Genomic DNA, 60,590 nt, shown 5'->3' with positions numbered 1-60,590 from the left:
TCAGATAAATATGACGGAGCAATAGGCCTATCATTATTACATTTATATACAATCAACATAAGTTAAACAACAATTCATTGGAACACAGGAAGCCAATGCAGTTCCTTACCAGTGTGTTATTAGTTTGTGAGAAAAATGCAAAAATAGTCACATAGGCCTAATTAATAGTCATAAAATAGCTCTATTAAATAGTACGAATATGCCGTCCCTTTACATGGCAATTTTAATGGCAATTTTAAAACATTTGACATGTGCAAAGGAGGGGGGAGGCGAAGATTTTTTTTGGCAGACCGAGAAGGGAAGCAAGCAATTTTTTTGGCACGCCTTGGGGAAATTACACCCCCCCCCCCTCACAGGCCGGGATAACCACTGCGATTTATGTACTAGTATTCTTACGGTTTTCCCGTGACTTGAAATAAGTCTACGGCCCTAGCACACGGTCTCCGGCATCGCGGCACAGGCTATATCAGTGGATACACACACATGGTCTGACCACTGACATCTACACAGTGGGTCTCTCCATATACTATATCCATGGTCTGTCACACGTAAAAGACTACAATGCGTAAAGACCAGCATACGCAGCGGGAAGCGAGCAAATTCTTGGACAACCACTGAGTACTGAGTATGTGCCTCGGCCAAGATTCTGCTTTGTGAGAAAATAAAAGGGGAATAAAAAAAAAAAAAGGGAAATAAAAAAAAAAAAGAGAAATTAAAAAAGGGGAAATTAAAGAAAAAAGGGAAATAAAAAAAAGGGAAATTAAAAAAAAAAATTGAAAAAAGGAAATTAAAAAAAAGGGAAATTAAAAAAAAGGGGAAATTAAAAAAAAGGGAAATTAAAAAAAAAAAGGGAAATCAAAAAAAAAAGGAGAAAATAAAAAAAAAAAGGAAATTAAAAAAAAAGGGCTGATTCCATTTAGGTGCAAGTTGGGACATGTGTATACATTACAAATATGCAAAAAAATCAGGTTTAACAAAAATTATCCAATTTCATATTATAAGATCGTACATTAAGGCTTGAACATATCAAGGTGCGGTGTTGGCCTGGAAGACTCAAGTTTTCTACATAGATGTATGACATTTTGTTGAGGAAAAAGAAGTCTTTCTTGAACAAGTTCTGAGATTATGAGTGGAGAAAAGCAGTCTTTCTTGAAATTGAAACTTCAGTGGAAAATAATTGGGGATCGAGGATTATACAGAGGAATGTAGGAACTTTGAGACATATTTTTGTTCTGTTTTGCCAATTGCCATATTAATAGAATTTTATATTTATGTGAAAATAAAGTTCATATTGTTTTATTGTATTTATTGTGGTTTTGTTCTGTCAATATTGAATGTGTAGCTGCCATGTGTTGATGAGTACAATATATTGTGTATAAATGGCCAAATGTTCACAGGGCAGCTATGCACTTACCCACATCTGGCACTGAGTAGTCAGTTTGTGATGCAATCTGATCCATGGAAGCAATTTGAAATTGAGATAAAGGCAAAGAACCATAAAATATATATGAAATTACACATCACAAAACTTTAGAACCAAATGTGACGTCATGTCAAAAGGAGACACTTTTGGGCATGTTATCAATTTTGAGGTTTTTACATATCTTAAATATAGATATATTTTGCTCCATAACGCTGTTTTCCCCAATGAAATCGGACATTCCTAAGCGAAGATATTGAGTTCGTAAGTTATGGTGATATAAAATTGGAGATATCGGCCTTTAAAAATATTTAATATTGACAATGTTGAGAGTAGGAATTACCTTGAAAAATGTCTCAAATACAAGATGCCAGTTATATTCCGGTCTGAAACTATTGGCCAATATTTTTGACATTAATAACATCACAAATTTGCAAAAAACCCAAATTGTGAAAAAAATCACCCCGGGCAGATTTTTGGCTATTTCTCCATTTACGATCCTGCCCAAAAGTGTCTCCTTTTGACATGACACGTCACAAATATGCTAGACTGTTGGTGTTTTCAATATGATAGCTTAATGTTCATAATTATAGGGACTTAATTTTCAAAAATGTCTCCTGTGGCCAGCCTCCATGGACCAGATTGTGTCACATTTTGCTTCAAAGAATCATGGGCCTATCCAGGAACCAAGCCCTGGCTGCAATCAAATCACTTCACCACGTATTTATCCATTTCTGCATCTGTTTGCTGCTGTGTAAACACCTGGTAGAGGTTATCCCACATAAATGCTATATTCGGATACCATCCCCTTGATCAACACAGTAAATCCCAAGTTCCTTAAACAGTAACTACTGGGCCGGCTAACAACGCTAATCATAAATGAATATAAGTTAAGTGTAAGGGGCTGTGCAATAAATAAGATCTAAGGAGTAGGTAAAATTATGGGGGGGTGGCAAGTTAAAAAGGGGCAAGTAATTAGAGAATAAACGATAGGAATTTTTATTTTGACTATCCTCTACCGTGTGATAGACGAGAGGCAGGTCCAATATTTTGAGTAGTGCGCAGCCGGCATCCACTACGATAAAATAAAAATAAAAATTCCTATCGTTTATTCTCATTCTTAGTCAGTTAAATATTATTTTAATAACTGTAAACTATTTTTTAAAGCAAAAATTAAGTTACCGTCATAAAAACTCCCCTTTTACTAAAATGAACGAAACTTGTTTACAACTTCTCATCTTTTGTTGCGCATACTGCTAGCGCGTGCGAGTATTCCGATACATACGCGCACCTCTATGAGCGTGTTACGCGTTATCAACACTCATGATGACGTGGGGTCGTTATGAGCCCTGGGGAGAGTAAAATGGGGGGCAAGAAATTTTTGGCAAGCCGAGAGGGGGGGGACAAGCGATTTTGGCACACATTCATGGGGTGCCTTTTAAATCAAACGCTCTAAAAAGGCTTAGGAAAACAGTACGGAAACTCTTAAATATGCCAATTTTCCTGCTCGTTGCGCTCGCAACAGGTATATCCACCATTAAGGTTTGTAAATTGGGATCCCAAAAATTTGGCATGCGCAAGGGGGGGCAAGCGATTTTTGGCGAGCCATTTGGAAATTTTACTCGAGGGGCTCATAATTATTGCACAGCCCCTTAAAGACCTATAACCATGGTGACTTGTTCTGGGTTTTGTTTGAGCTGGCCACACTTTTGCTAACAAATAATTCTGCCAGAATTTTTTTGTACTAAAACATTGGGGCTATTTTTTTTTCTTCGATTGGATTTTTTTGGTTTTTAGGGGTCAACTTTTTGATGACCAAAATATGTAGGAAGCTCACAAAATGACCACAGATAGTGTGTTTATTTCATTCAAAAAGACTGATTTCAATATAATTGTAGCCTGTTTAGGGGGTAAGGTGTATAATGGTGGGGGTCATAAAATGTTGTTGCTATATAAAAAAGGGGGTCACAATTTTTGTAAATTTGGGGACCCCCTTCTCCCGCCCTTAATTTCAAAGAAGATACTAAGTAGGATGATGCTGCGGATCACGAAATGCCCTTTTAACTTAACTTGACTCTGGTGTGTTATAACTACTACATGTAACTATGAAACATGCAGATTTTTCAGAATTTTAGCATGAACTGCTGATTTTTCAGACTTTAGCATAAAATGCACAACTAACCCAAAGTGGCTGTTTACTGCCCTACTGAATCGTACACATGGTTTGTATAATCAAGCTCATAGCCATTCACCAACTGCAAACGCTAACGCGAATAAATCCAATGTTTACATCGGTGGCTTCTGGTGATGAGACTATTGCACTGGTACATAACAAGGAATCCTGACGTTACACAAGCGCTCGATGGCACGATTGTGTAACCATCCTACTCAACTCATGGGAATGCCATACAGTGCAGTACACATGTCATAATAAAGACATATTTTTCTCGGTTACATAGGTGTAACTTACAAAATGAAAGAATCTTAAGAAAACCGAATTCAGATGTGTGGACTACTCAGTTTAGTGTTTGGCAAGATGACGCTGGAGGTAGATAGGATCGCCCAGGAAGCTTTCCGGACTCAGAACTACGAAGTTGCAGTGGAATGCTTCAACGAGTTACTGTCGGAACATGGGCCAAAAACGGACTGGCTGCTGGGGAAAGCCGATGCCCTTGCAAGGTCGGGAAGAATCAACGATGCTTTCAGCGTTTATGCTCATGCTTTTCGTCTTGGAGAAGTGAAAGAAGAACAACTGCAACATTTGGTATTTTCTTTAATTGAGACTACATCTAAGAAAGAGCAAACCACCGTCCAACAGTCTTCAAATCATGAACAAACTAAACCTTTTGATATGTTTACATGTTCAGTATGCAACTCACTGTTACAAGAGCCCGCTACTATTTCGTGTGGTCATACGTTTTGTAAGCCGTGTATACCTGCCCAAGTCTTGCGTGTGTGTCCAATATGCAAGACAAAACACTCAATGACAGGACCAACATCTGGTATAAGATGTGATGTTTTATTATGTTCTGTGTTAAAACAGTATTTTCCAAAAGAAGTGCAAGCTAATGAATTACGGAAAGAAGGAAATAGACAGTTTAAGGCAGGCCAATATAGAGAAGCGCTAACTAAATATACTCAGGCTAAACATTTAGGTAAGTATGTCAAGCTTTAAATGCAATTGGGTCATGGGGAAGTAACATGATATATAACCATGCATGCATGTTGTTGTGTGAAATGAGTCAACTGTGTCACTGAAATATCATTTGGCCTACGTGCATAATAATAGTTTTATTTAAAGGAACATTAAGTGATTTTCTCATCCGGACGATCGTAAAAAACATCAGAATTCAGATTGCTGCCGAAAGCTGCATAAGACAAAAATAAGGAATTGCCGGGCCATGCCGTACATGAATCTGTATTAATTTATATAACCACTGACAGTGACAGTAAATTAGTTAACAAAAGCATATTTGAAAGGGGCTTCAACCTCTTCAATACGCAATACCAATGTTTTCTAGGTGTTTTGCCATTAGTATATATTTCATTTCAAAAATACCATTTAGAATGGCAATTTGAATGACCTATCCTTCACTTTTAAGCAATTTCTAAACAACTTAAATTAAACACTGTTGAGATCACTGAATGGGTCTTTAAAGAAGGCTAAAAATATCCTTGTTTGGTTCCTCTAGCATTGTCTGGCCTAGATAGCATGGTTATTAGCCCAAATAGGCAAGTTCAATAGAACACTGGCTCAGGGGCACAATCTTTTAGCAGACAAGAGGGATCGGGTGGAAAGCACGGGTATCACTCTAATTTTTCTTAAATTTTATGATAAATTAATCCTCCTACATAACATGTAGATCGAGCCTGGATGAGTGATTAAAAACCTGGGTGAATTTTACATAAATGTGAAATGCAAGCTATAGCGTCTGCCATCTTCTAAATGTGACACAATTTGATCCATGGGGGCTAAAGGAGGCCGGCATTTTTGAAAATTGAGTTACTATAATTATTACGGTACATTACATATTTACACATTTACAATAGGCTATCATTTTACTGAAAACAAAAGGTGTAGCATGATTCTTAAATTATGAAGTTTTTTGATGTCTATTTTCTTTATGTATTTTATTGGTTTTTTTAAGTTATCTCAGTTTCAAATTTGCCGCCTTTGGCCCCCATGGACCAGATCGTGTTTCAATGAATCCAATTTCAAGGTCTTTATGTAAAATTGTAATGTGCTTTCCCTTAATTTCTGAATCTAGAACACCAACGTTTCAAACATCAGCCAACTTCATTATAAGTTACTGCTATTTGGATAATTAACGATACCTAATTAGAGGGTTGGTGGACATAAAACATACTTGAAACACTTTGTGGCACTGATATCAAGGCAAAATTCTTTGAAAAGATACATACGTACAATGTAGGTGATTAACCAGGCTGAAGTACAGGTTTTTTTCAGGTGGTATGCGCTGTGCATTCTCTAACTTCAGTAAATTTCCATCGTCAACCGTGTAATTGAATACATGGGATTATTTTGAAATTTTAAAACGCTTGAAATATCACAACCAAATAGGCCTACATGTACATGTATGTTGTTTTAATAATAAATAATATAAATACAAGCTAAAACCGTTGGGGTTCGATAATGAACCCCACAAAACTAACCGAGTATATGGAAAATGCCATACAGCCGGGCGGTTTCACAAGTTGCCGGCTCAATCATGCCACTCGCAGCCTGTTTAAAAAAAAAAAAAATTACACAAATTAGCTGTATAGATGTTAGCATTATTGTGAATTTGGACAATGGACAGGCAAGGTATCAAAAAAGCATTATTATTAGTTAATTTACCTATATTATTTGAATCAGTTTGATTAAAAAAAATGTTTTTTTTTTCTTTGGGGTGGGGGATCAATGGATCATAAACTACTCACACAAAGAAAGTCTGCACCACAGATATTGGAATGCCGGGTGTCCACACCACATCACTCTGAACTGATCTGTTTCCACAGAGCACATTAACCGGTAACACTCAGAACTAAACCGCATTACCTGCCAACCGTTCCCCAGTAGAAACACAGTTTGTCAATTTAGAGTATTTTGTAGCAAATTTGGTATCAAATTGACCATGAGAGAGCTAACAAGATTCTTCACACAACCTTATCAATCCTCACATGTCCTCACATCAGGTTTTGGTGCAGGGGTAGCACTAGGTTGCTTTTTGGGGTCCCGGACCCACCAAAATGGACTTCAGACCCCCTGTTTTTAAATTTTCTGTAAGTTAAGGGGTCCCTGCAGACCCCCAGTTTTTCAATCTAGCGCTATTGCAGACATAGGCCTACTATTTATACTGCATTTGTGCAACTCAGACTTGCCAAACTCTATCTAAGCTTGGAAAACTGGGGGGGGGGGGAGGGTACACGTTTCCACCCTCTAATTTTTGCACGGGGGACATCCCCCTAAAAATCCTAGTAGGAGAAAAAAACTCAATAATTGCCCTATTCAACTTTTTGAGCACATCGAAAAGCATCGTGTTTTGGACCCAAATAGGGTAAAAAAATTTGCACTTCGCGATCACACGAACTAGCCCATCAAATAGCAAAACACACCAGTAGCGTATAGCCAGGGGACAGGGGGAAAGTGCCCCCATGACAAAGATGAAAGGAAAAGTTCCCCTGACAAAAATGAGAGATAAAATCTGGAGGGCAAAGGAAAAGAAAAGGGGCAAGGAGCCCCTTTTTCACCCAAATTCACCCCGATCATGGGCCAAAATAGTGTAAAATACAATACGTTTGCGCGCTGTGTGCGCACATTGTCACAATAAAGGCATTTTCATCCCCATCATGGGCGAAAATAGTGTAAAATACAAAACTTTTCCACGCTACGCGCACACAGAATCCCAATAACACCTTTTTTGGAAGCTCAAATACATGAAATACTCAAATAGAGTCTCTCCAAAAAACAAAACCGACCGGTATGTAGCAACTGCAATTTTTTGTCAACCCCGAAATTTTATTTTGCCCCCCCCCCCAAGTTCCAGTAAAACCAGAACAAAATATACTCGTCCCCTGACCCCCTAAATTTCAATGCTTCCATCGCCACTGATTCCAATCATAAATGGATGGGTTTTTAATACTGGGTTGCATAAAACATACTTTATATGAGCTACTTTACAAAATGATAAAACAATTCCACAATTTCACATATTTTATATCAATGACACGGACATACAATTTCATTGCACATCAATACAAATTTTAGTATCATTAGTATGTTCCCTCTGTCCTTTGATGTAGAATGGTAGGCTACATTAAAATGAGGGGGAGTCAAAATAGTTTTGAACCTAATATGAGGGGGGTCAAAAAAGTTTTAGGTCCATGAAGAGGGGGGGGGTCAAGAAAGTTTTGGGTTTACGAAGAGGGGGGTTAAAAAAAATTTCAACATGAAAAAAAAAAATTCCAGCCCCCCCCACCAAAGAATTTACGAACACTCCCTAAATTTTGGCCAAGTTCTTAAATCTAATCAATGCTTTGCTCTCATATTTAAGAACAAACATAAAAAAATATCAGTTGATAATTAACATTCCACACTTATAATTTTAAGAAATTGACATAGATGATAGAAATTACTGGTACATTGCATACAAATGGGGGATGATTGTTTTAATTTTTAAATTCAAGCACTTACCCTTCCCCGGTTATAAGCCCACCCCCATTTTTGAAGTGAAATCTGCCATCTAGGGGGGTGGGCTTATACCCGAGTGGTTATGGTAGTTTAAATGTGGCAAAGTTGCAATGTTCAAACAAATTGACCATTGACATTGAAATAAACACTGGAAACATTGATATTTGTGACTCGTTCTAACTAACATAAAAGTAATGAGCACTAAGTCAGAAAATTAATTTTTGAAATAAAACACATTTTAAATTTTTGCTTAAAGCTTTTAAAAAGCTTAAAAAACTTACGCCCAGGTACGCAGGATTTCTTTCGGGGTGCTGATTTTGAAAAAGTCAACTTTTTTCAAGAGGTGTGGGGGAAGTTTTTTTGAAAGGTGGACTTTCTTCCCCAAACTAATACCTTTTTTGCCCCTATAGCGTGAAAAACCTGATTTTTTTTGTATAATTTTGTGTATAAAAGAATGTAGACAAAGGATAGGACTTGAATTTGTGATTCTTCTGGCAAGACTTCACAAGACAATTCTCAAAATATATTGATCCGCGATGTTATAAGGCCCGCCGATTGTACGAGCTGATCAAGAGCTGTTCATTGTACCAGAGACTTGTGCTCAGTCTAAGTTATGAAACAGTCCAGTTGTCAAGGACATCATCCTTGCCCTACCAGTGTATGAGTCACGTATACTATACACGCATGTGTGAGGTAGACTTGTGACAAAACACATGTACAAAGACGAACAATGTGCACACAGTAATCAATATTTTGCTGGTTTTCAACACTATTATTTTGTTTTTCTGGTTTGATAATTACAGATTTAAGAATTATTCCTAAAATTGCTTTAAAATATAGATCTATTCACTTTTTTGAAAATTATAGAATAGAAATACTAAATACTAATATCCATCATATCGAAACTTGGTAAATGGAGAACACAATAAAGCGCTGTGGAGGACACCCATATTTTTAAACTGATGATAAATAAGATAATTAATGAAACAATGAAGAAAAAATTAGGAATTATTTGTTTGTCACATGGAACTTTGTTTTTAAATTAAATTATATTTATCAATTGAGAAATTGATCATTAAATATGTACATTTTCAGAAAGGAATCACTCTAGTACAGCAGATTTCTGAAATAAAAGCAGTTTTGGAGAAAAGCACCAAATTTGATTTTGCACCATAAAATCTTGCCCTCCAAATCCATATTTAACTGCATATTTATGTTCCAATGACACATAACTAGAAATGGATTTCTTGAATTTTACAATGTTTTCTTTGATTTTTAAATATGGGTTTATCAAACAATAAAAATCTAGACAGATATGCAGTTATCATCAAGTTGGAAATTGCCAAGTTCTGGTGGTTGAAAGAAAAATGGAAAAAAAAATAAAATAAAATAAAATTCAAATTTGGGGATTTCCTCAAAACTGCTAATTTCTTAAAATATCTGCTGTCCTAGTGTGATTCCTTGCATCATTTCCTTTCTGAAAAAAATTATGCGCTTAACTTTTCATAAAGGCTAGGGCTTCTATTTTCCCCCAAATTTTGTGAGTGGTTGTGCAGCTGCTAATTGCTCCAGAGACTTGTGCTCAGTCTAAGTTACGTAACAGTCCAGTTGTCAAGGACATCAGTCCTTGCCCTACCAGTGTATGAGTGTTTCTTATTCTTATCTTATTCATGTAAACTTACAATAAAGGCTACAAAGAATCTCTTCATTTGAGTGCCCCCCCCCACCCCGATGGTACCCACTTGATTACTACATATTATAATAATATGTACATATTGTTTATTACAGATCCATTCAACCCACTGGTGGCTAGCAACTTATCACATGTTAATATATCCCTAGAAAGGTACCATGAAGCACTTAAAGATGCTGAACATGTTTGTCACCTAAGACCAGATTGGCCTAAGGTAAGTTACATACAATGTACATCATAAAATATATGTCTTTCATTCAAAGTTTGCATGCAGACTGAGCATACACAATTTAGGCTAAAATTTTACCCACTCATAACCCAGTTTATCATGCAGAGTTGAATTGGACTGATGACCAGTTCCACATTTGTGAAAAAAATTTACAATTTCAGATTTGCAACAAGAGTAAACTTAGATGAAACCCCATCACTGCAGATAAAGTGCTCAACTAAAAAGGAGCAGAAATATACATTTTCATTCACTGTATTTGAAATCAGTAAAAATGCACTTATAAATGGACAAAACGAGGCTAGTACTTGGTTCAGTTACTCTGTGGTTCTTTAGTACATGTAGCTCTTCATATCTTAACTTGAGATTTTTAATGTTGTGAAGCCTACTACATGTATGGCTAGCTGATACATTGAGTTGGTTTACAGAATACTGTTTACTGATCATATCTTGTAGAAGTAGGTACATACATGTACATGTAAATTACACACAACTTTTTTACATTCTTGAAAAGCATGCATACTATATTCATCATTCATCATTCATTTCATGTGCTTCAGCTTCCCCAACTGAAATGTGTTTCAAAGAAAGGAATAAATATGCACCATATGACAAAAATTTAAACTTTTTTTCTGGACATGTATTCATTTGCAGGGTTATTATAGGAAAGGAACAGCTCTTGAAAGCCTAGGCAGATTGGAGGAGGCCCTCAAAGCTTACCTGCACTGTTTGATGCTTGACAATACCCTTACCGCTGCACGCAATTCCCTCGCTAAGGTAACCAGTTAATGTTTCTTGTCTTGTCAGCATTTCAGCACTCACTAATATGCATGCAAATGAAAGAACATTTTTCAATTGTACTCTCTTGCCAAATATCTGAAAATTGCCTTCATGGAAATTAATGTTGTAGCTAACTTCGTTTGTCGTGGATCATTGCACAAATATAGCCACAATCCACATAGGACTATTACATCAAAACCCGGGGTGCGGAAGGGGAGCATGTGTATTTCAAGGTGTATATCACAAATGAACAAAAAAAAACAGTTAAAAAGGGTCTTTTTCCACAGCCATGCATGATATACCAAAATCTCATTTGGGGTACCAAAAACTGCTTAATGCCACAGATGTTACTCGAAAAGGTTAGCTATTCCTTGGTACCAAGATGCTGACCAAAATCAGTTGAAGTGAAGGTAGAATTCTGGTGGAAGTTTAACTCTAAAACTCTTTAACTCAAAATATGTGTTCATCGTGAATCATAATAGTAAAATACTTGGATGAAAACTGCATACTCTAGAGATACTTACTTAGGGACCATTTTACACAAATGCAAAATACTTGCTTTGTGTACTTTTTGAAGAGGGGATGGAGTGATATACAACTTGAAATACAAGTGGCCCCCCTGGGCATCAAAAAAATAGATAAAATCATAAATACCTGACATCAAGGGCTATTTCATAGTTAAGTAATTTTTGAAGATTCACTTAATTTTTCCCCAAACATTATTTTTTGTAGTCAAGGGGTGAATGGTGGTTTCTGGTTTCTACATACAATTCTCGTGACACTTTGTAATTGAGCTAAATTTGGTTAAAATTTTTCAAACCTGATTTTTTGGCATATTGTTTACACATGACCTAACTTACACCTAATTGGAAACAACCAAATTCATTGTACTTGTCAGATAACAGCAATTTTGAATTAATAACCGCCCAGATACATGTAGTAAGAGAGATCTTTCATTTCATCTCATTATCTCAGCTTTAAATGACCAGAAAATCTTCCTGACAGTTGTTACTTAGAATGTAATATTCCTTCATAGTAAGAATAGCAAAATTCAAATTTGATTGAAATTGTTTACCATGGGTTTAAGTGTTTACTTTTCACTGGCTACAGGTACTACGAACTCTCCTCGCACCTGTTCAAGCCTCAGCAGTCCAATTCGGCAACATAGCAAGTGATGTAAAACCCATCGGTATGCAAGCACTCCCAGCAGTAATGACTGTCCCAGAGGTAGTGGAGATGTTCCGTCCTTTGACCTGACTAGTCTTGGCTTAACCCAAAGCTTTCAATCTGAAGTTGAAGAACAAGAAACTGAGACAGGACACACTTCTGAAGAGGATTTGTTTCAGACACCACAAGAAGAAAGCTACGAGGTAATTTTATCAAGTATATCAAATACTGGTAGATTATACAACTGTTTTGTTTATGATTGCTTTTTAAGTTTTTTCAGGCTGAATCAAGTTTGCTTACAAGTTTGAAATTTGGTCAATTCCAAGTTTTCTACTCATGTAGTCTAACATGAACATAAAACCCTAACATGAACCATAGTGTTTTGCTATCGGAAGGAAAAGAAAAAACAAAAAAGGATAGATGATGAACAGAGAAGTCACTTGGTATCCCCAGGAATTGAATCTAGGACCCCTCGTGTGCCAAGCAAAAGATCACTGACTGGTCGCTGCAGGGGTTTCACTGGTCCAGCCAGCGATTCCCCATACATGTATATGACTTCAGGTGATTGCGTCATGGCAACATGTGGGATGGATACATGCATGCGCAGTGGTTTTCTTTCCAAAGATTTTTTGGTGTTTGGGCTAACAGAGTAAACCCATGGACATGCTTTCAATTTTTCATAAGCCTTAGTTAGTCTGTTTCCTTTTCCTTCATCATATTCCCTGAAAGTTCATTCTGCAAATGTAAAATAATGACCATTTTGCTAGGAGAAGTTCAATGCCATCAACAACCTGATAATGAAGTGAAGGTCATCAAGTACGGTAATAAGTGGTTATATTCGCTATCAGAATTTTTTGCTATTTTTGTGAAATTTTGTTAAAATGATTTTGTTATAAATGGAAAAATTCATATTTGTGTGTTGTTTAATTCCCTAATCAACTTCTATAGATGAAGATAACCCTTTCAAACCTTGCACTTCTACCATACTTTGCATTAAATTGAATATGAACTCAGCATCATAACAAATATTGTGGTAAAATATGCCATCTGAAGTGATTGGCTTTAGATGCACAATGCATGAATTATTGAACGGCTTGAATAAAGATTTCAAATGTGAATATGACCCATTGCTCAAACAAGTGCAAGGACGTCGTTTCTCAGTACTAGCAGAACATATGGCATTAAACTCACTGTCTGAATTAAGGCAGGTCAGAGGGGAGCATGAACTAGTGGTGTTTGCACTTAAATATTGAGACAAAGACACAAGAAGGATGGCACAGGTTCTATTCGCCATCGTAGTGACATACATTGTAATAATCAGATTAACTACCATAGGAATAGATGAAAACAATTTTTGAATATATCGCCTTGCACTACAAGCAGGTTGCGCTCATCACCTGTGTATGTCTGCAATCATAGATTGAATACAAGTACCACTCTTTGTCTTTTCAAAGATACTTGTCTTAAAAGTGCGAGTGAAAAGAAGTGCACTGCAGTTTTTTAGTTCAATGGTTAAAACTGGAAAAATTTCCAGACTTGCCTAAACAAGGTAAATTCAGGCGCTCATTTAGGTGAGGTTCCTATCAAGATTTTGCTTTTAACTAATATGTGATGGATGCTTCCTTACAGAGTGGAGACAGTGGTGCTGACTCAGACTGTTCAGGAGGGGGATTATGGTGCTATATGTCGCGACGAAACAATTGCAATAAATCAAAACGGGATGTATCATCTGACAGGAAACAGGGCTGTACATGTCGACTAAGCGCTCCAGGTAAGTGTAAAATAGTATTGCTGGCTGTTCATGGCAGCGGCCATTGATAGAAGTGTTGTGCGGTATTTCATTTAGGCATGGGCGCAACGATATTACAGTAAGAAAGGAAATATTGATGTAGAGGATGTGAAAAAAGCAAATAAATATCCTTGAAATTCAACCCAAATAGACTAAAGGACCCTACAGAGTTCTTAGTGGATGTAGAATAAGTACTAGGGAATGTTTGATGATGTAAAATCGATAATATATTAAAGACAATGTCATCAAGCATTTGTTAGAACTTTTAACATTACTGGAAATAGAATGGGAATAGATAAAATAACGTAGATATGTTACATCAAATATTCTATGTCGAATACTAGGAGTCTGTGGCGGCCTACCTCCCGCATTTATTGTCAAAAGCTAAAGATCAATCAATAATAATGAATAATGATCTAATTAAGCTTAACTGTTACAAAGTTTAAGTACTTGTAGCACTGAATGCTTTTTTGGCACTCAAGTTCAAATGGTGTATATCCTATTAAAGATACCTGTTATTTGTTTGTTATTAATCAGATGCTAAACCGAGATGTTCTAAATCCAAAAGACTATCCAGTCGACTTGAAGAAAGGAAAAGAAGACGGTCACAGAGAGGTCCGCTGAGTCCAACACGGGAGAGTGACTTCAAAGTTTTCTGTAAGTTGTCCTCTATCTCCGGGGAGGGGTACTCAGCAGTAATGACCATACAGGTATCATAATGCATGTTAAGTTTTTTGGTCAATTACCCCTTTTTCTAGGTCATACTTGATATGGATGGGTCATTTTTTCTAAATTTTTCTGGAAAATGTCTCATTTGCCTCACTGTTCCCAATTTTTGTCTCGCCTGATAAGGCAGGAGACTATATAATCACTTTTCCGTATGTATGTGTGTGCGTGCGTGTGTGTGTGTGTGACAAATTTGATTAAAGTTTTGGTTTTTCTCGGAGACTAGGAGTCGCACGTTTCTCAAACTTGGTGGGTGGGTGTATCTTGACCCGAGACAAAACCGGTTTGTATTGGTTAGTGGGTCAAGGTCACTGAGGTCCTCTAGGGGTCATCTGAGGTCAAATTAGTAAAAACTGCCATATGGGCATGAAACTTGGTAGGTACAGTCAAAATTTTTGGAAGGTCATTTCAAGGTCACCAGGGGTCATCTGAGGTCACATTAGTAAAAACTGTCTGATGGGCATGAAAGTTGGTGGGTACAGTCAACATTTCAAGCCCAATTTTTGGAAGGTCATTTCAAGGTCACCAGGGGTCATTTGAGGTCAAATTAGTAAAAACTGTCCGATGGCCATGAAAGTTGGTGGGTACAGTCAACATTAAAAGATACATTGTTGGAAGGTCATTTCGGGGTCACCAGGGGTCATTTGAGGTCAAATTAGTAAAAAGTATCGTATGGGCATGAAAGTTGGTGGGTACAGTCAACATTTCAAGCCAAATTTTTGGAAGGTCATTTCAAGGTCACCAGGGGTCATCTGAGGTCAAATTAGTAAAAACTGTCCGATGGGCATGAAAGTTGGTGGGTACAGTCAACATTAAAAGCTAAATTGTTGGAAGGTCATTTCGGGTCACCAGGGGTCATTTGAGGTCAAATTAGTAAAAGTATCGTATGGGCATGAAAGTTGGTGGGTACAGTCAACATTTCAAGCCCAATGTTTGGAAGGTCATTTCAAGGTCACCAGGGGTCATCTGAGGTCAAATTAGTAAAAACTGTCCGATGGGCATGAAAGTTGGTGGGTACAGTCAACATTAAAAGCTAAATTGTTGGAAGGTCATTTCGGGGTCACCAGGGGTCATCTGAGGTCAAATTAGTAAAAACTATCGTATGTGCATGAAACTTGGTGAGTACAGTCAACATTTCAAGCCAAATTTTGGAAGGTCATTTCGAGGTCACCAGGGGTCATCTGTGGTCAACTTAGTAAAAACTGTCGGATGAGCATGAAACTTGGTGGGTACAGTCAACATTTAAAGCCAAATTTTTGGAAGGTCATTTTGAGGTCACCAGGGGTCATCTCAGGTCAAATTAGTAAAAACTGTCAGATGGGCATGAAACTTGGTGGGTACAGTCAACATTTAAAGCCAAATTTTCGGAAGGTCATTTCAAGGTCACCAGGGGTCATCTGAGGTCTAATTAGTAACAACTGTTGTATGGGCATGAAACTTGGTGGGTACAGGCAACATTTAAAGCCAATTTTTTGGAAGGTCATTTCGAGGCCATCATGGGTCATCTGAGGTCAAATGAGTAAAATCTGTTGTATGGGCATGAAACTCAGTGGGTACAGTCAACATTTAGAGCCAAAGTTTTGGAAGGTCATTTCAGGGCCACCAGGGGTCAAATTAGTATAAACTGTTGCATGGGCATGAAACTTGGTGGGTACAGTCACCATCAGCCAGATAATTGTACCTAGCTGATAACCGCCAAATTCATTTACCTCTACCAAAAGTAATTGCAAAAGCAAGCGGTTGCGAAAGCAGGCGAGACTCGTGGTTCGAGAACCGCCTTGTTTAGAAATTCACCAAACATTTTGGGGAAAGTTGTGACAACTCAGGACTTCAGGTGTATTGAAGGGTCCCCCTGGCCTGTATAAATCCTTTTCCTAAAAGAAAAGTATGCTGAGTAGAAAAACTTTTTATGCACCTAGACAGACAAACAAAAAGTCATTCCTATGAGAAAAGAAAACACGTAATGAGTAGAATATAGAGCTCTATACATCACTTATAGGAAAGTGTGTAATCAGTAAGTCTTATTTTATGTATTGTGCCCTTCAAAAACAAAGAAACAAACAAAGTGACTCAAATGTTAGAAAAAACATCAAGAAAGTAGAAAACCATAATGGCATTAATAGTTCCATTCATGTGCGAGTTCCGATTAATCAGCCTGTATGATTAATGCTGATTAGGTTGTTTCTTAGAAGTTATATGTAAACAAGTGATATCAGAATGCAAATTTGATGAAGAGATGTAAGAGAGCATGTAATCTATGTATGTCTTTCAAATAAGAAAGAAAGAAGCAAACTGCAAGAAAACACTAACAAATACTTGGTGTGCCCATCAAAGGTACCTAAATTGGCATTTACATAAGAAAAAATAAATAAAATTCCAAGGGATTATAACTAATTGCCAATCCTTGTATACAGTTTAGGTCATGGCACTTAGGCTGCGATCACATAGAAGTATACGGTATACGGTGTTCACTATTCGCTATATGAAATACGCTCATTCGATCAGGCTGAAATTGTTATAGCGAATAGCGTATACCGTATACTTCTATGTGATCACAGCCTTAGGGAATAAAACTGAACAGAGTGAGATCAAAGATCTTGTTTTCTTAGAAATTTGACCTACATTGATTTCAAGGAAAAGTTTCCCTTTATCATTTATTATCTTATAATAGTGAAGAAGAAAGTGTTTTCATAACACCCCTTTCTAGCGTTACTTGGAAATCTGCTTTGACATATCAATATTGGCCCTCTTGTATTTCTACAACCCATAATGACATGTACATCTTGCTTTTAAACAAATATGACTGGTTTACAACACTAGACATAATTTTCTTGTTTGTTCACAAGGTATATAAATATATTAATTTAAAACTGGGTTATTTATCAACTTGTCTTTCATTGATTTTCTGGATTTTCAAAATATTAAAGGTGCTCACAAAAATGATAGCCATGGGTAAAGTAAATAACCTGCCAAATAGAAAAGATCTTGTAGTTTTTTAAAAATCAGATCGAGCTAGCCCCATTTTATTTTTACTACAAAACATTTTGTAGAACATAATTTTCATGCTTTGGTACTCAACACAGCACACCGCGAAAATAAAACAAGAAATATGTTCGTAATCATACCATGGGTCTATGTTAGAAAAAGTTAATGTATTCCAAGTTGTAGGTTTGAAATTGAAAGCAAAGTACTGTAGTTAAAAATTGGTAAAGCACAAAAATTACACACACAAAATTAACACTTGATTTACAGTACTATTTATAGGTCTAATGGATCATTCTCAAATCAAAACTTCACAAAAATGAATTTGCTCTCATAGAACTGGCACAGGTCAAAGTGCTGCATATATATATAACAAAATATCACAAAGGAAAATACAAGAGCTGTCCAATACAAAGGCGAAATCTGTGTCTACGTGCAGATTCAGCCTTCAAAAATGGTCTTTATGTAACATGTCTAATACTGGCTGGTTACACAAGCTCAGTCAGTGTGCGCATGTGCAGAGCCTTGATCAGTTAGATAAGAACTTTTTTTGCATAATTTTATAATTCACATTGCACAGACATATGTAACATTGACTTGTATCCATAGATCAAATATATTGAAATATCTTATTCCATCAGGTGTGCCAAGCAATGGATTTTTACATTTTGGTTATTTAATTTCTGATAACAATATACACCACCTAGGCACTTTATAAATAAATTAATTTTATAATTTTACTAATAAATTGCTACTGTTAGCATGATTTTCAAGTTTGAGCATTAAGGTGTGTGTACATTTGTGTACCTCTAAATCTTGATGTGTTTTTGTTATTTTTGTTATTTTATTTGTTACTATAGGCCTATATTATATTTAATCTATAATTTTATTTTTGTATTTTATTCACAAAGAGATGCTTATATATGGGGGGGTGGTATTATGAAGTATCGGTAATAGGTAGTTAATGATGGGGATGAGAATTGTAATAATAACAAACAATTTTAATAGCACTTCTAATGATATACAAAAACAATGTATTGAATAAAAATGATGATAAAAGTACTAAATTACTCTCCCATGTTTTCATCAGGGCTTAACAATTACATGCATTGTTATGTAAAACATAACTTTAAGATGAAGGTTGCAATTGTTACATGAATAAGATCATTTATATAAACACTCCAGTGTTATTACATGTACATTGATGACCCTGAGAAATAAGGTCAGCAGAAATGAGGACATAGATAGTTAATAAATAACTTGGAACAGATTGTATAAGAATATTGAAGTATCTGTTAAATAATAAACAAACAAAGGAAAAGAAAAAGATGATGAACAAAACAAGAGAGGGTGGTGCTTACTCTCAAAGGTCTGTTCACTTGAACTGAATTTTAACATTATATAAATTTACAAATATTGTGTGGGCTTTGATTCCCCCTTTCGTTTTTTATTCCATTCTTTGCATAACCATTTTAAAAAGAGATTAACACTAAAAAGAGGAACATTGTGCTGGATGTTTGACAGTTCCAATTTCAAAATATTTCATCATTTTATTGAAATACATTGTAGAATGATCGAATTATACATAATTATGTCCCTACGCAAAATTGCTGCATTCATTATATTGGGCAAATGAAATATTTGACAGTTCCTATTGAGTCCTTGATAATGCAATGTTTGAATCCATTTCATGTTTTTATTAATTTCAGGTTCAGAAAAAAAGGTAAAATGTAGAGAGATTGACCCCAGCCTGGTGAAAGCTGATGACTACGAGTGCAGCCTTTGCATGAGGTCAGTATAAGGTGCTTCATTCAAATATGGTTTCAGAAAAATATATTGGTTCAAATTTTTTTTAATCATTGATTTACTAATATGTAAAAAATCAATTAATAAAAATTTGATTATTTATGGATAATTCAATGTTGTTTTGGTTAAATAATCATCTGCATTTATCTATTTTTGATGTTATTTATTATGATTTTAACAAACTTTGAGAACCCTTTTTAGGTTTTACCAGTTAGGATATGGAAATCGCCTTGTTTTATCTCTTACTTTCAAACGATTTATTCAATATTTTACATCGATATTATTTAACATTTGAACAACAGTTTGTTTTACATTACTTCATGCTTGAAATTGCCAACTCTTATTGTGTTGAGCCACTTTGGTTGACTTAAACAGTTGTTATGTGGATATAGGGGCGAAAACAACCCCATTAAATTAAGTCAGTTAAAAATTTGATTATTTGAATAAGAAAAAAAATCAGAATTTTTTTTGACTAAAAATAACAGCCCCTAGTGACTTCTATCCCACCCACTTAATTTGAATATATTGCAAAATTAATTTCATCCCTCATATTTGATGGCGTTTGTTCCTGCAGATTGCTCTACAACCCCGTCACCACACCATGTGGCCACACCTTCTGTAAAGAATGCCTTTATCGTTCCCTTGATCATAGCAAGATGTGCCCGCTTTGCAAGGACTCTCTAGCTGATGTAAGTATATTGTTTGATTTCTTGTTGAAGTGTGAGTGTGTAATATGATGAATAGCCATTCAAAATCAAAAACAAATGTTGGAGTAGCTGATAAAAGTGCTTTAAAAAAGAATTTCAAATGCTTGTGTTTGAATATTCTCAAGTTTTTAGAAGTTTTAATCAGATTTTTTGTAAACAAAAGAATAGGCCTTGCGCTAACATGCCCTGTAAATGATAATTCGGAACATGGCGTAATAAGGGTATAATGTCCAATTTTGGTCAATGAAAAAGATTTTTTTTTTCAGTAGCTTAGCTTTGAGCTGGTGTGCATATTCTAACAACAATATAAATATTAACAATCAAGTGTGATTTACTAATCAACACCAAAAATAAAAAGACCCAAATGGAGCCAAGCAAATCCCTTGTTAACTTTCCAGGCATTAGATGGTAGCTGGTTGCATGATGTCTTGCTTAATTCTACTCGTCAGTTTCTTGCGGAAAGAAGGCAAACGATTACGGTGTTGACGGACGCTATCATACAGAAGTATCTTCCTGAGGAGCACCGAGAACGGGAGGAGTTGCAGAGACAAGAACTGGAGCAGCTGGCAAGGTAAATGGCTACGGCTTGTCCACTCCGAAGTACAAAGTGACAACGCGAGCATACCGCGCGTTAACAGTGCGTATAGTGCTGCGTCTCTGTTGCAGGTATGCGTGCCTTCAAAGTCGGCACAATGTGTGCGTCCGCATCCGTACTTTGTACTTCAGAGTAGACTGACTGTATGGTGAGAGATTAAATACAAGTAGATTATTCAGTTTCCAGAAAATGGTGTGTATCAAGGCCACAGTGATTGTGTGGGATGATAAAAATGCAGATAAGGAGCCACATTGTCTACAAGTTATTAGATACTCCTGGCCAAGAAAGTCACCGGCCTCCCTTTTCTTTTAGTAGAGAAGGAATGGTATCTCAACTTTTAAGCAAGGTAGTTTTCTGCCACTGTCACCAAGAGAAGAGGATAATTTAAGTCAAAACTCACTATGTATCTTTGACAGTGCTGCACCATAAGATGTCAATCACTATGAGATAATTGTCCTGGGTTTGCTCTGGGAGGGGGGATTTTCTATCCAGAAGTAGGTGAAAGTGTTACTGTGATAAATGCACAAGTTGAATTATCTCATTATAAGATCAGCTTTTTAATAAAGTGGCACACAGGCAAATCACCTCTGTATATTATCTAGAATTAAGCAATTGGTAAGGATGCAGTTGCCTTAATTTGAACTTCTTCATAATATAAATTGCTATTGTAAGGGATATTTTTATCTGAGAATGATTAAAAATAAGATTTCAACAGAACCAACACTACTTGTTTATTTCACTTAACCGGGAGCACTTTCGATGAACTTCCTTATCAGCTGATGTTATTAATACTGATGTTTCTTGGAAACAACTAAAGACCAACCTGATCAGATGACGTCACAGTAGTTGACGTCACCAAAGTAGGAAAATTCCTGTCTCTGGTCTTGATCAGGTTGTCCCACACAGGTTTTCAGCCATTTCCAAGAATATTAGAGCTTACAACATCTGCTGAGGAAGTTCTTTGAATGTGAAACAAACTAGAAGTGTTCAAGTCTAATTATAAATTTTTCTCATTTTATCACTACTCTGTATGGATCTGCAATTTTATATTTTTATCTGTTCATCATCTCCCAGAAATAGAATACCTTTATTGACTGATGTGGAATTCTTCAACGCATTCTGATTCAAATGATTTCTCTGCCATACATGCATGTGTTATACATTGATTCTTAAGTTCGGAAGTGACGTAGAAGCGTATTTCGCTGGTCACAGTAGTCAATCGCCCACGTAATGTTAATCGCGTCGAACTAATACACACGTACAAGAGCGGTTTGCTGGCGCAACCATGAAAAAGCAATGACATCACTACCTAACTTGAGGTGAACCAAAATAAGTATGAACATTTGTGTGTAGATATTTGACAGATAACAACTTGATGACTTTATCTTGCTTCAACAGGTACAAAACTGGCATCGGAGAATGTGAAATCCCCGTATTTGTATGCACCATGGCTTTCCCGTCCATACCCTGTCCCCTTCATGTTTATGAGCCTCGTTATCGCCTCATGGTGAGGCAATGTATGAAGTCAGGAACCAAAGAATTTGGCATGTGTCCTTCTGCTGAAGATGAGTAAGTACTTAATCAATATCTTGTGTGGATTGTCTGGTCCCATATCAAGTTGTACCCATAAGGCCAAGAAAAAAAAAATTGTTTGCTTGCCCTCAATTGAATTTTAACAATTGGGTCGGTCGGTCGGGATTTCTTTTTTTTTTTTTTCTTTTTTTTTTTAATTACTAGCAAACTCTACTGTTTGTATTAAGCAATTTTGGTGTCAAAATGAATCAACTAACATTACAAAACAACTAAAATGTTGAACACAAGCTCTAAAATACATTTTTTTTACATCTTCAGAATGCAAAAATTTGAAAAGAAAAAAAAAACTTTTTCAGGAATTTCCAAAAATAGGGTCGGTATTCTTTTGTACAGTAAATAGAAGAAAAAAACTTTTTTTGATTTTTTTTAATTAGGGTCGGTCGGTTGAGGGCAAGCAAACATCTTTTTTTTTTTTTTTTTAAAGGACTGTTCAAAAACACTTGTAATGGGGGGAAAAATTTATCCCTCGAAATCACCTTTATTTTTATCATAGAACATGAGTTCACACTATTTTCTACGGGGTTGACATACATTTTGTCATGGCCAAAAGGGGGCTCTGAAAATAATATTAAGGCCTGAAAGGGGCCCTGAAAAAAATGTGAAAGTTTCTTTTTCATCAGCCCCAAGTGTTTGTGACCCATAATGTTCATGTGCTAAAAACAAGCAAGTTTTGTGTCAATATCTGGTGTGGATGTTCGATTGTTGGTCCAGTTACACATCCATTGGTGGGAAACTGCAAGATATACAGCCATGTAAAACGCATGGAAAGTATTCCACTTCGACTGTGAGAACAGATTAGAGAAGAATCATCATTGTTTGTTTAAAATTTTTAGGGTCAATAATAAAGATACAAAGCTAAATATAGTACATGTGGATAGTACAGTTACATAAAGCTGGAAGGTCAATTCATAATTACAAATGGTGTATAGAAACATGTCATATGGGTGATAAGGATCCCTATTGGTAGAACTTATACAACTACTGCTGATTCCTGAAAAATACAGCAATTAATTTTTTTTTTAAAAAAAATGCTTTTCTACTCAAAGCTCCACTCAATTGCATGTAGCTACATTTATCCGTATGGACGACGACTCCAACATTATCAAAAAAATTTCATCAGCCCCCCCATCAAGTAAAAATTAACTGGCAATACAAATCCAAATTTGACCAATGTTTGGAAATTGGGGCCAAAAATGTGTGTTCTTAGCCTGTTTTTTGGATACTGTGACAATCAATCCCAAAGACAGGTAATGCTTTTTAATTTTTGGAATACTCTTTTTCTCATCTCTCTTAACCAATTTTCAAAATTGTCATAAAATATTGATATTATATGAGTAATACCTTAACCTATTATACTTAATATTTGGAATGGTTAGCGTGAAGTCTGAATTTTATGACTGCAATTGTAAGAAAAAGAGCAAAATTTCATATTTTTTAGCTATCATTTTAAAAAAATTGAACTTAAAATAAAATATGATATTCATTGCTAGTTAGTTAGCTAACATAAGGATTTGGATTAACCTGTGTTTCATATGGCAAAAGAGGATAATGTCTTTTTTATCCAAAAAAATTTCCGGAATCAGGAGTAGGTATTGAACACACATGGTAGTTCATGCTTTGGTCATGACACAGAGGCACAAATTATAGCTTATAGGGAATAATATGAAAAAATATATTTCATCCTTGAGTGCCATTAAAGGATTCCCCTTTCAACCCGATCAACAGCCTCATGGCCCAACTCTAATCAAAACTGAGATTTTGATACCATAGCAGAAGAAAGCTACATGTAGTAATGATGACGTGAACAAGTACCACCACCAGAAGTTAAACTGTTCAGTATAGGACATTGTTACATAAGTTTTTGCTTTATACAAAACAGCTGGGCAATACATGTATAACCCAAAAATGGGGAAACAGGTCATTTTAAACATTATGTAAGATAGGAAAACAATATATATATAAAAAACTTGCAAGTACTGACCTATGCCCTACAATGCTTTGCATCTGTTACACAAGTTACAGTTTATGTAAGTTGCCCTATTGTGTTGGTTGGTTTCCAGTGTGTGCATCAGTGCATTTCCTCAAGCTGTGTGATATGTACTTGAACATAGTGTACTTCAGGGCAGAGAAGATGAGAATAGAGGGTCAGGTAACCTTTCTAAACCCAGAAAGCCATATTCAGAGATATAGAGCCACTAACAGGCTTGGGCTCTATTGAGTTTCAGGACAAGAAGATCCTTGGATATTACTGTTTGAATAGTCCAGATTTCATATCATGATGTATGGAAGATGAACTTGAAAAACAGATGGGAAAGAAGTTGCGGACCACAATATCATAACCAATTTATTTTACTTCTCTTTCGATATAGGCCATCAGGCTTTATATAGGTATTCTGGCCTGCCTTGAGTATTATGTTTGAGCCGGGTCCTATCTGGACCAGTTGGATAGGACCAGTTAAAACATATTTTGAAAGAAGACTAATTAACTTCCATCTCGTAATTTAAAAGGGATTTGTTGCAGCTTGAATAGGAATGTTCTTTCATAAGTCACATGAAGATTTGTTGAAATTCTCTTCACATTTCATAAAAGGGCACCTGAACTTTTCCATTTCCTACCTACAATTTAAGCCACCTGAAGAGCCAAAGAATGGCTGTGGTCCAATCCCACAGGAGTTTCACAAGAGCCAGATTCCCACTGGACTGGGAGGAACTTCATCAATTTAAGAAGGACATCACAAACTATGTTTAAACACGTGTGCGATATCCGAAGTACAGGTGTGTTGTGTCTGGAAAAATAATGCATTTTGATTCAGTTCATTTTTTCTAGTCAATTACCTTCTAAAATGTATGTCTCTCTTTGTTTTTGCATTAGGACGAAAGCATTTGCTGATTTTGGATGCATGTTGGAGATAGAAGATGTGAAACATCTACCTGATGGTCGCTCCATCATCAAAACCCACGGAGGAAGACGGTTTAAGGTGAATTCTCGTAGCATGAGGGATGGCTACAACACAGCTAAGGTGGAATTCATCAAGGATGATGATATATCAGGTAAGATAACATCAGTATTTGTGCACTTGTTTCTTGCTACTCTCCATTCCAGAAAAAATACAGCACTAAATTTTTGAGATTTAAAAAATATTATTAACTTTTGTCAAATGAAACATAGCTCAATCCTAATCATTCATTTAGTACTAATTAACTGGAGATAAAAGGAAAAGTTCATTATTTTAATAATTTTTTTGAAAAAAGAGCCAAAAACATGCAATACAATCGAGTCACAAAAATCAAAGGCTTGGAACAAGTCTAAGCATTCAAAATCTTGAGTACATTCCAAAATGTTGCTCTAATTTTCACTTTTTTGTGTGTTACTCTAATTAATGATTGGTTACATGTATAAGAATGAAACATGTCTTTTCCAAAAATTATGCTTTAACAGCTCATTCAGAGATTTCAGCGGAAAGATTAAAATAACTTATATATATATAAATTACCTTAAAGTGAAGCATAATATTTTTGAAATGAAAAGTTTGGCAAAAAAAGAGGATAACAGCAGTATTGACAAAGTTGTTTTGTCTTTATTAAACATCTTTGGCTTGACCACTAGTAGGCTATGTTAGCATGTTCAAAGGTGACAAAACCTGAATTTTGATGATTTTTATGATCTTGATGATAGGTCTTTAAGGTCCACTGAAGAAAACTTTTCAACCCATTAAAGGGAGAGTGAGTTGGTACAGCGGTTGTTCCCTCACCTTGCACCACTGAGGTCCTGGGGTCCAGGGTTCAAGCCCTGGCCATGCCCAAGGACTGTTTGTGCCTTTGGTTTATCCCGATCCATGGGCGCTCTTGCAGGTTTTCACCAGGATCTCCTGTTTCCTCCTGCTTTCAAAATCAGTGATTAGTTGTTAAGTTATCAAAAACTTCCTTCACCCAATGGACTGTTGGCAGCAGTACAGATAATAATTGCTGGATGTTACAATCTAAGGGCGGATAGGTTTGTGCCGGGTTAGGCTGCAACCGCCCTAGTCAATGCGATCTGATTAAGATGATTCACCATGGCAGCGAGATTACAACACTCTGAATCCTCCGAGATATGGAAAAAGGCTTAACCTGGTGACACAGTCTCACAAAGTTAACCATAGTTAACTGTTATGGTTTACCCTAATTGTTAAGGCTGAGATCAGAGGAAAGTGTTGATTGACAATTGATATACAATTTTTTTTTAAATTCTCAGATGAAGAATTTGAAGAAGTTAAGGCTATGAACAGTTCAGTTTATCAGCAAGCGGTGACATGGTACAGTAATTTACCAATCTTCCATAAAACTAGGATTGCCGACTTCTTTGGGCATCTACCTCAACTTGATGACATACAAAAGGTGAGACTTGAACCTTCCTAATTCTACCAGTTTTTGAGAAGAGGATTTAAAACATACTTCTTGAGCGTGTTTTCATGCTCCTTGGACTTGTCATCATGTCTTTGGAAATCCACTTGCAAGTTATGTAGAATGTTAAAAATGTGCTTATGATGCTTGGTCATGTCCTTCTTGTGATTTGAACTAAGAATCGCTGAGAATATCTGTGTGATGTTGACATCATTATCAACAAGATGCAGTGGTACACAAGTTTGTTTTAGTTGCATGATATGAACCACATTGGATTTTGATAAGTACTATATACTTCCACTGAATTTTGGCTCATAGGATTGTTAAATATTGTTCAATTATTTGGAAAGTGCTAGATTTTAATTTTGTGTGTTTATAGTATGCCATGCAGTAATTGAATATACGGGTCAGAGATCAGAGAAAAATCAGATAAATGTGTGCAAGTATACGAAGATTAATTACTGAATTAATGTCATTTTTGCCTATACTGACAAGTGTTTCTTTCATGTTTTTTTGTTAATACCAGGAAAGTTCAAGTGGTCCAGCTTGGATGTGGTGGATGACTGCCGTACTTCCAGTGAGTCCTCAATCCCAGCTCAGGATCGTATCATTGACTAATGTGAAAGATCGTCTGCAAGCATTAAAACATTTTATTACCAGAATGAACCAAATGGGACACTAATACACAAGAACTGTTGTATTGAACCACTACTTAAATCATCAATTCCAGTGGAAATGGAATGACATCAGCATGGATCTCCAAACCAAAATTGAGTTTCCTACATGTATTTCAGGTAGTGACTTCCCGCAATGATGATTATGTTTAATTATTTCTTCTTGCAAAAGGAGCAGACTGGAAGAGCTGAACAAAATTAAAAGATAACAGCACAAAAACCTGAACAAACAATCCATCAAGGTTATAGGTCAAACATTAAAGGGACATTCATAGACTGATGTTGTGGTGGGAGTTACATTTCATTTTCTTGATGTCCTTATTTTGACTATGTAATGTGACATGAACAAAATTAAATTTCAACATAAAATGCCAAATGAAAGTTGCAGCAACGTGTTTCTTTTGACCGACAGTTTTGTGAAAATTATCGGTTCTGATAATTATTTGGTATTTACACTCAAACTTGTTGTTATACATGTAGGCACAAAGTGACTGATTCATTTGATGCAAACAAATTTTTCCACTAAAGAGGCATGGTCCCAGTTTTCATGTTCCGTTTTCTATCTTATATTGAAGGCTACCATTAAAACGAAGTGTTTCCAAATTTTGAGTTGTATTGCTGCAGCGGTTTTGATATGAGAAGCAAAAACCTATATAACAATGCCACATAGGATAGTACATACACTTCCAGTGTGGTTACCACAAATCACTATGTTTTTGTTCACACCATTTAAACAAAAAATTCCTCAGGCATTAAATGTCACTGGAATAATGAGAGAAATATGAGCTTTCTTCTGATACCAAAATCTCAATTTTGATAAAGAAAAATGGGGGAAGAGACTGTCCAATGGGTCAAGGACATTAAAGTTAACTTCTAAAGTGTAAATAGAGTCACTATAAAGCTCATATGTGAATGTCCCTTTAAATCACTTCTCCATAGGAATGAATTGAGGGGGAAAGTGAATACCATTGTACATATCTGTAAACACTTCTTAACACTAAAACTAAAATCCCAATGTGGGCTTCACCGTAAAGTACATTTTGGTTTTGAAATTGATATTCGCTGTCGTAGTGCACATTAGTAACCATTGGTTATTGCTCCAAGCCTGGGCTCATACACCTGTTCCGAATTTTGATATGCCATAGGTGGTTTGTAACAAAGAAAGCGTGATCCAGTTGATCTAGCAACGGTCATATTCTAACGTGCACTATGACTGTGAATAACCAGGAGTTCATGATCCCACCTGATGTCTTTATTTATTGAACTGTAACATAATTTTATGTATTAAAATGGTTCCTGTGGAAGGCAGAAGAGCAATATTATAAATTTGTGTTATCTCAGGAACATAATTATGTGTAAGTAGAACAAAGTGATCAAGTTTAAAGATTTGGTATGTAAGAGCACAGACCCCAAAATCCCAAATGTTGATTTATGTAGGCTAAATGAGTGATGATCCTGTACCTGGTTGTAGATGTGACCTTCTTCACTTAACCTGGTTGTAGATGTGACCTTTTTCATTTAACCTGGTTGTAGATGTGACCTTTTTCATTTAACCTGTTTGTAGCCCCATGTGACCTTTTTTTACTTAAACTGGTTGACAGTTGTAGACCTGACCTTTTTCCTTTTGTAAAGAATTAGAGAATGCGTGTGAAGTGTGAATTAAAAGAGAAAGAATTTTAAAATATTAATATTGAGAGCCTCCCATCCCTTAATATCAAATCAGAACATTTGATGAGGAACTTTTTTCACTGCCTAGGAGATGTGGAGGATGATCAAACATTCATCTTAAAAACAAGATGTTATGAGAAAGAAGTTTCTGTAAATGGGCATTATATATTTTGTGATACATTTTAAGGGCAATGTTTTTTTTGAATGGGCATTATGATGTGATATATTTTACGGCAATTTTTCACTGCCTAGGAGATGTGGAGGATGATCAAACATTCATCTTAAAAACAAGATGTTATGAGAAAGAAGTTTCTGTAAATGGGCATTATATAGTTTATGATATATTTTAAGGGCAATTTTTTTGGAATGGGCATTATGATGTGATATATTTTAGGGCACTGTTTTGTTTTTGATGAATGGAATCTCTCATAAGTTGATGTCTTTGATTTTAATCAAGCTTAGTCTAATAATGTCATCCATACCATGCATTTCTCCATGGTCTTTCATAGTAAAGCTTATAATTATTCTTATCAATTATGTGAACTGTGGCTTTAAAACAGGATGTCACCTTCACATTGATGTGGTGTGATACCATCAGTCTAAAAGATTAATATCAGGAAATGGTGATATAAGCAGACAAGAATACATTTATATTATTCTTACAATATGATGGTCAATGAGATTTGAGTGTTCAAAATTGAGATTCAAATTGTGATTGTGATAGGGTGCAATATATATCATGAGTTGGACATTAAGTATTTAATTGAGATGAGTTCTCGCATAGTATACAAGAATGTTTGTGTTGTATGAAAAGGAAAATGATGCTATGCTGACGGGAGACCAGGTTTACTTTACCTTGCATGACCTCAGTGTTAATCAACAAAGGCAAGGGACAAGTGTTTGATTGTATTTTCCAACATTTTTAGTGACAATTTTGTTGTAAAAATATCTACAATCATGGAATCATGAAATGGGTTAATAAATGCATATCACTTGTTGCTTAAGAAATTGTAGAAAATAATGCACTTTTGTCCCCAAGGTATTATAAAAATATCTAATGCACTCCCCCCTGCAGGGCTCTTGCATCAGAAAAATGCATCAGTATCTCAGTACTTGTGCATTACTTCATACATACCACTCCCAACAAGTGATACACATTTATTAACCTATAATTATTTTGCAGAAGTATTAGTTCAATCATTTTCAGGTCAATTATCAACCAACAAATCATTTGACTCTATATGGCAATTAAATTGTATCAAGCATTATTTATGGCAATTAAATTGTATCAAGCATGAGAATAATCAGCTCATTAAGTATAGATTCATGGGATGCAGCAGGGTTTGGCAGCTGTTGTCCTACTTGGGTCAAAAAAGGGTTCTCTCAAACAGGGATAAAGCTATGTGCTACCCCTTTATATGTGCTATGAATGATCCCTTTGTTGATAAAATAACTTACACGGATAAGTGCTAGAATTGCTTTGACCAACTAATATGCACAAGGGTGGAGAGCCACGCCTTAATTGACATTGTTAAGAATGACATTAAAAGTAAGAGTTCACATGATACATGCCATTTTGTTCAATTACAATGGTTTTGTTGTTGAATCTTATTTTGGCCTTGTAGGCTAGGTGAAACAAATCAAGTTAATTTTGTTGCGGGAAAAACTGTTTTTACAGCACATTAAAACTGATATTAATATTTTGAATTAAAAATTCAAATTTTGTGTCTTCAAATGGACACCTAACTCACCTATAGTCCACATGGACTCCTTCCTTTGAAAATCCCAACAAGAATTAAGGGTCTATACCTTTATTTGCTGGTGGGATTTTTCAGGAGGGTACTGTTAGTGCATACCTCAACTGTTGCTGTTCGCAAATTGTTAGGTATTTGACTTAAGAAGCACATGGTTCTTCATACATGGACTTGCAATGTAGTTATTTTATAGTCAGTGGCGGCGCCACAGGGGAAAATTCCCCCAGTCAGAACTCTTGCCCCCAGTAAAAACCCAAAACTAAGAAAATTTCCACTTTTTGCAGCAATTTTGTGCAAAATTTGTTGATTATGCCCCGCCACTGTCTCTAGTTAAGTTCATACTTCCTTGTGTTTTCCATATGCAACCAACTGTATGTATGGGGAATTTCCATCCAAATGGGGAAAAAGTAATCTTGTGTGAGGAAATACTAATTCAAAATAAATAGCCAATATAAAATGATGTGTTTACAACTGTAACTTCATGTAAATTACTATTCATGGTTTCAGTGGTATGAGTGAGTTTGAAAAATATTTGGAGAAGAGAATTGTACAAGAAGAAATAGCAATTAAATTGATAGTGTAATGATATGACTCTACCTCGTGATCCTTAAAAGAAAGCCAATTGATATATAGCTTCATTATGAATTAATTACCTCTGCCATCATTATACCAAGGAATAATTAGCGTCTCCATGTAGAAGCCAAGCCATGATACCAAGAAAAGCTTTTCTTGTATTTTGAGTGTTGTAAATCACAAGGTATTATCAAGTAGTTTCTTTTATTTATGAACTTTTGTAACATACGCTCTGATGTGTAAAAACATGTCTTTGTAGTTGTATAGCATTGTACTTCAAAATAAAACTGAAAAAAAAATATAAAAAATGATTGGAACATGACTTGCTGTAGTGCGATTTTCTTTTCTGGTCTTTTTGCCAAATGTCTGTACTGAACATATTCTAAAACAGTGTCTGTGCTAGCCTAGTCTTTGTCAAAGACCTCACGATCCTAGGGGGGGGCGAGCGAGCGCCGCAGGCGCGCAGAATATGATAGATGGCGCTCTCACTACGGTGCTGGCCCAGGTAGCCAAAGCCTTGTTGAAAGGCTAGTGCTAGCCAGGCAGCTTGTCCCTGTGAAATTTATAGAAGTTGTTAAACTCAGCAAACCCAATTGGTTGTTATCACACCAATTACACAGGCCTATCCTTTCATTGGACCCCCAGTAGTTTGTTACCACAGCAACATACAGACCTATCCCCTCATTGAACCCCCCAGTTTAAAGACCCGTTCATCAATTTGCTGAATCGGAGAACCCTACAATAAATCCTAATTCATATGAATAAAGATCTAAGATCAAGAAACACTACCACTCACCACAACCAGAGTGAACAAGATTCCTGACAGGAATCGAAATATTTCTAGTGAGTACCTAATTTTACTTATTTGGGTCTGTCTTGAGAACCAGGACCTGTATATATTTTGTTCCAACTTTTCTTCCATGCAGGATTTGATCAATTAAAAATAATTCTTTTTTCTAGAGCAACAACAATATCCTTATTTGCTTTTCAAATTCACCATTTGTGATGCGATCAAGCAAAATCAGTCGGAATATTGATTTTGAGATATAGGCAAACAAAGGAAATATTTTAAAACATTTCTTATGTTTTGGAAACTCTAATTGCTCATATATTTGGAACTGGTTGTTCAATTTCAATAGGTTTTTTTTTGTTGCAAAATGCAGCTTTGTTAATGCTTTTTACTAATTACCTAGAAACTGAAAATTTAATATTGCCGAGTTCCGACTGATGTTGATTGATTGTGTCACATATATCTTGTTGACAGGTCAAATATGCTTCATTTATTAACTTCATACCATTGAAAACCATAATAATTGGTACCCTATTTTGTGGAAATAGATACCGTATTAAAGTGCTCATCACTGCAATAAACAATATTTTGATGTATTCGAATTCTGAATTCTAGACCTAGAAAGCCTAGCTGTTGTCATATTATGTATGCCCAGTGATATGAAACAATATTTTTCATGCAGTACATCTTCAGAACAATCACATTTTCAAATTAGCAAGTAAAACTGTATATAACAGGCCGATCTGAACCTCAAAGGTTGAGAACAATAAGCATGTTACTTAATAACACAATGTGACAATTCAAGTTTATGGCCTTGGCTGTGTGTGGCTGCTTAGTGCTTACCTAACATATGTGGCTTACATGCATACATGAACTCATAAAAACAATCATTGTGTATTTTCTCTTCTTCATTTATTCAATGACATCAACTTTCTTTTATATAAAGGTGTTTTTTTTGGTATGCCCTTGAATTTTAGTTCAAAAATATTTTTAGCTCAATCATCTTTCTTTTACATAAAGGTGTTATTTCATCTACTCAAATTACATTTTTGTTATGTCACCACAAAAAGCCCCATTACTTTTTAAACCTCGCATTATATACTTACAATCCATGCATTGCAAAACAAAAACTTGTAATTTCAAATTACATTTTTGTTATGTCACCACAAAAAGCCCCATTACTTTTTAAACCTCGCATTATATGTGACGTGTCATGTCAAAAGGAGACACTTTAGGGCAGGTTCGTAAATGGAGAAATAGCCAAAAATCTGCCCGGGTGTGAGTTTTTCACAATTTGAGTTTGTTGCAAATTTATGATATTGATAATGTTTAAAATATTGTCTGTTAGTTTCATACCGGAATATAACTGGCATCTTGTATTTTTTGAGACATTTTTCAAGGTAATTCCTACTCTCAACATTGTCAATAATATTTTTAAAGGTTGATATCTCAATTTTCAATTTTATAATACCATAACTTACGAACTCAATATCTTCGCTTAGGAATGTCCGATTTCATTGGGGTAAACGGCGTTGTGGAGCAAAATATCTCTGTATTTAAGATATGCAAAAACCTCAAAATTGATAACCTGCCCAAAAGTGTCTCCTTTTGACATGACACATCACATATACTTACAATCCATGCATTGCAAAACAAAAACTTGTAATTTCAAATTACATAATTGTTATGTCACCATAAAAAAACACCAATAATTATTAAACATCACATTATATACTCACAATCTATGCGTTACAAAACAAAAACTTACCACAAAGACTGTTACACTAAAAACCTTCAAAGGTACTTTAGGCATGACCAGTATTAATTGCCAGAGATGTCATTGCACAAAACTGATAATGCTAATTAGAAACTGGGTAAAATGCAACAATTAATAAATTCACATGTTTTTGTGAGGCTGTTTTTTTAAACATAACTGAAATACATACCTAACCTAATTAAGGGGGCACTGGCCATTACCATAATTTACAGAAAGGATCTAAATTTTCATTTTGTTTGAGCCTTTTGAGAGCCACATTTCAAATTGGTGTTTCTGAGCTGTATACAATACATTAAAACAAAGAAATCTAGAAAAGTTTTAAAAATGGCAAGCAGACTAGACCAAGACTTATGAGAAAAAAAGTTCTGTCATCTATCCATCTAGTTGTGGAACTGCTCTTGACTTTAGACATTACGAGGGGGTATCAAAAAGTTTTAGAAATCGCCCAGAAGTAAAAGAGCTATATCAATGAAATTTTGTCAGTGCAATCACTGGTCCTTATGTACACTATGGTGCAAAAATGGTCTCATAAGTATGTTTACTTTTTTTACAGGCGCTAGATGTCAGTACCTGCCTATGTAACCGCATAACTGACCAGCAAAATGGAGAAAATTGAGGCATGTAGCATGATTAAGTTCCATTTTAAGGGTTACAGTGCCCAAAAAATCTGTGATGAAATAAAAATTCATTTTCCAAAAAGCAACAGTGACAATATCACAATCACCACCGAAGATAACTTTCATTTCATCATCGATTTTCTAGGCACTGCAACCCTTCAAAATGCAGGATCTTAATAACGCTGCTTGCCTCAATTTTCTCAATCTTGCAGTTTATGCGCAGTAACTGGGGCAGCAGGTTATTAGCAACTAGCGTCGCCTGTAAAAAAAGTAAACATACTTATGAGACCATTTTTGCACCATAGTGTACATAAGGAACAGTGACTGCACTGACAAAATTTTATTGATATAGCTCTTTCACTTCTGGACGATTTCTAAAACTTTTTGATACCCCCTCGTAGGTCTTCATAATAACTACTTCTTGTTGCAGATAAATACCAGGGAAAAATACAGCACTAATTTTTTGGGATTCAACAAAATATTATCCTGCTTTGCCAAATGAAATCTAGCTGAATCCTAATCTTTTAGCTTGTTCTAACTAGCAATTAATAGAAGTCTTAATAATAAGTTTTAATATTTGGTCAATTTTTGGAAATAAGGGGCCAAAACATGCATTCTTAGGGTGTTTTTCGTATGCTGTGACAATCAAGCCCAAAGACTTGTACTACTTGACTAATTTCAGGTTATGGATTCTAATTTTCTAATATATTTTATAACCAGTTATCAAAACTGGCATTATAATGTATTCAATTTATGAGCAAACTCATAGCCTATAGGGGAGAGTGGGGTAAGTTGAGCCAAGGGGTAAGTTGAGCCACCCCCTCTAGAAAGAAAATTAAAAACTTATCTTACTTTGCAGTTCCACTTATTTACATATGACATAACAGAGGCTTCTCAAGTGTAATATGGAATCACTTGCACATAGGGTAAGAAAGCTGCATTAAAAAGTTCATTTTTCGCACTTTTTTTGAACTTTTGGCAAAAACCAATTTTTTTCATGTTTCACCCAGAAAGAAAAAGGCTAAAATGATAGCACTCTGGGTATTGAGGATGTGATATATGAACACTATTTTAGAAAATTATTTACAACTGTAACAAGTTTTAGTCAGGCGGGAGGCTTGGTTGTTGACAAAAATGGTCACATGGGGTAAGTTGAGCCACAGGCCATGGGGCAAGTTGAGCATAGGAAAAACCTGTAGAAATTTCCCCAATTTTTTATTTAAAGTAAAACCTTGTCAGAAATTACTTTTATGCAGTATTTAGATCAAACTACTTCTATATCAAACTACATTTCGAAATAAATACCTGAAAACAACAATTTAAAAAAAAGGCAAAATTGAATTTCACAGCTATGGCATATAGGGCCTACTGTGCATTTCTATGGTGGCTCAACTTGCCCTTAGCGATTGACTCAACTTACCCCACCATTGGGGTAAGTTGAGCCAATTTGCAAATGATTTTTGGCGCTCACTGTGAGAAAGTGCAAAATATTGATTAAAGTTTTGTGGTAATATAACCAAGTAAACATACATATGCAGTGGCGGCACCAGGAATTTTTTTTCGTGGGTAAGTGCATTTCAGGGGGGCAAAATCAACAAAGTTTGCATGCAAAATTACCGTAAAAAGTGGAAATTTTCGTAATTTTGGGTTTTTTCTGGGGGGCAACAGGGGGCAAGAGTTCTGACTGGGGGCATTTGCCCCCCATGCCCCCCCGTGGTGCCGCCACTGTACATGTTTCATTTGTAACACTGCACTTGGGTCCTGCTTTATTTATTTGAGCGTAGTGACAGTAAATGTAAAAAGTGTCTCAACTTACCCCACTCTCCCCTACAACAAATTTTGAATGCTCACACTTGTCCCAAGTCTCTGAATTTTGTGACTGAACTTGTAAGAAATCATGACAAATTGCATGTTTTTGCCCATTTCCGCTCAAATCGCAAAACTATAAAATTTTCACTTTTATTGCCAGCAGTTGGATTAAACTATGTTTCATTTAGTAAAACAGAATAATATTTTTTAAATAACTGTAGTTTTAAATTACTGTAGTAATATCAGCAAATCGCTGAACGGGCCTTTAAGTCATCAAATTTTGTCAAGCCATATTCTCATTATGATGCAGATTACTACACTTTGAAGGTGGAATGTATGTTGTTCATGTAACAATGATTTGGCTTCCTTGAATCTTCATGGCAGGTGACCCAATTTTGTTGACCTTGCATGACATGGCTCTAAAATGTTGCCACAATTGTTTAGATGATGCCAACGAATGCCAGACAACTCGCCCCCAAATACAACTTCGCCCCAACGGACAACTCGCCTAACGGACAACTCGCCTTATCGTATACAAACTGGTCCCACGCATAACTCGCCCCCCAATGATAAGTGTACGCAGAGAATATCTTCTCTAGAATTCGTAACTTAGAAGAAGGTTTTATCAAACTGCTACACAAGGATAGAACAACTATATGAACATAATAATTGGCAATATTTTGTGATTATTGCTGAAAATTTCGGTCAAATTTGACAACTTGTTAGTATACGTGATAGCGCATTTAACGGAAATTCGCACATAAATCATGTCAATCGGCATTCAGAAACATCAGTAGAATACACACACTCGGTAGTAATTAATTGTTTCATAATACTAAGTAGTAAATAGAAAACAGCATTGAGCATACCAATTAATATTCTTGGGCATGTCAAGTCCAAAAGTTGCAAAATTAAGCAAAATTGCCGCCAGGAATTCGATCACCCGGGCGATCACCGTACAGTGAAACCTGTCGAATTCCACTACCACGACACTGGTCAAACTGCCGTGAATCGCGATGTTCTTTGCACGTTTTTCCACTTATTATGTTAACTTCATACTTTTTATAATAGTGTTAAACATGTAATAATTTAAATATGATATGGCAAAACAAATCATTAAAATTTTTTTTTAAAAACGCTTGCGAGTTATGTGTATTTTTATTTTACCGACTCAAACTCACTTAAAATTCAAAAAATATAAGTTTGAGATGTTCAAAACTTTCAAAACCTGCAGTCTTATAAACATATTAAATCAGAGAAGATCTTCTTTGACATAGGCCTATGATTATGAAACTATTAAAAGGACTGAAAAATATTTTCATATTCATTTCATATGTATACTTTTTTCAAAGACAAATGTGCACATCTGGCAAAACAAACGCCAGTAGCAGCAGCTTCTGAGATATTTTGTGGGTTCCGTGCTGTGCACTGACTTTTTCCCCCTTTTTACACCGCGTGTTTATAGCGGCGGATTATTTGCTGCCACTTACGCGGAAACGCCGGGTGTGATATGTGTTCAATCAATGCTCCCAAGGCCAAGCACGCTGTGCCAGAACACACCGTTAGGCGTACCTTGCTTGACAAGTCCTCGGGCCCGTGCCAGCCCATACGCGTGCTTTAGCTTGCTTTACACACTGATGTACGATCGATTGCTTGACAAGTCCCCTGGTCAAGTAGTCGGCTCTCAATTTGATACCCCAAGAATTACGGGTAGGGTTTTGTGTTTGTGACGGAGGCACGGGAGGCAGTGCAAGCCGCGAAGAAGAAAAATGCAATGATTTTGTTTGCAAAACTGGTTGAATAAAGGGGACGGCCCAAAACGACATGAGGACGCGATACGTACCAGACCATCATGCTGACAAAATGCTATCATAGTAGTAGGCCTATTTAATAATAGGCATGATATGAATTATATCCTATACAATACTTATATTAGGGTCATTTAAACTTGGATAATTTAAATAACAGGACATTTCATATAAACATTGTAACAATGCATGATCATTTGCATTGAAATCCACCGTGCTAAAGACCACCACACACTCAAATCTTGCAAGATTTTCATCAACTTGCACGTAAAATGAGAATGAAATATATCATGCGTGGAAAGTCTAAAAAACGACCTTTATTCAAGTTACCATCTACTTGGGACCCACGATCCTCTGACAATATCACATTAGAGGAATATCTCGATGAACTTATGAATGAATAATTGGTTTACCTACACGCCTATCTAAACCAGATATTACTGGTTTTTCCAGCCTACATATTATATATCGGAGGTCTAAAACAAGGCCTACATGTATGATTGGCATTAATTAATTAGTTATGCCTTTAATATCACATGTATCTCAATCTGAACTTATATCTTGGTTCTTATCCACATTATCTACAGCTGATGAGTCCCGCTTATCCGAGGGACTAAACCGTCCTGTTATTTAAATTATCCAAGTTTAAATGAGCCTAATATAAGTATTGTATAGGATATAATTCATATCATGCCTATTATTAAATAGGCATACTACTATGATAGCATTTTGTCAGCATGATGGTCTGGTACTTATCGCGTCCTTATGTCGTTTTGGGCCGTCCCCTTTATTCAAAATTGTGTAAAGTACCAACTTTTGTCATAATAAGGCCATTTTCAACACGATCATGGACAAAAAAAGTGTCAAATTCAAAATTTTTACACGCTACACGGCGCACATCGTCCCAATAAAGCCCTTTTGGGAAGCTCGAAGACATGTATGACAGTCTCTCTAAAAACTAAAATGCATGTTGTAACTGCAATTGTTTTTAGCTGTGCCCCTGACATTTTATTTTGCCCCCCCCACCAAGAAGCTGGCTACGCCCCTGCCCTCCTCTCTTTCCTTTCTTTTTTCCTCCCTCTCCCTCCTTCTCCCTCTTTTTTCCTTGCACTAGGGGGCGGGGCCCAAATATGCATTTTGTATTAGTGTGTGATAATTAATTACTTATAGGCCTACATTATTGAAATCTTCGAGTTCAAACATCCCGTCTTAAAATTGTTGGCATATTTAGAGGATTAGGGCAGAGCGTAAGATGTGCCGTGCATGGTGTTATGATCAAGTTGCAAAAACACTCATGATAGGCCACGATTATCAACATCATAAAAATACATTTTATATAAAAGTACATGTACTCGTATGTACATATATATCTGATACATAGAAAATACAAAATTATATAATTAAAATAGTAGTATTTAGATTAAAGATATATAATTAATTTAGATTTATATCATAGGATATAATTCATATCATGCCTATTATTAAATAGGCATACTACTATGATAGCATTTTGTCAGCATGATGGTCTGGTACGTATCGCGTCCTCATGTCGTTTTGGGCCGTCCCCTTTATTCAAAATTGTGTAAAGTACCAACTTTTGTCATAATAAGGCCATTTTCAACACGATCATGGACAAAAACTGTCAAATTCAAAATTTTTACACGCTACACGGCGCACATCGTCCCAATAAAGCCCTTTTGGGAAGCTCGAAGACATGTATGACAGTCTCTCTAAAAACTAAAATGCATGTTGTAACTGCAATTGTTTTTAGCTGTGCCCCTGAAATTTTATTTTGCCCCCCCCCCCCACCAAGAAGCTGGCTACGCCCCTGCCCTCCTCTCTTTCCTTTCTTTTTTCCTCCCTCTCCCTCCTTCTCCCTCTTTTTTCCTTGCACTAGGGGGCGGGGCCCAAATATGCATTTTGTATTAGTGTGTGATAATTAATTACTTATAGGCCTACATTATTGAAATCTTCGAGTTCAAACATCCCGTCTTAAAATTGTTGGCATATTTAGAGGATTAGGGCAGAGCGTAAGATGTGCCGTGCATGGTGTTATGATCAAGTTGCAAAAACACTCATGATAGGCCACAATTATCAACATCATAAAAATACATTTTATATAAAAGTACATGTACTCGTATGTACATATATATCTGATACATAGAAAATACAAAATTATATAATTAAAATAGTAGTATTTAGATTAAAGATATATAATTAATTTAGATTTATATCATTGATTTGTATTATAGATCACCACAGTTTAGAATGACCAGAAAACTTTACCGACAGTTGTTACTATAATAATATTTGGCAAAGAATAACCAAATTAAAATTAGACCGAAAAGTAGGCTTTAACCAGTTTTGCAAACAAAATCATTGCATTTTTCTTCTTCACGGCACTGCCTCCCGATACGCCTCCGTCGCAAAAAAACAAAAACAAAAAACCACGGCCCGTAATTCTCGACTCGGGTCTTAATCAAATTGAGAGCAGTACTACTTGACCCGGTGACTTGTCAAGCAATCGATCGTACATCAGTGTGTAAAGCCCACGGCCACGCTCTCGAGCACTTCTCAGGTATTGTACCGTTACGCCGTCGGTGTGTTCTGGCACTTGCGTGCGTATTCACGGTACCATTGATTGAACACATACCACACCCGGCGTTTTTGTGTAAGTGGCAGCAATAATTCACCGCTAACACGCGGTGCAAAAAGGGGGTCGAAAGTCAGTGCACAGCACGGAACCGACAAAATATCTCAAAGCTGCTGCTGGCGTTTGTTTTGCTAGTTGTTCTCATTTGTCTTTGAAAAATTTGCCAAATATTTTCAGTCCTTTTAATAGTTTCGTTATGTCAAAGAAGATCTTCTCTGATTTAATGTTTATAGGACTGCAAGTTTTGAACATCTCAAACTGAGTCGGTAAAATAAAAATACACAAAACTCGCAAGCGTTTTTTTGTTATTGTTTTATAATTTTTTTTATAATGTTTTGTTTTGCCATATTATATACTTTGAGTAGGCTATTTTACGATGGATTCTTTACGGTATATCTCAGCATGACATACAAATGCAATTATATTATCGGGTAGGCCTCCTTGGCCCTCCTGTACGTCCTCCACACAATAAAACGGAAATAATTACAACATGCAAAGAAGAATGTCGCGATCGACGGCAGTTTAACCAGTGTCATGGTGGTGGAATTCGACAGGTTTCGCTGTACGGTGATCGCACGGGTGATCGAAATTCTGGCGTCAATTTTGCAACTTTTGGACTTGCCATACCCAAGAATATTAATTGGTATGTTGTTTTCTATTGACTACTTATTAATTACTACTCGAGTTGATGAGTGTGTGTATTCTACTGATGTTACTGAATGCCGATGTGCGACTTGCCGTTCATGCCAAAGTATAAGTTGTCAAATATTGACCGAAATTTCAAGCAATAATTATCACAAAATTTTGGCCATTAGGCCTAACGATGTTCATGTAGTTGTTGATATACCATTGTTCTATCCCTAGCCGAGTGATAAAACCTTCTTACGTATGCTAGAGAAGATATTCTCTGCGTACACTTATCACTGGTGCGACTTTGTATGTGGGGCCAGTGTGTTACTGCTGGGGCGAGGTGTCCGTTGGGGCGAGTTGTCTGCGGGGCCAGTTGTCCAGCGTTGGGGCGAGTTGTATTTGGGGCGAGTTGTCAATCACCATGTCAAAGCAATGGTGGAAAGGGCCCTATACTTGCACAATTTTGCTCACTTTCTCATGCCAAGGTAGTAAGTCTCACACCAAGAGCTGCCAAAGTAGTAAAATATTAGGTGAAAATATAACCAATAATAGTGTAAAAATGGTGCACCACATGGCTTAATTTGGACGTTCATTTTTTCAGATGATAACATCCTCCCTCTCAGACACCTCCAGCCTTGCACAAGTGCGACGGCCAACATTGAGTCGCTGAATACACATTTTTAATGAACTTCATAATTTTAAATTTTTAGACACTATCTCAAAAGGCCATGTTAATTGCTGCACATCTCCGTATGGTAATTTGTACTTGGTACCCTCTCCCGCTGGGCAAAATTTGAAGCAAAAAGTGCAATGATTATTTTTTTCTGAGATTTGGAAAGCACAATAGTGAATGAAAGACTGGCAACCCTGGGCTCTTTAAATAGCTTATCAGTTACAACCAGTCATGTATTCTGTTATCAGCTGTCCTTTTGATACTAGTCTGGCCCCAGATGTGTGTGTACACAGAGTTATGTAAGTAAATACCACAATACAGTGCTTTTATCATTGACCCGATCAACAGCCTCATCCCCGATTTACCTCATTGTTGACGAGATATTGGTATCATAATGTGACAAGATCTGGTCCATGAGGGCCAAAGGAGGAAATTTGAAATTGAGATATTGCAAAAATGAAAAATATGGAGTAAAAAACAATAAAATACATAAGAAAATATACATCACAAGACTTCAGAAACTTTGAACCAAGTATGCTAGACCTTTGGTGTTTTCAGTATATGATATCCTAATGTTTGGTGATAATTATTGTACCATATTCATTCCAGTAACTGCCCAGGGTGCTATAAGCAAACTAGCAAAGGGTGGGCACTTTTTTTTACATTAGTGCATACATAAAAAATATCCCAAAATATTCACCCATCATCATCAGTGTGCCATATGTTCAGACCCTTCTCCAGATTTACATGGGCAGCTATAATAGATTCTATAGAAGTGCTGAGAAAAGGTTAAAGGGCATTGAACCTTGACTACTAGTAAGTGTGGAGTCAGTGAGCATGTCAACTGATAATATTAAGGTAACTAATAAAATAAAGGTTACTCCAAACAGTTGTGGAACATATAATTCAGGGCACGGTGGCTCAGTGGTTAAGGCCTTGGACGTGCGTGGGTTCAATTCCCGTCCCACCACCGTGTTGCGCCCTTGGGCAAGGCGCTTTGCCTCGCTTGCCTCACCCCACCCAAGTGCAATGGGAAGCTGTTAGGGGTAGTTACAGTTGTTGTACTGATAGACCCTGCGCCACTTGTATGCTCAAGTGCAAACGTGGTTCCGACATATTCTAATGACGGCGGAATAAATGTTAAGCGCTTTGAGGCTGTTTACAGCATAAAGCGCTATATAAATATCTACATTTATTTTATTTATTTTATAATAATAATATCACAGTTTGCTTGTTGTAAAGTCACTTGGTGGACAATTAAGGGGCATGGGCAGTTAATGGAATGTATACGGTAACTCAATTGTCATGATCTGATCCCATCAGACTACTAAAGTCAACAATAATTAAATTGAAATAAAGGACAACATAAGAACATACAAGCACATACAAAAATTAACATAAAAAAGTTCACAACTTTGCAACCATATATAGCAGGGATATGATGATTTCAACATCAGTTATACTCTGATCAGCTCTTAATAGGCAGGACTCGTAACATCATGGATTGATATAAAATAGCGTACACACATCTGGGCGCACACCAATGTGAATTGCGCTTTGCGTATTGCGTGACCGACACGCTTTTGTGAACTTATTGGAACTTTATTGACTTGCGCAGTAACAAAACCTAATATTTCTCGCCTATTATGAGCTGATCGTAATATAGTGTACGTACTGAGCAAGAAACGATAATAACTCTTATTTTCAAAATGTCTGACTTTGGTCTGTGTGGATCACATGATGTCACAAAATGTCAAAGTACAGTAGGATGTGCATTGCTACTGCCCCAGAGGTACACTACAGTCCAGCTACTTTGTACCATTGCAGCACCAGTGTGTGTACAGTATGTGTCATTCCTCTGTATATTTAAGTACCCATATACACCAGGCACAAAAAGAAACTCGTCAGTTATATCCATCCTTGCTGTTCAATAACTTGATAATTTTGGATTATTCTGAAATATACATTTTGTTAATTGGACTTTGCTTCTCATTTGACACCCTGTTCGTGAAAAACGAACAAGAATTGACCAAGATATGCGCCTCCAAAGCCTCAAACCCCAAAATCAAAAGTTGCATTTTCAACGATTTTCAATGGGAACACACCGTTGTTTTGCACACAAGTACCATGGCCAATCAATAAAGCACACAGTGTAACAGGCACAATTGAATCGTTAAAATTGCAACTTTTCATTTTGGGGTTTGAGAGTTTGGAGGCGCATATCTTGGTAAATTCTTGCTCAATGTTCACGAACAGGGTATCAAATGAGAAAGAAAAGTCCAAATAACAAAATGTATATTTCAGAATAATCCAAAATTATCAAGTTATTGAACAGCAAGGATGAATATAACTGACGAGTTTCTTTTTGTGCCTGGTGTACACATACATTTAGGTACTACCAATGAAGTACCTAGCTGTGCTGCAGTGTATCTCTGGGGCTAGCAACAATAAGAATCTGCTACTCTAAAAGTGGTCATTTGTGTGTGTGTAATTTTTCGCGCTTTACCAATTTTGAACTACATTGCTAGTTTTTAATTTCGTGATTTTGTTACACATTCGTGTGGTTTTATTTTCGCGGAAGCTGTGTTGCGTGCGAAAAGCATGAAAAATAATGTACCACAAAAATGTGCACTTTTACAGTAGTGTATCAGAGAACTTTTTTGAAACTACATGTACACGTATAACAAGTGCATTGTGTAAACACGAATGTTGGGATCTGATTGGTTGCTTGAAGCACGATCATGAAACATTTGCAGAGATCTATATTAAATTATGCAAAATTTGATCATTTTTATTTGATGAATTTTATTATTATAGACCACATACAATGGATACAGCAGTACAAGTATCTATGCAGAATGCGATGAACACCCCAATACCTCGATTCCCAGCAAACACAAAAGGTTTAAAAAGGTTGACAGAAAATGTGTAAATTTTTGCTGACATTTCAAACAAGAGCACCATTGTAGCTACTAAAAAAAATTGCCAAATATTTACAGATTGAGGTGATATCTTTGGGTCATTTGGAAAAATAAAAGGCCCGATTGACCGACCCTACTTGAGAGGTCTGTCTGTCCACAAAAGCAGGGTTTTGTTTTTATATTGCCTAATGTGAGAAGTGGCTACAGGGCGACAGGTAACTTATTGTTGTCACGCAGTAAGCAGTAATCCGTTGACCGCTACACAGTGCCGACACCCTGTATTATAAATATAAACTTAATACTCAGTTGGTGAGCGACGGGCGACTGGTATTTCACCGACTAGGCGACTAGTATCACCGAACGCAAGAAAAGGAGTCCTATCTGATTGGCTAGAAATCGATCACTAGATCGCTCAGTGGTGAAGTACAAACTCAAAATGGAGAGATGTATTCAATTTGATTGAAATCAATATTCTATTATTGACGCAGATAAAGAAAGTGGCATAGTGTGTCGATATGTACATTGTATAGTACACATGTTCCTTATATAATTGTAATTCTCAAACAGTTGAATATATCACAATTTTGATGAACGATTTCAAAATCGTTATGGATAAAATGCAGTAAAATATATCCACAGCAAACAGCAATCCCCGCTAATTAGTGTATTGCATTTCCAGTTAGTGTATTGGAAACAAAACCTGGGTTTTACCTGACAACAAATCAAATTTTCTTGTAATGGCAATATCATATGGGGTACTGATCATGCGCAAATCGTAAAAACATGTAGAATAGAAACTCTGTGGCAGGCTCTGTGGTATCGGCCACCGTGGCAGTTGAGCGGATGAGTGTAATGATAAAAGATAAATCTCATAATGCCATCTTTAGCCTTTTGTTTACTAAAAAAAGACGCGTTTTGTAAAGATAGATTAGACGTTTTATGCATAAATAGCACGAACGTTTGGGACAGGTATCAAACAAATAATAAAGACACTGATGTGATGATGAAATTGCGTAAGTCGGGAATTATCTGCGTCGCAATGTTTCGTCTTGGTTTTAGGAATTTGACCTTAAAATTTACGACTCTATGACATTATCATTCGAAATCAACAAAAGATATTTCAACACTATATTTCCTCATTCTTTCTCTAGAATGTTTTGTACATGTATGTGAAATAGCTTCAACAATGGTTCGCTGCATAATGGTAAAAATAGCCTTGACCTAAAAAAGGCGAGAGGTACCATATTTACGGATTCAGGCTAAATTTAAAATTGATATAAAACGTTTGTTTTTGATCGATTACAAAAATTAATTTTTGTCGTATAAAGAAATTGTATCTGGCGTGAATTACACCAGTTTTTATTCCTAGGGCTCTTTGACTTCTTCAAATATTTTTTTTAATGATAGAGTGAATCCCCTGGCCCTCTATAATTGCGCACAAAGGATGGAGTCCCCTTAGGGTTAGGATTAGGTTGACAAGAAAATACAGAGGTTACCTGTCGCACTGTAGCTGCTTGTCTGATGTTTGTGGGGTTTTTAAATATTAAATGGCTATTGTAGTAGATTGCATTAAAATCAGTCATTGAAATGGGTTTTTTTCTTGTTAACATGTCAGTATATTGCACTATAGAAAAGAAAAACTTGATTTTTCATCGAAAAACTTGATTTTTCATCGAAAAACCAGGTTTTTCAAAATCGAAAAACCAAGGTTATCAATTTGATTGTCAGAGTTTTTTGATAAACCTGTTTTTTTTTCTGGTTTATCAGCTGAAAAACCAATACATGTATGACAACTATGACAATTGAATCGATAAACTTGGTTTTTCGATTTGATAAATCAAGTTTTTCGAATTTGATTGTCATAGTTTTTGATAAACCAAGGTTATCGACTGAGAAACCTTGCTTTTGCCGATAAACTTGATTTTTCAATTCGATTGTCATAGGGTTTTTTTTTTGATAAACCTTGGTTTTCACTGATAAACTTGGTTTTTCAGTTGAATTTTTCAACCAATAATTGCAATATACTTGCCATACACACCAATGAGTCGTTCGAGAATGTCAATGAAGTTGACTAAATAATCGTATATCCAGTAAATACCACAATGAATGCGTATTCTACACATTTTCTTTAATGCATGACACATACCCCATACCTGCCAACAAATCTCAAAAAGCTTATTGAATGCATGGAAAACCAATGTATATTAAAATATGGGATACATGAAGAGGTAAACATACATGTAAGTTAATGGTTTACATATTATTAAGGATAACAAACTGTAATTTTTTTCCAATTAACTGTGAATGAACCTAGCACTTCAAAAATAGGTGCAGTGGTTCTCCAAAGTCGCCAAAAACTTAATTAACTTAACTTAACAAAAAAATTAATTTTTCTTTTCTGGAAATCGAAAAAACAGATTAATACATTTTTGTTGACGCCTGGAAATCCAGAAAATGGACTAAATACAGGAAAAACAGACTAGTTGACAGGCATGATGACATAAGCTTAAGTACACTTACTGAAGCTACTTACTAAACGTAATCTGACATCATGGTTATTTTACAGACTTTTAGTTAATTTTACCACTAATTAATTTTTCTTTTCTGGAAATCGAAAAAACAGATTAGTAATTGATGTAACTTAGCAAAGAAAAGTCCTATCAACATGGGGTTTCCAGTTTCAGAAAGCTCTAAATGTCCTCTTTAGAAGCATATGTAAAACTCATGTTCGATCTGGGTCGACATGCGACTCATTCCCTTGATCATGTCACTAATGTTTTTTGATTTCTTCAGTGGTACCATTCAGTAGACTAATTCCAATCAGCCGTCTACACTGTGCATGTACTGTGTTATGCTTCGTAGTGACGACTGATTAACTTACAGTCCATATCGTGACTGACTTCTAAAAATATTCAATGCAACTTTGGTTGTGCGCCGTAGCGCGACTGACTAGTGGTGCCCGTGTACCGCGTCGCTGTACCGCGCCGGTGACAAGATCACGCTCTGAAGTTCTAAAAACAACAAACTCAGTCAAAAGGCCCTGTTGTTCGGTGGCCATTGCAAATGTTTACCTGTTGATGGAAAATCAGGTTCTAAAGGGCTAACAATACTCCACTTCACTACCGCCAGTCAGCTACACTAGCTTTGAAGTTCAGCTTATGCAGCGTTATTTCTTGCCGGTACATATGCGCCACTTAGATCGTGTGCGTAAAAGTATGTACACTAACCAAGTAGCACTTAGCTAATGCAGAACATGCTATTAAACTTAAAAGCTAATGCTGCTGACTGGAGGTAGTGAAATAGAGTACAAACATTAATTTTCACTCATTCCATCTGGCCATATTTCACCCATTTTTTCCAAAGTGGAAAGTCTTCTTTCCTCCTCACCGCCCCTAGTTGCATTCCTGATATAGTGACCAGGGTTGTAGCTAGCCAAATTTTAGTGTGGGCTAAAATTAAGAGAAAAAATTGAATCAGAATGCCAATTACTTGACAGTAATGGCATTTGACAGCTGTTTTGAGGACAATTTGTCATTTTAGTGCTAGTCGGCAAGACCCATAATTCCCTTGAGTGCCGGTCGGTCAGGCTGAGCACTGGTTACTGCCGACCAGCGCCGACTACCATGGCTACAACCCTGATAGTGACTACATAATCCTAGATCATGTTACAATAAGCACTATAAAATTCAATGAATCCACTTAAGTGTTATTATCAATGAAATTACATCAAGTTCTTTTGGGCTCCGATTCACTTGTATCTCCTTCGTTCAAAAGTCTTTCATCTTCTTCACTAATGACTTGAAGACCTTTGACCTTTCTTTTCACAATAAATTCTCCATTTTGTTTGAGGAGTGTGTTTTCATAGTCTCCATTTGGCAGTCCATACTTAAGTATGATAGGTTTGATGCGTACCAGATGTCTCACACTAGTTAGGAGTTCATTCACTGCTGCTGTGTTCTTGTGGATCACAACCTTCCCACGTTGCTGTAAGGATATGAACATAGAAAATTGCATTAAGTTATTGGTTATTATATGCACATTCTGTGGCATGATGGACACATAAGTCAAAAGCTTTTTTTTTAAATACAAGATGGATAATGGGTGTATGAAATACCAAATTCAGGGCTGTCAGAAACATACTTATATTAAAATGTTAATAAATTTCAAGGCTTTTGAAAATTATCCAGATTCTAAACCCTATAATTTTTCGTCTGCTCCTTTACACAACTCAAATTTTGAAGGTTTGTTGGTCTGTGACAGAGTTAGGTTTATTTTGAGAGCATTTATACTATTTTCCTGTAAACCTTTGATGAGAGCATACTACACATAGGTCACCCGATGCACGCTAAAAAAGAAGCAAAGATGGCCCCTCCTGAACAATTTAAAATATAACTATTTTGCTTTTAGCTCTTGGGTCAAGGGATAATAAGATCCTTCACTATAAAAGTTGCTATAACTTTAGTTAGTCTTGATACATGAAAGAGATGTAAATTTGCAATACCACATGTTTTTAAAAATCTGATCAAACTTAAAAATCTGATCAAAGACCCATCTGTGACACAATCTGGTCTATGTGGGCCAAAGGCCACAAATTTGAAATTGAGATCTAGGCAAACATATGGAGTGTAAATCACAAAACTTCAGAACTTTAGAACCAAGTATGCTAGACCTTTGATGTTTTCAGTATATTTTATATGGTAACCTAATGTTTGTGTAAGGTAAAAAAAAGTGAGAGTTCTGGGGTCCAAGTCCCTGCACAGTTAGGTATGTCAGGAGTTTTTCTCTGTTTATCTGCAGATGGTATACATCATGTTTCCATTGTAATTTTGTGTTTAATTGTGCTAGTGTGCAATACATGGTTCCTCTTTCCCCTGCATAATAGTTATAGCAAATTAAATTTCAAAAATGCTTCCTTTGGCCTCCATGGAGTGGATCACGTTATAGTCCGAGTCTTATAAGTCTATAATTGTTATGTAATCATGGGCTTTATTAGTAATACCATATTCATTCCATTAACCGAAATTATTCCAGCACCCACCCAAAGTCATTTTGGGTGGGTGCTTATTTTTATATTGCTAACATATGTAAAAAATGGCACAGAATAGTCCCAAACAAAAATGTTTGGTAGACTCATAACCGGTGCGATCTTACCTTTCCGATGTTGATTAAGATACTTCTTGCATCGATCCCGAGATGCGGAAAAAACCAATAGTCATTTTGTCCCACATAAATGAATAAATAACAAAAACCCCCCGATCCCCCGAGTGGACTCACCCATTCGGTGACGTCACACACGATAATCACCCCTTATCCGACTTGGGCAGCCCCTACTCGCCAAACTTGTAGGGGCGGCCGGGTCTGGGATAATCAACATCGGAAAGGTAAGATCGCACGGTTATGAGTCTACCAAACATTTTTGTTTGGGACTAGACTCAGTACACCGGTCGATCTTACCGCTTCCGATGTTGATTAAGATACTTCTTGCATCGACATCTGAAAGATCGATCTAGCAAGTAACCGACGGATGGAGGTACAAGATTGGCCAGCATCTGATAAGGATCGGGAGAGTGGGTAGCATGGTAATCGCGAGGTCAAACTATTTCCCCCCTCACGGCCGGAAACAGAAAGACTACGTGAACAGATTAAAACCCTGAACTGAAAGTTCAGTGGTTAAGAATAGAAACACTGGTTCTTACCATGTTGGAATTCTGATTGTCCGCAAAAACACCTGATACCCAACCACTATATTATCTCCGCAGAATAGCCCTGGAGAACTAATCGCCAGGTCGTTGGTTTACGCTTTTGTAGTAAACCGTGGAAAAGGACGACGGGTTCTTCCAAGACACAGCCTGACAAATCTCTTCTATGGGGACCCCCTATGGTAGGCCCACGAAGATGAGATAGATCTGGTTGAGTGGGCCTTGGGCGGCGTCTTTTGTCGCCTCGAGTCCACTAACACCTGGACCAGCCACCGTGCCAGAGTCTGTTTAGCGGCTGGACCGTGCGGTTCTGCGTGAGTGATAAATAAGCGGTCATGAGCCCCTCTTAAGGTTTGTGTTCGCCAAGGTAGTGCTGTAGCGCCTCACGGGCACCACAACCTGTCTTCGGCTATTGACGAACCCTGCCCAATATTGGGGAGGAAGAGGGGCGAGTGTCGGAATGTACTTCGCTCATTTTTGCAAGGAAATCCGGCGAAGAAACAGCGTCGCTCCGTTGTTAGTAAAACCGGAGGCTGACTTCGAGACTGCGTGCAACTCTGAGCAGCGCCGTCCCGAAGCCAACGCCAGAAGAAAGGCCGCCTTAAGAGTGACGTATTTAAGGGTCGCTTTTGACAGGGGCTCAAAAGGGGGGCCCTTAATATACTCCAAGACTGTGTTGAGGTCCCATGGAGGGACCACCTTCCTTTCGGCGGGCGCCGTTGAACATACCGTCGAGAAGAAGACTTAGGGACCCATCTGAATTGATAGTCGACCCGCCTTCAAATCCCGATGAATCGAGAGAATGGCTGACTTATAGTTGGCTATCGCTTGCCTGCTGAAGTCCTGACCTGAACTTTTCTGTCAGAAAATCTGCCACTAGAGGCACAGGGGCTCTAGTGGGAGATGTATTTCTCTCATCGCACCATGCGTAGTAGGGAGCCAAACGCTGACTATACGTCACGGAGGGTAGACTCGCTCTACCCCGGCGATGAGAGAAGCAGCTTCTGATGAAAAGCCTCCCTCCGCCGCACGTTCCCTGATAAGGGCCATGCAGCTAACTGCAGGTGCTCTAGTGGTAGACTTGGTACCTCTCCTCCGGGCATCCGGAGTAGATTTGGTAACTTTCGGGGAGTACTCGCGGCTGAGCCGCTAGTAGATCCACCATCGGTCGAAACCACAGGTGTTTCGCCAGAACGGTGCTATCAGAATGACGTTGCAATCCTCCCTCCCGATCTTGGTCACCACCCTTGCGAGCAGTGAGATCGGGGGCACAGCGCCAGCAGTCATTCCTCCCCAGTCTACGGACAGAGCGCCCACGGCGAATGCCTGTGGGTCTGCGACCCTTGAGCAATACACGGCAGCTGATGATTTCGATGAGATGCGAACAAATCTATCGAGGGTGGTACATCACCTCGAAGATCGTCTGGGCGACCTGCGGAGCAAGGGACAACGGTGTAGGTCCCGGCAGGTTTCGTCGTGACAGATCGTCCGCGGGGGTGTTGGTAACAACCGCTATGTGCATCGCTCTCAACGTAATCTGCCTGGCCTTGCACCACCCTATCAGGCGTAAAGCGTGCAGGCATAACCGTGGTGACCTGGTGCCCCTTGTCTGTTGAGGTAGGCCACCACGGTTGTGTTGTCTGTTTGGACAACGATATGAGATCCACGATCACCTTCTCGAAATGCTGGAGAGTTCTCTCCACTGCCCAAAGTTCGAGAAGGTTGATATGGAACTCCGCCTCCGTGGCCGACCATAGGCCCGAGACTGGTCCTCGTGGCTGTGGCCCCCCCAGCCCAGCTTTGACGCGTCGGTCGTCACTACGTGACGCACCGCTGGTGCAGGAAACCTGACACCTTGAGTCAAATTGGGCTGATGGGTCCACCACCAGAGTTCCTCTCGCGCGATCTCCGACATCGGAACCGCGAGGGATATTGGGTGACGACTGGGCCTGTAAAAGGCTAGAAGGTGTAGTTGTATAGGCCTCATGTGAAAGCGCAGTGGCACGAGGTCTACCATACTGGCCATAAGGCCCAAAACCTTCATCCATGCCACAGCGGGTGCCCCTCTGACTCGCCAAGAGTCGGGCACACCTCGCCATGTTCGTCACCCTCTCGGTGAGGGCACCGCGATCCCCTCCTTGAGGTTGATCTGGGCCCCTAAGAATAGTGGTGTTCGCGTCGGGACCAAATTGGATTTCTTGACGCTTGATCAGAAATCCCAGGTCCCGCACTGCACGGACTACTAACTCCACGAGACACTGTGTCTCCAGCGGGTGCGTCCGTAAATGAACCAATCGTCCAGGTAGCAACACATGTTGACTCCCCTGCGCTTCAGGTACGCTGCCACCGCCCCGACCAGGAGTGTAAACACTCAGGGGAGGTGGACAAGCCGAATGGCAGGCATCGAAACTGGTAAGTTTGACCCTGTACCTTGAAGCGTAGAAACCTCTGATCTTGAGGTGCGAGCGGAACATGCAGATATGCGTCCGAGAGATCTAGCGATGCCGCCCACATACCCTTGATGGGGCAGGCTAGCACCGGCGAGAGTTCCATTCTGAACCTCTTGGGCCTGATGAACTCGCTCAACGGCTTGAGGTTCAGAATGGGCCTCAGTCGCCGGTCTTCTTTGGAGCCAGAAAAAATGTGCTCCAAAACCCCTTGGTGAAAGGGGGGTAGACCGGGACAATCGCTTGCTTCGTGAGAAGCTGAGTGACCTCTGACAGTAGTGCCCGACGCTGGGGGCCGTCTGGCGGCACTACCGTGGACCTCTGAATTGTGCAGGCGCGAGGGGTGGCTGGTAAATCCCAGCCTGTACCCCCCACTGACCACTGACAATACCCAGGCGCCCGGTGAGATGGCATGCCATCTCTGGGCGTAATGCACAGCGGCCGCCCACAGGGGAATCCCTGTGGAAGTCCAAGGCCTGCCGGCATGGACTGTCGACCGCCGTGCCCTCAGGACCGAGCTGGTTTGCCACCCGTTGAAGAACGGCTCTTCTTAGGGGGGTTGCCATACGGTCCAGCACTACTCTTGCGCTTCCCAGTTTTTTGGGAGGTGCTGGAGTAGCCTCGGCTCGGTGTAGTCTGTGGTGCGCGTCCTGCTGAAGCCGGAGCTGGCGCTGAAGAACGCTTAGAAGACTTCCTCTTCTCGTGCTTCTTCTTCGCCTTACTGCCCTTCCCCGTGGTCAGGGCAGCCTCCGACTTCTTCAGAGTGCTCTCATTGGTGGCCTTCTTTGCCCGGTCCTCAACCGTAGCGCAAAAGGCCTGTCCAAAGAGTAGCCCCTGTCCCACCGAGTCTGACTTCTTCATTGCATCAGCAAAGTCGGAGCCGTAAGTTGACTGGAGGGACAGACAGGCATTCTCCCGGCGGCGAGATGACATCCTATGGGCTAGGCCCATAGAACTCTCGTTGAGGTTAGCTGTTAGCACCGCTAACAGATTAACCTCGCGGAAGAGTTCCGACGTTGCCCCGCGGTCGTTCGCTACCTTCCTACCGAGGTGCTCGGCAAGCGTGGTAGCGACGCTTAGAGACTCTGATAAGCGGCGTGCTCGCTTATCGATGAGCTTTAGCCCTCCTCCCACTGGGGAGAACGACCCGTGCGCGCTTGGCCGCTAGCGGCAGGCGCTTGGCAACGCCTGGATCCATGTCAGGGACCCTGAGGTAGGTTTCAGTAGTCCTCCCGCGAAACACGCAGTGGAAGCGCAAGCACGCCGGCGTCGAAGCTCCAGCGAGCCTGACAGCCCCACTTAAACCTACCCTTGAGGTCCGCCGGGAATGCAAGTGCGGGCGACCCTTGTGTGGACGCCGCTTAGCTGGGCATCCTACTGAAAGATGCCCTGGTCCTCCTGAACGGACTCCTCCTGAGAGAAAGCCAGGCCCAAACCTTGGGCCACACGGCTCTCACCTCAGCGGTGTCCGCAGGCAGACCATTGCTAGCAAGTTCCTCACGGGGAAGCGGGGGAAGGATACCTGAAGCTAGCTGCACAGTCTCATCAGACTGTGAGTCGCTACTGGTTTCATCTTCCGACTCCTTTCCCTCGCCTTCAGACTCTGACTCACTCTCTGATGAGGAAGAGATCTGACGACGGGCATCTGAAGGTGGACAGGGAGGTGTCGCCACCGTGTGGCTAGCCAACTGAACACCAGCAGAAGAGGGAGTACTTCCGCTAGACCCCGAGATGCTAGCTATAGCACCCGGGATCCGCGACGCTCTCGCTGCTGTCGCCTAGCCATAGCAGTGTGCGGCCTACCCTGAGCTGTATCAGGGTTAGCCACTCGCCGCCTGGTTGGGTAACAACTGGTGGTACTGCTTGCCCAACGCTAGGCGGCACTTGCCACGGTGGAAGACCGTGGAAGAAACCACCCTGCGGCGGATACCACGGGCATACCCTGTTGGTAGCTGACCCTGAAAGGATCCGCCACCAGGGAAACCCCATGGAACGGTAGTACCAGTACCGCCTCCCCTGTTGCCACAGAGACTGTGGTAGCCAGGACGCGTACTGCGGTACCTGCGTGGTTGTAGCGTAGGTGCCCGGTAGGGCTCCCGGCTGCGCACCACTGTACCCATGCCTCACAGCGCCCTCCCCGCTAGAGGATCAAGCCGTGTGTATGGGTACCCGCTATACTGGCTGTCCCTTGGCTAAAAAGGAGCTTGCCTAGTATCACGGGTAGCTGAGCGCGTGTATACCCTCGATCAGTCACCTCGCTACCTGAATAGGCAGTATCAATCAATGGAGCCATGCTCCGCTGAATAGATAGTGATCGATCATAAGAGGGTAATTGACCCATTGACTGTAATGGATCACCCACGCTCTGCTGGCTCTCGAGGACATAAGTGGGTTGTTGATCAGCCAGGCTGTTCAAACTACCTACCCTAACCTCTTGAGCCTCGCCTAAGGTCGCTGTGTGTGGCGGACCACTCACGGCAGCTATGGGCGCTGCGTGCATAGTGGCTACCACTGAAGTCAAGCCGTAGCTCGTCTCGGTAGCTGCCACTGTTTGCACTTGGGTCGCTGTCCCGTGAGAGACTGCGAGCCCAACCCCGGTATAGCCGCTAGCCAGTCCCGGAGGACAGCCGGCAGCCATTCCAAGGCCCAGGGAATCACCGGCGGTCCCACCATGGAACGCTGCCGTGTGACAACCCCAGTTGGTTCTGCTAAGACTACACCTGAAGCGTTAGCCCCGGTATCGTCTCTGCTAAACCCGTGCACGGTTTCATTCGCCCCTTGCCGGGTACGAACGGCGTGCTGCGTGCCGTGGATCAACCCCGGGCCCAGGGGTCCACTGGCACGCTGTGTGCTACAGACCGGCCGCGGCAAGTCCGCTACGCGCGGTATGCTAGGATTCAACCCAGGCAAGCCCGGGTACCCTTGGCATACTGTCCGTCGCCGGCTACTTCGCTGGTGCTAGACCCGCTTGTTCGCCAGCAATAGACGGGTGTCCACCTGCAAGAAGCTCGCTAGAGATCTCACTGGTAGACTGGTACTCGCCTGTTAGGGCAAGTACCGCCTGCTGCCTGCTACTAGCTTAGACGTAAAGTCAGTGCTTTCGCTGGCTGTTAGGCCTTCGGCTCGCTAGCAGTCCCCGGAGGGTCCGCCTGCTTGCCCGGACCGGAGCCCCAGAGGTTACCTTAGCGTGGCCCTTGCCGCCTCGCTAGTACCTACCATATCAATCTTACCTGTAGGCTTCTGTTCTTAGTCTTCGTCTGTCTGTGTCGAAGACCTAAACGAGCGCTACTTTCTAAATCCTCGAAGTGGATGTCCGATAAGCCTATGCAAAAGGAAGCACACTTATTTGATTTAGAGCAATCCCTGTGGGAGTAGCAGAGTGGATGCGGGTCCCACTCTGGTACAAGGGAAGGGCATGATTGACAAGGCCTAGACATTGTAGTAATCGGGGAGCGTACAGCACTACCCCCCCCGAACACAAGCTCAAGCCCAATAAACAGACCCACACGCACAGTGGCTGACGCTGATGTAGTGGTATGATATAAAAATATATATACAAAGGGATGAAAAACTGAAAACCTTTTGGGGAAGATTTGTCAGGCTGGTCCTTCGAAACCCACCGAACTCTTAGCAGTAACTCGGCGCCATCAGACGCGTACTGAAAGATATAACGATAGAGCACACCATAAACATAGCGATAATCACTCACCATACATGTATACACAGTACTGTACAAACATCTATTGTAACTTACTAGTCTGTTATAGTTGTTTTACGTGAGAACAAAAATAAAATGGCGTCCTAAGGGCGGCTATTTTGAAAACGTGTACCGTGATAATGAACGGAAACACACATACAAGCTAAGTTTTTGGATCGCTTTTGTCACTTTTCTAGCGAAAAATGTCGTCAAAACTATCTCCCTAGCGACTATACTGGTTGGTTTTTACCTCAGTGTAACAAACAAACTGTATATCTCGTCCTTTGGTTCGTAATGATACTTAGCGTTGGTAAAGAAAAAATCCACACGCCTATCTCATCTAGAAACCAAGGAGGATAAGGGTGATTATCGTGGTGACGTCACCGAATGGGTGAGTCCACTCGGGATCGGGGTTTTGTTATTTATTCATTTATGTGGGACAAAATGACTATTGGTTTTTTCCGCATCTCGGGATCGATGCAAGAAGTATCTTAATCAACATCGGAAACGGTAAGATCGACCGGTGTACTGAGTCTATGGACTTTGTGTGTTGATGACTCTGTGTAGTAAAGTCACTGGGTGGGCGCTTATAGGGGTATTGGTGGTTAGTGGAACGAATACGGTACTATGTATACCAAGGTAGAGTTCTACTTACCCCTAACCCTAATAGTTCCATAGTATCCCGCTCCCACCAGGGTTTCCTCTTCAGGGATCTAACACGCCATACAGCATGCAGCATATGCGGTCTCTCCTCTCCCTCTTGTAGTTCCCCATGGTACATTGTAAAACCATCACCTTCTTCCAACTCTCCAGGGTAACTCATGGGATTCACTATATCCTCGTCTGCATCATTGGCCTTTGTTTCACTGCCTCCGCTGATTGGTCTTGTGATTTGTGGCAATTGTAGTATTGTTGCTGCTGGGCGAAAGTGAGGTTGCTGCGTGTGCCATAGCTAGATTAGGAGAACAATAACATTTAATTTTGTTTGTTATTTTACGATTCTTATTTATCACAACATGATTGCTTACCAAGAGAGGAAGCTTCCATCCTGTTTACTCTTGGACGTTGTCAGCTCCAATGTGGAGGCACTGTCGGACTATTCTGAGCCATTGACGCCATTTTGTTATGTAATTTTGTTATTTATTGTATTTAGAAATGGTGTGATATCTGAGTTCATTAATCCAATTTACAGGGATTCAAGCCACCCTTGCAAAAATATAAGAATAAGGAACAATTTGAATGAATAAGTCAAATACAGTGGGTATCAGAGACCAGTAACTATTGTTCAAGGAAAAAGTCCTAACAAGTACTTTAATTGTTGCATGATGTGTGCATCATATTGAACTGCTATAGATGTTGTCTATACTGGGCAAAAAATGGGACACACTTTAAGGGGGTACTACACCCCTGCCCAATTTTGTGCCTATTTTGCATTTTTCTCAAATATCATAGCGCATTGGTGACAAGTAAGATATGTATATATTATAGGGGCAAGGACTACAACTACTGCACTGGAAATTTTATTTCAGCACAGACAATAGTTGTGGAGTTACAGTCAAAAATGAGGGAAAAGCCTTGAGTTGCTGAATTTTCAATGCAGTAGTTGTAGTCCTTGCCCTTATAATATACATATCTTACTTGTCACCAATGTGCTATAATTTTTGAGAAAAATGCAAAAATAGGCACAAAATTGGGCAGGGGTGTAGTACCCCCTTAAGACAGACAGGAAAAGGCTCGCCTCATAACTATATACGAAGAAACTAACAAGCTTCACACCATCAAACATCACCTGACTAGAACACTTTAATAGCCAGATGCACTACTCATCTTTCTCTTTCTTTCTCCCTTTTTAGTGCTGACTTCATATAAACGAAGATAACTCGCACTGGCTTTACGTGCACAGTAGTTTTACCTATGCATGATCCTGAACCCTAGGATTGATTGCAGATATCAGAACCGCGGATGGTCCCCCTTCTCTTTTCGAATAGCTCTGACAATTTAACGTGCACAGGGTTTGACCTGTACACTGGACCAACGGCTTTACGTGACTTCCGAATCACGGACGTCGCACATACACTACCTATATCTGCACGTGCTAAGCAGTGTATGGGGGCGAGAAGAAATTCTACAATTAAATTTTGTGATGAAACTGACTTAATTGTTGGATTTCTGGAGTTATGAAGTTACTCCATTTCCAGAGTTTCTGCGCCCGAGCACAAAACCTCCAAAACCGGAGGTTCTGCGTATAGCGTCCGCAGAAACTCCCTTTTTTGAGGTTTTGTGCATGGACGACAGTGACTTATTACTATAGTTAATAAACCACCACAGTGTGCGCAAAAACTCCAAAATCAGAGTTTTTGCGCCGGTCGCAAAACCTCCAATATTGGAGGATTTGCGTATCAAAACTAATGTTATAATAATTATTTAAGGCGATTTAATACCCTGATTTTCATCAGTACCCATCTTCTTTTTGTTGTTGCAAATTTATAAAGTATATAAATATGTTCATCATCTCATGTCCTGAACTTATAAAATATCTCTACATACAAAGTGGTTTTAAACCATTTTAGAAAATCATTTTAGCCCTATATATTTTTTTGTTTACTGTATCCTGGTAACTGAAATGTGTGTTTCATAACAAACCATAATTTATTCTATTGAACATGTCCAAGTAGAATACATGAATAGAATACATTAAATCCTTTGTTATACTATCTATAGAAATATACTCACTGATTATAACACTGAATAAATTAAATAGGCCTAAATAATCTCTTCCACATAGACAATTTAATACTACACCATGTATGTACATGTATCTTCTATAATATGATTTTGGGAAAAGAGATTAAAAAAGGCTATAAGGTCATCAAAGGTCAGGTTATAGGTCAATTGGTTCAGGTCAAATTCAGGCATCAATTTTGAATACATGTGATAGTATACAAATATTAACTGTCTATGAGTGTGATGGTCGAAATATAATCACGAGGTGAAAGATTGATTGTTCCATTCCACGAGACGCAACGGCGAGTAAAATTGAACAATACATCTTTCACCGAGTGATTATATTTCACCATTACACCTAATTTAAGACAGTTAATATTTGTTTTATATCACTCATACATAAATTCTATTACTAAAATACTATTTAAGGTAGGAAATACATTTATTCATCAACATAACATGTTTTATGTGGTGATATACTTCACATTTTGGGGTCCACCCCATAACTAAATCGGCGAGTCCAAGAGTCAGCGCACGCTTGGCGCAGGCGCACTCTGCAAAGCACATGATGGTAAAGACTATCACACGGAGTGGGTGATGGTAAAATGGCAAATGGTAATCAACCAATGAACTGTCTAGAATTTATGTATGAGTGATATAATCTGTGATATCATACATGTCATAATGAGGCATCAATTTTGATATTTTGTCTGTTACTGGATATATAATGGAAATGCGTGAGGTGGATATACTAAAATACCTTGGGATGTAAATGGTGAGTACAATTTAGATTGCCTAGTTGAGTTGGATTGGGCATAAATGTAAAATAATTACCAAAATCACAAAAATGAAGCATACGGAAAACTACCTAATATGGTAGTATAAAAAACAAAAAATACAATCTTTTTCAACATTGCTGTAGTGTGGTTGTGGTAACCTGTTACCTATGGCTTAATTAAGTTTAAATCATCAGTGATGTACCTCCTTTTGGCTTCTATCTTCAAAAGCATGTAAGCTACATTGATACCGATGCCACCAATAAAACGAGAAGATTTGCCCTTCATTTTGCATACCACTTTGTCCAATTTTTTTGTAATTTCTTCACAAAATGCAAAAAA

The 60,590-nt window shown here is 38.4% G+C and overlaps 2 protein-coding genes across 2 annotated transcripts in view; one reads left to right on the top strand and one right to left on the bottom strand.

The window, feature by feature from the left end:
* Positions 1-3,530: 3,530 nt before the first annotated feature.
* On the top strand, positions 3,531-31,564 carry LOC140160069 (LON peptidase N-terminal domain and RING finger protein 3-like). The gene is made up of 13 exons (XM_072183339.1): positions 3,531-4,575; positions 9,900-10,018; positions 10,685-10,807; positions 11,921-12,061; positions 13,607-13,748; positions 14,304-14,423; positions 19,184-19,265; positions 19,855-19,969; positions 20,386-20,558; positions 21,981-22,151; positions 25,048-25,226; positions 26,410-26,552; positions 27,085-31,564. The coding sequence occupies exons 1-13, from the start codon at positions 3,924-3,926 to the stop codon at positions 27,238-27,240; spliced, it is 2,316 nt and encodes a 771-aa protein (XP_072039440.1). The 5' UTR covers positions 3,531-3,923; the 3' UTR covers positions 27,241-31,564.
* A 16,709-nt stretch (positions 31,565-48,273) lies between these two features.
* LOC140160949 (uncharacterized) overlaps positions 48,274-60,590 on the bottom strand; it is a 25,115-nt gene continuing 12,798 nt past the window's right edge. Inside the window, exons 2-3 of the mRNA XM_072184298.1 lie at positions 57,404-57,700; positions 48,274-48,889 (exon numbers count right to left, since the gene is read on the bottom strand). Coding sequence (XP_072040399.1) covers positions 48,632-48,889; positions 57,404-57,700 — 555 coding nt within the window. The 3' untranslated portion in view covers positions 48,274-48,631. The remainder of the gene's footprint in view (positions 48,890-57,403; positions 57,701-60,590) is intronic.

This window comes from Amphiura filiformis, chromosome 9 (assembly GCF_039555335.1).
Source record: "Amphiura filiformis chromosome 9, Afil_fr2py, whole genome shotgun sequence".
Taxonomy (NCBI): domain Eukaryota; kingdom Metazoa; phylum Echinodermata; class Ophiuroidea; order Amphilepidida; family Amphiuridae; genus Amphiura; species Amphiura filiformis.
This window is presented reverse-complemented; position numbering and strand designations above follow the sequence as displayed.

What these genes read in the sequence shown, in the direction of transcription:
- LOC140160069 (XM_072183339.1), top strand. Translation starts at nt 3,924, where the DNA reads ATGTGTGGACTACTCAGTTTAGTGTTTGGCAAGATGACGCTGGAGGTA. An exon ending in CAAGGATGATGATATATCAG is followed by an intron (nt 25,227 to 26,409) that starts GTAAGATAACAT and finishes TTAAATTCTCAG; the next exon opens with ATGAAGAATTTGAAGAAGTT. An exon ending in AACTTGATGACATACAAAAG is followed by an intron (nt 26,553 to 27,084) that starts GTGAGACTTGAA and finishes TGTTAATACCAG; the next exon opens with GAAAGTTCAAGTGGTCCAGC.